Source organism: Hyalella azteca, unplaced genomic scaffold, assembly GCF_000764305.2.
Source record: "Hyalella azteca isolate HAZT.00-mixed unplaced genomic scaffold, Hazt_2.0.2 contig3241, whole genome shotgun sequence".
In the NCBI taxonomy this organism is placed as follows: Eukaryota; Metazoa; Arthropoda; class Malacostraca; order Amphipoda; family Hyalellidae; genus Hyalella; species Hyalella azteca.
In genome coordinates, this window is record NW_025933493.1 from 786 (window position 1) to 72874 (window position 72089).

General features: G+C 39.1%; 5 protein-coding genes across 5 annotated transcripts; 3 read left to right on the forward strand and 2 right to left on the reverse strand.

Moving 5' to 3' along the window:
• Positions 1–7120: 7120 nt before the first annotated feature.
• Positions 7121–21968, forward strand: LOC108677644 (protein glass). The gene is made up of 8 exons (XM_018165895.2): positions 7121–7175; positions 9310–9469; positions 12188–12278; positions 15407–15607; positions 16417–16535; positions 18353–18709; positions 19076–19243; positions 19917–21968. Exons 2-8 carry the CDS (start codon positions 9321–9323, stop codon positions 20077–20079), a joined length of 1248 nt encoding a protein of 415 aa, XP_018021384.2. The 5' UTR covers positions 7121–7175; positions 9310–9320; the 3' UTR covers positions 20080–21968.
• Positions 21969–26211: 4243 nt separating this feature from the next.
• Positions 26212–32648, forward strand: LOC108677653 (histone H2A). The gene is made up of 4 exons (XM_018165905.1): positions 26212–26418; positions 31242–31418; positions 31905–32017; positions 32460–32648. The coding sequence occupies exons 1-4, from the start codon at positions 26397–26399 to the stop codon at positions 32556–32558; spliced, it is 411 nt and encodes a 136-aa protein (XP_018021394.1). The 5' UTR covers positions 26212–26396; the 3' UTR covers positions 32559–32648.
• A 1259-nt stretch (positions 32649–33907) lies between these two features.
• LOC108677649 (UDP-N-acetylglucosamine--dolichyl-phosphate N-acetylglucosaminephosphotransferase) lies at positions 33908–44068 on the reverse strand. The gene is made up of 8 exons (XM_018165902.2): positions 43791–44068; positions 43361–43554; positions 42600–42760; positions 42239–42366; positions 38006–38237; positions 36407–36595; positions 36109–36186; positions 33908–35713 (listed from the first exon to the last, which is right to left on the reverse strand). Exons 1-8 carry the CDS (start codon positions 43807–43809, stop codon positions 35473–35475), a joined length of 1242 nt encoding a protein of 413 aa, XP_018021391.1. The 5' UTR covers positions 43810–44068; the 3' UTR covers positions 33908–35472.
• Positions 44069–49797: 5729 nt separating this feature from the next.
• LOC108677639 (cone-rod homeobox protein-like) lies at positions 49798–50157 on the reverse strand. Its single transcript, XM_018165891.1, has one exon. The coding sequence runs from the start codon at positions 50155–50157 to the stop codon at positions 49798–49800; it is 360 nt and encodes a 119-aa protein (XP_018021380.1).
• Positions 50158–64070: 13913 nt separating this feature from the next.
• On the forward strand, positions 64071–71542 carry LOC108677651 (COP9 signalosome complex subunit 3). The gene is made up of 9 exons (XM_018165904.2): positions 64071–64262; positions 64682–64930; positions 65433–65515; positions 67704–67844; positions 68211–68405; positions 68660–68808; positions 69520–69679; positions 70318–70431; positions 71110–71542. Exons 1-9 carry the CDS (start codon positions 64208–64210, stop codon positions 71251–71253), a joined length of 1290 nt encoding a protein of 429 aa, XP_018021393.1. The 5' UTR covers positions 64071–64207; the 3' UTR covers positions 71254–71542.
• The last annotated feature ends 547 nt before the right edge of the window (positions 71543–72089 follow it).

Below are 72089 nucleotides of genomic sequence, written 5' to 3' on the forward strand. Positions count from 1 at the left end.
TTTTTGTTTTGTTTAAAGGTATAACTGATGAGGAATGTATGATGTGAATTACACGCCTATAGAGTTGTTCAATTTTTAATGAAACACTATTTTGTAAAAAGTGTCAAAATGGGCCCATTGCCTCACCCCCTGGGGCAATGGGCCCATTGGCTTAGGGCAAGGCGCCCACCCTTGGTCCCTTTACCACAATTGCATATTTGTTCTTTAAAAATGAAAAAAGCGCCTTAAAGTTCATAATTAGAGAAATTTTATAAAAATATTATATTTATTAACAACTTAAAAAATCATATCATTAACTCGAAAAAAATACATTCATGGCTTAAAAAATTTATCACTAACGTTAAAAAAATATTTCCTCGAAATAAAAATACATATCCCTGACTTGAAAAATGTATCTTGCCATAATAAATTCATCCTTGACATGAAAAAATTTATCATTGACTAGAAAAATGTATTTACTTGATCAGAAAAAACTTCAAGCCAGTTTCGTCCATAATCCAGATATTATGTGCAGGGAATTCGTACTTAGTTGTGATTTCAGCCAACATCATAAAAACTCATCCACTTTTGGCTCAATGGTGTTGGCTGAAATCAACTTTTGGCAAGGCATGAGTCAATAACTCGATAATGGGTCATAAATACGCATAACTAAACCTGCTGCCTTGAGGCGGCCAATAAAAAAATCATACAACATGAGGTGTAATTTATAGTTCAAAAAGCTAGTCATAGTTTTGAAAAGGTCATTGAGACAAATCTAATGATGTATAACACAAGACTTCCCCATGGGCGCTTTGCCCCGTGACACGCGTGGGCCCGTTGCCCCACTAGGAATCATTTCAATTTATATCGTGTCAACATTTTATTTAAAAGCTAATAGTCTAAACTTGAACTCAAAATTATCCGTATAAATAATACTTCCAAATATAATTCACAGTAATTTCAAATGCTTCATATAAACAGTAATCAAAAACAGTTTTATTTAGCAGCAAATAAAACTTTCATGTGGGCTAAATCAGTTTTATGCGAGTAACTTACCAAAGCAAACTCTTAGCAAAACGTAGAGCAGCACACTTCACCCCAGTGAGACTGTTGACCGGCGGTAGAGAACACGGACCAATATCTGCAATACTTAGCGGGAAACCCGCTATGGGCCCATGACCCGCAGTGGGCTCGCTGCCCATGTAACCCTACGTGTTGACAGGAAATGAAAACAAGTTGGTCCATGAACATTTAAAGCGAAGTGAGTGACCCTGATTGAAAGAGATGATTTTACAGTCTCAAAACACTATGAAATGCATGCTTCCTAGCTGCACCTATACGAGTAGTAATTACGAGAACAATTGTTATCTGAACTGGAAGCAACCAGAGGCGACTGCGGCGTAAGAGCTGCTGAACTCACCTGACGTGAGCTGCTGAACTCCATTGTCTGTAAGTATATGTAGCACACTTTCTAGACGAATTGCATTGAACACGGTTAATTTATTCGTATTAAAAGGGTAAAATTTATCAAGTATCTGTTACCATAATTACCATTCTTTCAAGAACAAACAGCATTAACGAAGGTAAAAATGTATTACTAGTCTATAAGTTAATTAGAAGGCGCGAGCTCCACGACAGGACGCAGGGTCTCGGGTGTTGCAGGTGATGTGCAGCAAGTCTGTCGCCCAGTCACCTGACACCGGAACTTCCGGCACACTCACGCCGCGCTAAATGAACTCTTCTGCTGTTAATGGAAGGTGCGCGCAATACACAACAGCAACACATGCCTTCCTGATCTATTATGAATGGATATGAATTTATTGCATGTAATTTATTACATGTTCATTAACCCTTATGAATTAGACAGATAAAACATCCAGCTGCAAGTTCATCAAATGTTGAAAAACCAAATGAGGGTGTGAATTTTTATTTATTATATATGTAGTATTGTAAGCCCATTCCGTACTACTGACAGGCATGCAACCTTTCTTTGAGCCTAGTCATAGAATTAGAAGCACTTCGTCCTGTATGTCCCTGCGAGGTGGTCTGAGCTACTTAGGCTGCAGAGCACGACACTAAGGTATGAGTTTGACGAGGTTAACTATTGTTTTCTATATTTGCTATTAGTGAAGGTTATATCGTGCTAATATAGTCAGATTATTCGTTCATTGGTGTTAATTGTAAGTATTGTTGTCCGTCCTCTAGGGCACAGCGGAGTACTTCTCCTCTCGCGACTCCTCTCATTACGTCGCTACTCTCATTATTGCTCTCAGATAACTCTTATGCACCTCTCTGCTTAATAGTTAGGATAATTAGACTTGTTAAGATCTTTTGTTTATTGAACCTTGAAATAACAATCTCACAATATACATAAAATGTTTTATTGTCGAGAAGTAAACCATCAGAGAGAGTACCAGCACTAGCTTATAGCGCCTCTACTATTAGTTGTATTGATAGGTCAGCAAACTACGTCGAGTTGAAATTGAAATTCAACCGTACAGCTCGCGTCACCCGAACATCTGATGAATTCAAGTCACGGCTGCATGTGGAATTGAATGCCTGAAGGAGGCTCCGGCCAGTGATTCTGCTCTGAAGGAAATCTCCCGAGCTTCTGCTGGGGAGCTGCGTACCCTCAACGAATCGCAGCCAGACGAGGTCTTCAGACGACCGCTGGTGGTGAGGTTCCGTGGGTGCCGATCGCACACAAAACATGGAAGCGGAACGCCGGGCGTCAGAGAAGAGGCCGCGGTATATGAAGTCAAAAAATATGAGGCGCATATTAAAGTCATCTTATAAGGTGTCCTAACTAGTTTTTGTCCAATTATTGGACGAACATATTTACCTGTTCGTTCAGTATAATTCTGTGAACTTTACCCTTAATTGTAATAAAATAAGGTTGACTTGCTATGCTTCCTCAGCTGGTCTATCCCTTTCACAGGAGGTCGATTTAATCTTTTGCAAAAAGTCATTTATCATCAGGCAATAAACCTCCATAAACCACCGAGAAAGTCAAACACCGAGTTAACCACAATATTAAAGCAATACCAATTAAAGAGCTCATTAATACAGTTAGAGACGAAATTATCCGTACCATATACGTATACCATATACCTTTCGTACCATTACCATTTACCTTTCTTTTCAATGTTTTCTTGAATAACTCGAAAATTAAAGAATGTATGAGCCAATTGAACTAAGCAGTATATAACAGGAAAATAACACTACATTTTCAAATCAAACTGTATAATTTCAAAATATTTTAACATGCAAAGATTCCCCCAACACTCTATGACACAATTATTCCTGCATTTGCAAAATACTAACGCATAGTTGCAATATTAACGATCAATGTCATATCCTTTCATCATGATAACTTCCACCTTTGTTTTATTAAGCCAAGCTTGTGGTCGTAACTGTCGACGTATGTTTCGAATCATTAACTTGCTGAAAGATCCGTTGTCGACTGAGACCCAAATTCAGAGCAGATGTTTGCAGGTATATTCCTTCAAAATTTATATTTAAACATCTGAGTTCATTATTCCTTAAATTAGAACTAACTTCACGGTGCCAATTGAGGAGAAAAAAAAACATCATATTGACCCATCATTATATGCTTGACTGTTGGATTAATTGTGCTTGGAAGGAAAGCCACCCTTTTCTTGGGCCAAATCTTTTTCGTATTATGTCCATATAGCTTTATTTTTGTTTCGTACACAAGTTTCCAACTGTACGAATAATTGTGTCTGAAGGTGTTGGGGAAATTTTACATGTTAAAACTTTTTGAAATTGCATTTTGTTCTGAAAATGTAGTGTTGTTTTCCATATTACAAACTGTTCAGTTCAATCAAATCTTTGGTTCGTAGATTCAATTATTTTCGAGTTTTTCAAGAAAGCATTGATAAGGAAGAGGTGTACACAGTATTTTGTCGCTAATAATAACCCTACATTAATGGCCGGTCAAATTGCGGTGCAAAATATGTTTGACGCCCACAACAGCTAAATATTGGCGAAACTGGAACACAGCTACATAGAGAAAATTAGTGAAAAATTTTATCAACTATAATTGGATCCGACAAAATTACAATGTTAAATATGAGAAGTAATATATATATATATATATATTATACCTAAAATACCTCGTAAATCTAAACCATACACATGTACGCCATGTCTATGTTTAAGGAATTTACCTGTACGTCATGTCTATGTAAGTTTATAACCTTGTCTACGAACTACACGCAAGACATAACCCTATCGGAGTCTGCCTATACTTCTGCATGAGCAAGAGTCTCGCGTTAACTCGTATAATGTATCGTGTAATCTTGAAATGGTGCTCGTAAAAGCGTCAATTATAGCTCTTCACATAAAAAGTTCATGAAAACAACTTTCAATCAATACAGAACTTCGTCTCAATACTATCGATAATAATTATTCTAGTTATTGATAGACGAACCGTCTTGAATACCGTAAAATGACATTAATAATGGTAAAATAATAGGAATTAATATTGCACCCGATCGAGGAGGTGTCGTATAGTAGTTCATTGGTTGCTGCTCTTCTCATTTTTCGATAAACATCTCCATGCTGACACTTATAATTATATGGTGTCAGCTGGAGATGTTTATCCAAAAACGAGAAGAGCAGTAACCTCGAGGTTTTAGCTTTAACGTTGTACTAGAAATTAAAATAAGAACCTAAAATGTGCTCAACTTGGTATGTTTGAAGATTTATTTTCTTCAATTGTATTAATAGAGAAACCTTAAAGTCTACGCCAATCGTACATTTAACAGGAGACCGACTTTCTGGTGCCTATTTAAATTCAGATATTTTTGGTAAATAAATAAGCAATAACTAGAGAATAGAGCGTTCATCTGCTACATTTTAGTTGTTCGGGGGAAGACAACAAAGTGGGAGCACGTATAGATAGCGGAGCCTGCAAAAAAATGAAAGTGAGTGAGAAAGTAAAAACTAAAAATATGGTCTAGAGCGGACAAAAAAAAATGTGTTGATGCCATGGTGCACCTTCCACTTTCAATCCACGTTTAGTTAATGACCACGAAATTGGTGGCGGTGATGTATTTGATATACATAAGACGAGAAGACTCGGAGAGAGGTTTAAGAGCATAACTATAGAGTTAGGTTACCGACGACTGGAAGACTGGCAGTGATATGAGCATAACTAGCTATATGCAGTGCGGTGATGGATTATGACATGGAATTGAGCTGAAGTCTTTACGACAAGTGAAATTTCGCATCATTATTTTACGCGAAGTGAGATGAAGATAACGAGTGGATGACAGAAAATGAATGGAAACACAGTTAATGATTTTGCTTGGATGTATGCATACATCTAAGCAAAATCCTTTCATCTAAGCATTAATCATACATCTTTGCATTAATCTTGCATTATAAACAATAATCACTAATTGATGTATAGTTATACCGATCATGCGAGGTATTAAGGTGATATGGTTATGACTGGAAGTGAGGTGACATCGTGACATGGATAGGAGTCGCAGATTATGACTGGAAATAAGCTGAGATCGCAATCCGAATGCAGTGAAATCATGGAACAATACTGAAAATGACGCGAAAGATCGTGTTTGTATGTAAACTGAGATCAAGCATTTAAGGAAAATGTCATGAGTCTAGAAATGAGCGTATATATATTCACTTGTTGCCGAGTGATCAATCATGTTGAGAGCGAAGGGACGGATCAAAGATGGAAGAAAAATAACAGATTAAACTTGATATATAATTAAATAATGGTTTAAATAGGCATGCTTGTAACGAATTAAATGATCAAGACCAGTGGAATTAAGGAGCCCATGATGACTGAAATTGAACTTGATGATCACGGCTGAGAGTTAAGTTATCGTAACTTGAAATGAATTGACGCGAGAATGACGAGTGAATTCACGCGAATGAAAGTCCATTACTGGCCGGAGTATAATGACTGAAAAAACCGTGACAACCAGTAGAGTAACGACTTGTGAATTGAAGATACGCAACGGATGATGACTTGAATCGTATGGAAAAATGACGACTAGAATTTGCGACCCATATAATAACTAGTTAATTCACACATCGTTAATATCAGTGATGACGGGTTATAACTTAAATTTATGTGATTTAGTTTAACTTCTGCCTCGTGCTAGATTATTATTGCAGGATGCAATTCGTGCTCATTGGTTTTTAAATTACTATCTCCAAAACATTCAGAACACGCGAGTACGATAAGACCTCTTCAATAATTCTTAACGGCTGGGCTCAATTCCATGCAGACCAGCAATCACAAATCGAACTGAGAACTCAGAGGCCAGATGTAATGAGCGATCATAATGGAGTGCCAGCATCACCATTGCTTGTGATGTCACCCGCTGAATTATTAATGTACCCATAACGAATTTTCGCTCTGTTTCGAGAGCAACAAGATTTTATTATTTACGGAAAAATTAATACTGAAATAGAGAAAAGGATCCGGAATTGAATTTCATTGTGATATGTTTGCTGTGCGCTCACCAATGGCCGAGGCCGCGCCGCGTAGGAATAATCGATGACGCATCCTGCGGCAGCCAATAGGACGGCCAGGTCCGGCGACTGGCGCGGCAGCGGCCAATGGCGGTGCGATGGCAATTCTTCGAGGGCCCGAGTTTCCAGACTTCACTCAATGGCGTTCCAGTCCCGGAGCTTTTCATTAGACACGGAGCCAATAGCAGTGTCGGGACGCTGAGCAATCAATGGAGCAGAGAAGCAAAGAGGGAAGCCAGGTGAAGCAGTGATGTTGAGATTGCTTCGTTTCATTTGTTGCGTCTGCTTGGCTTCGGTTGTGGGGCTCTTGAGCGGCCTGTGGAGGCCAACAGCGAACGTCTATACGAAGCCCGAGCGCCACACACTCAAATCTGAGGCGTTCTGAAGGTAAGGAAGCATCCTGGGGGTGCCCCCTCTCGGCCCATGGAGGAGCCCCCCATCACACCCACATGGCGACCTTTGTCCCCTTCATCCACGATGGGAGGCGCAGAAATTCCTTATTATCCCACATTTATCCCCTCGTCCGTGACTGATTCTGCAAATCTGGCTCAGCACGAAAGCTGTCATAACACAGATCAATTGCCCAGCTCTGAATTTCCTTGTCCAGAGCTGGGCACGCTGCTCGACCTGGACTACCCAGCGGAGTGTTCCTCTCCTGTGGGCAAGTAAGAGGCTAGCCTCGTGTTGTTAACTCCACGCCTATTGTAGCTAACGGCCCCCTCTTTGCGCCATGTTGCCAACAGCCTCGCGTGTATACCTGGCACCTCGTGTACTGTTGTTTGAAAATTATTTGGCACATCGTGTAGAGTTGATAAATTTTTATTTACCACCTGCTGCTGAGTTGCATAGATAGTAGATGCCTAATACAGTGTTTCTGAAGGGCTCTTGCACCTGTATAGAGTTGATGAGGGTATAATCGCTACGTCTTAGGTTAGTAAGGGACTTGTGCACCACACGTGTTGCTGATGAAGGTTCCTGCACAACGTGTAGTGTTGTTAAATGATTATTGCACCGCGTGAATATGGTTTCTAGAAGTATGTGACGCCACATGAAGCGTTATTTAAGGGTTGTGACACTAAGTGAAGTGCTGTTGAAGGGTTTCAGCGCAACGTTGTGTTAGTACAGTGTACAGCAACGTTGTGTTGGTACAGCAATGTGAAAAGTTTTTGAAGGTTAATGGCATCTCAAAAACTGTTGCATCTCAAAAAATGGTTGTGGCCCCACGTGAAGTGTTGCTAAAGTATTGCGGCATGCACCACGTCAAGTGCTGTTGAAGTAAAATAGCCTCAAGTAATGTGTTGTTAAAAAATGTTGACACGACATGAAGTGTTGTTATAGTGAGATGGTATCACGTAAAGTGTTGTTAAAATATTGTGACACCACATGAAGTATTGTTAAAGTGAGATGGCAGTGAGATACTCACAGCCATCTAAGCCGAGATACTCACAGCCATACTAAAGTGAGATACTCACAGCAGTGAGTGACAGAGAGCGCATTTTCTCGTCGACGAAAATGTGAAGTCACGTAAAGACAGACGGACATACGGACAGACAGACGGACATGACGAGCACAATAGCGCATTTATATCCATAAATGAGAAAATGCGCTAAATATTATGACACCACATGAAGTGTTGTTAAAGTGAGATGGCATCACGTACGTACTGTAAGTGCTGTTAAAGTGTTAATTGTTGAATTAAATGTTAATTTTTCGCGCAGTGAAAAATAAGTCAAAGTAATCGAATTAAATTACCGTCGAGAACCCTTCGATCATATCGCTTTCGTCAGGGAGGGAAATCAATGCGATAATTTACCATTCGGTCAACCGTCATTTGTAAGAATATCAATTTATCCTCGTAGTTTGATATCAAATTCTAAATTACTCTCGAGATGCATTTGTAACCCCAGTCGCCAATAGCACTCATAATTGAGTCATATGGATAAAAAACACGAAAATCTGAACCACGATAGCCAAATGTACGTAGAATTTCCGCGGGGTAATAGGATAGTTTTTTCCCCATTGTGATCTGAACTTCCATACATTACTTGGGAATAAATAACGCTATGTCCATATTGTGGTCAAGAAAATATTACGTTCCAGAATTAAGAGGAAGTTTATTTTTGGCCGTTGAAGGAGCGCACCAGCTATATAAAAGGGTCGAAAACGAAACATTAATTAAGCGTCCTGACATGATCTCCTCGATGATTGCATCGTTGATTGTCTCGAACATCATATCACCATACAATGTTTCAACGGCGGGAACAAAACGTGCTTGATTAACAGATTTGAAACGATGCATTTACGTGACTGACTGAACGATGCTTTCGTCACTCGGTATCATGCCAATCGCTCCCATTTAAAGGAATTACTTGTTTTTATACTGCGAAGAATAGCACGGTACATCATAGCACGTCTGTTCATCACTCAATTTGCTCTAATTACTCATCTCATTCGGTGGCACAAAATTATTGGGAAACTTGTTCGTGTCTGACATTCTATGCCTAGCTGATCTCTTGTTATGCTACCAGTTATTCTTTATTACATTGTATATTTTTATTTTTGCAGCGTGCCTGTGCACTGAACCGTAAGCTATACCAGGAACTGACGGTCTATATATTATGGTATAATATACGTATAGTACTACTAATTCATTGTAAGCCATGCCAATAACTTCAATCACTTTACAATAAGTGTACATGTACTGTATATCATGCACTCTTCCATTCATTCGCGTAGCTGTACAATGTACAAATTGCACATGCACTGTATCGTAAGCTATGGTCGTTCCTCAACATGTAGGAGGGAGCGAGATGGCTGTAGGCACTCCTGGCTCGTCAGGTAGTGAGTGCAACAGCAGCATGTCGGCTTACGAGGGCAACCCTCAGCATCCCTGCAGTCACCACCACTTCTCTTCTTCCTCCGACACTGAGGACTATCTACTCAGCTTCCATTATTTAAGGTATCTTCGCTACTGACTTCGCACTTACGCTACCGTCACACGAGTTGACACTGAACAGTATACTGTACTCGTGCACTCAACTCGCCGCTCGTTAATGATAATGCTGGGCAAAACTATAATTTGCTGGTTTCAAGAACCTCATGATAACTACGAATTACGAGTAAGTATAGATTGTGATAAGTTGATCTCCCTAGGAAGATCTGCTTCAGCTTTATGTTAGAAATAGATCGTTTCAGTCGAAGGCCAGCGACATTATCGCTGTGGCGATTTGAGTGGCATTGACGCTATAACAAGTTGTTTTACTAACTAGTTGTTACTGGCACACTTCTGCAAAGAGGGCAAGTTTACGCTCGAATCATTGTTACTTTGATACTTAATGCTCTGTAATGACTAGTAGTATTTTGATAAACATTGCTTAATTTACTTTTACTTTATCACATTGTTCACCAACTAGCATCTTCCACTGAACCATTGCTGCGTAAACTTTTAAGATCTCCGATAAGTTCCTTGATAACAAAAAAATATTAACACTTGTACATTTTTTATTCTCTTAAAAAATTTCTTGATTGCTATTAGCTTTGATTACTCATCGCCTACCGTCAATTTGTGAGTCTAAAACTTCCTTATCCTTATACAGGGTGTCACAAAAAAACGATATTCAACTTTGAATGGCTGTAACTCAAAAAGCAAAAGAGTTGAAAAAATTTAAAATGTCGGGATTTGTTCCCTATGTTTTTCTCCATTTCTCCACCAAAAATCAGACAGATCGATGTAGCCATAAGCGTTTGATAGAACTTTCAGTGGCATGCGCTAAAATCGTGCTTGCGCAAAGTTTCAGTAAGATCATTTTGCATGATCATTACGTTGTCTTGACATGTTTTCTTTTAACAATCCTGACAATTTTTGGTGAGACACAATCATGGCAATCTTTGGTGAGAGACAATCATGGCAATCTTTGGTGAGAGGCAATCATGGCAATCTTTGGTGAGAGACAATCATGACAATCTTTGGTGAGACACAATCATGGCAATCTTTGGTGAGAGACAATCTTTGGTGAGAGGTAATCTTTGGTTTTGAAATTCTCTCTCACCAAAGATTGCCATGATTGTCTCTCACCAAAGATTGTCATGATTGCCTCTCACCAAATATTGCCTCACACCAGAGATTGCCACGATTGTCTCTCACCAAAGATTGCCATGATTAAGTCTCACCAAAGATTGCCATGATTGTGTTTCACCAGAGATTGCCATGATTGTCTCTCACCAAAGATTGCCATGATTGTCTCTCACCAAAGATTGCCATGATTGTCTCTCACCAAAGATTGCCATGATTGTGTCTCACCAAAGATTGCCATGATTGTGTCTCACCAAAGATTGTCATGATTGTGTCTCACCAAAGATTGCCATGATTGTGTCTCACCAATGATTGCCATGATTGTCTTTCACCAAAGATTGCCATGATTGTCTCTCGCCAAAAATTGCATGTTTTTATCTCACCAAAGATTGTCATGATTGTCTTTCACCAAAGATTGCCATGTTTTTGTCTCACCAAAGATTGTCATGATTGCCTCTCACCAAAGATTGCCATGTTTTTGTCTCACCAAAGATACAAAAAATAAAACAGCGAAAAGAAAACATGTCAAGACAACCTAATGATTATGCAAAATGATCTTACTGAAACTGCGCAAGCACGATTTTAGCGCATGCCACTGAAAGTTCTATCAAACGCTTATGGCTACATCGATCTGTCTGATTTTTGGTGGAGAAATGGAGAAACATAGGGAACAAATTCTGACCTTCCAAATTTTTTTAGCTCTATTACTTTTCGAGTTACAGCCATTCAAAGTTGAATATCGTTTTTTTGTACACCCTGTATAGTGCAAGTTTATATGAGAACCTGAATTGCTTGCTGTCTGCCTGCGTGTTACGGGATCAAACAACAATAATATTATTGTAATGAAGTTAATGATTTAGATCTAATTAGAAGCGTGATGCGTGTTGATCAAAATAGTATTATGACAATAGATACTGAGAAGAAAAAAACAGAATTTTTAACACAGCATCATTTTTTACGAGAAATGATATAATGGAGTTAATCATTTTTATATTATGAAAGCCAAATTATAGCAGATGATTTTCACCCAACGAACTATCATTTTCATTTAAAATGTGCATTGTAATTCTTATAAAATTTTTAGTACTTTGTGTGTGGGAAGTAATAGATTTTAATTTCCAACATTGTTTCTTTAATAATCAAGGAAATCAATAGCTTTTTATCTACATTAATTATTGCACAATTGGCCAGATACTCCTATTGGATTGATCAATAAATTTTTCCCATACGGATAACGCTGAGGCTTATTGGAAAAAATTATTAATAATTTTTTGCTTCTGTTTAGGAAATTTACAAATAATAACCCGTCTTTGTTAAGTTGCTTTTCTGTTTGGTGTTCTGTGAACCTGTAAGGGCAAACATTTATCCCGATTCCAAGCAAATCTTTATAGGGAAGCTTACGCGCAGCATTTGTTCATCCATTTTCTCCTTGTAAAAAATTTTATTGCTACAGAATAGATTTATTGAAATTAATCTACAGGAATATTATGGGCACACAATATTTTGGGAATTAGTTTGTATCATTTTAAGGAATGCTCGGAAATGCGAGTATAGTATATGAGAAATTGATTGTCTCGAACTAATCGTATGCTGAAATGTTTACAGAGATGCTGGCATGTTCTGTTCACGAGAGCGGGGAGACCACATGGCCGACGTGCTGCTCTCCCTCAAGCACGCAGTTGTTCATCCCCACCAGGTGGGTGAACTTGCATGCACATCCCCTACTTGCTGTTCGCTGCCTCCTCTAAGTGCGCCCTATGAGCATTATCCTCCGACTTCCGTTGCTCAGCGCGAGGTGCTATCGCCTCCTTCAACATCTCTCGACCTCCCGTCGAGCGTTCTTGGTGATAGCCTCGACGATAACCTCATTGACGACCCGAGAGCAGACAATTCTTTTAGTCTAAGTTGCTTGGTGTCCCCATCTCATTCCCAACCTTCTTCATCCCCAAATTTGCCCATATCTTCTCCACCAATATTTACCCAGCTCACCTCAACTCCACCACCAGCCAACTCAGCAAACGAAAGCAATCGATCTGCGGAGCCGGCCGAGCAGATCAAGGACGTTTCCTCTCCTTTCCAAGATGAATTGCAGTTATTTTCACCTCAATGTGCATTTAGCTGTCAACCGGTTCAGAACGTTCCACTGTCCTCATCCAACAGCTTCCAATATTCAACTTCAAACAATGTGCTCTCAGATGGTCATTTTTCACATTCTTCTGCGTTCACTCCGGTTGGGTCACTACCATCATTTGTTCATCCGAGACAAACAGCGATTGAGTATGCAAATGTGAATCACCTGAGCTTCGAAGACATATCTAATTGTCACCAAAATTTTGCATCGAAATCAAATGAAGAATCTTTCGCTTCTCAAGACATTAGCTGCGAGGATATTGATTGTTTAAATGATTCGGGTACTACCGAACAATCCGAGCCTGGGATATCGGCTTCAACTGAGTCCTTGTTTTATAACGTTGAAAATTGTCCATCTAAAACAATGAATGATGAACACTGGAAGGGCTTTTCGTCCTACGAAAGTCTCCCAGACTCACAGTTAGACAGTACAGCTACTTTGAAAAATTCACTTGGAGAAACTCAAGGGTGTTATTTCACTGCAACGTTTGAACACAATCCTCTTTACCCATCAAGTGTGTCGGGAGTTGTCCCCCGGTTAAATTTGACGGACGCTTCATTTATCACGAACCTATCTCCTGTAAGTTCAGGATCAATAATTCCTCAAGTTTTATCTCCTTCGGGCATACTAACTTCTTTGGCACCCACTGAAATAACGGGAGTTGCCACAGGCACCATCACGAGCAGCTTCTTGCCGCCGTCATACTCACCATGCCTCGACGAGGTGAGGCGTCGGAGCGCACCTTACGTTGCGCTCACTGCAGTAGTCGTAATGCTGCGTTCAATGCAGTACCGTAATATTGCGCTCACTGCAGTAGTCGTAATGCTGCGTTCAATGCAGTACCGTAATATTGCGTTCACTGCAGTAGTCCTAATGCTGCGTTCAACGCAGTACCGTAATATTGCGCTCACTGCAGTAGTCCTAATGCTGCGTTCAACGCAGTACCGTAATATTGCGCTCACTGCAGTAACCGTATATTAAGCCTCTTTAATTATTGATACGCACTCACCTAAAGGATGCATCATCGACCTTTACAGGAAGCTTCGAGGAGGTCGAATACGAGTGCACTGCTCGATCGGGAGATGCCCCCCCCCCCAAGATGTACTTTTGTTGAAATTTATCTTCATAAATTGCTTGCACACATTAAGTTTATGTCGACCATTGCTTGACTTAGTTTAGCTCACCACAAGTACAGTTACGAAAAAAATGTAGGTAAATTAGATATTTTGATTGCCTTGTTGTGTGAATTTCGTTTGCAGATTTATTTTTTTTCATGTCAAGCGTCTTGGTACTGATCTAGACCAAATCTGTATTGCTTCTCCTGAACAGTATTAGCGCACATGTATCACGCCTCGTTTAATGCTGCTGATTTTTTTCGTAAGATTTTAAATAATTTTCAATCTAATTGTAATTTTGCCCTGACAATAATAAGGTATTCTTCTTTATATGAAACATCATAGATGCCTACGAATTCCCATTCCATAGAATATTATTAAGTGTCTATGTGATATTGTAGAGCTGTAACCAAATAGCGCATTCATGCAATAATTCGACTTAAGCTGCAGTCCTTGCTTGTTGATAAGTTTTCAATAATTTACTTGGATTTTATTAATTTTGCGTTTGAGTTTTGGTAGATATTGTAAATCAACTATTAGTGAAAGAAAGTAAATTTGGGCACCCATGAAAAAAAATACCTTATTTGATCACTTCAAGTTTGTCGCATTACTCGGAATTTTCTATAACATGCGTTGGCCGTTGTAAATTCACATTGAGTATGTATATACGCTCTGTAGCAGCAAGCTAGTATGTTATCAAGGCGCGGAAATGCAATGCATGAAATAATGTAATTGTGCTGAGTACAGCGTGGGAGAAGATCTCCTTATGGGTCATTATCAGCACACCGTATAAGAATGCGATTCGTAAATTCATCAGTAAATCAATTGTAAACAAATATTACATGTATCTCGACTACACTGGAAGAAATTCTTAAGTTTGGGAAAACATCATAGTCATTAACTAATAATAAGAGTCTCCCCAAGAAAACATTTAACTATAAAGAACTGAACTTCAATGGCATAATACTTGCCCCTCACTTTTTAATTCATGCTCCCAGACAATAATTTTGTTCAACCTTCAAATAAGCCCCATTAGGAATGATGGCCGAATCATAAGCCGTATTTTCTTATATGTACTGACTACTATAACACCATCCCTACCAAGGTTGGCGGGGTTGGTAGTTGCACGCGGTGGTGCTGGTTAGTGCATGGTTACTAGCCCTACCTCGGTGGCAGGGCAGACAGAGAACCCAAAAGCGATGATATTCGCAAACATTTGGCGTCCTCTGCCTATTGCCAAAAATATTTATTCAAGAATAGCGAAACAGTTTCATAGTTCTACAATATCCATAATAGGCATTATAAATTTATTTAACCCCTCTGGATTACTGTAATGACATTGACGCATTTTAAAATTTTGCGATGAATTTCATTACAAATAGATGCCTGTATTGAGAATGTAAATTAACATATACAAAAAGATACAAATAAATACCAGATAGTTCTCGAGAAGTAAGCTATCGGCCTAATACTTTTCAATGCGGATCCATGCACATAAATCAAAACGAACCATGTTTTTGTGTGAAGAGTGATATTTAACTTTAAGATGGCCGCCCTAATATAGACGTCGCGGCACAGGGCCTGCAGAGTATGGCGGGAGGCTGCACAGCGTACGGCGGCGCCCCGTACCAAGACCCCTGCGGGTATCCCAACCACGGCCCCACCACCGCCGCGCACGTCTTCCCTGCCATGAGTGTCAACGTCTCCATGAACATGACGATGGGCGTCTCGAACGTCAACATGCAGGGCTACGCACCCGAGCCTCCCCTGCAACATCAGGTATGGGCGTCTCGAACGTCAACATGCAGGGCTACGCCTGTCTCTTATNGTTTGTCTCTACACTTGAGGTTGTCTCTACACTTGAGGTTGTCTCTACACTTGAGGTTTGTCTCTTCACTAGTCAAATCATCGACTGCTGCAGCCATGAGAGGAAAATAGTGCATGATTTTTGTAATCAGAATTTGTTTTTATGATCATAGCACATGCATCTATCACTGACATCCATTGTACATGACTACTGTATTTCCTGTCCGATTAGGAAGGTACATTAAAAGCCATGCATTGCTACTATTTCGCAAAACTATTGACAATTAGGACTACTTAAAAGAGGTCAGCGCTCTTATCTATGAATTCTATGAAATTCAGCTGTAATGTCTTCTTGTATCAATGTTACTGCTTTCACAATCTAACACCATCCTCAAATAATGCATTTGTTAATTGTTATACATGCATTTGTTAAGTGTAATAATGCATTTGTTGAGTGTATACAAATACTAAAATATATTTACACTTATAGTTTCTCATATAAGCTAATCAGTTGCATTCGATGTTTTTAATTAGAATTAGAGTACAAAATTCAGTATCGGCCTGACCAGAGATGGATTTTTAATGCAAGTAATGGTGAGCTATGTTCATGATCTTCATTTAATAGAAGATATACAATACCGGGAAAGTAATCCATTTCACACATTCATTGCTTCATATTCTAACATCATGAGCACAAGGAGTTAATCGTAAATATGCTATTTAACGTCATGACGACTAATTTGTGTGCTTGACGCGCTACTAAAGAACGAATTCCCGCGCAGTGGAACAGCAGCTGCCAACAAGGGGGCGCAGGAGTAGGCGTGCCGTCCGTGATGGGGCCAGCGTACCCTGCAGCAGGGGGCCCTCAGGGCCTCATCAGCCCTCTGCCTGTCGGCTACAGGTGAACAGAAACAGTTTATGTTTTTTGTTGATAATTAATATTTCTCGCAACTTGAATCGATACCACCGGACGCAGTCGCACAGCTGCAGATTTCCAACGTTCACAAGTATTTTACCGTGCATCCCCTGTATTTTTCCTATAATAAATGTATTCCTGTCATTTCGCCTTTACTTTGTAATGACTCCTGTGTCCCTTTTCAAAACGGTCTCATGCATCTCGTCATGACTGCTCCATGTATCTTGTCATGACTGCTCCATGTATCTTGTCATGACTGCTCCATGTATCTTGTCATGACTGCTCCATGTATCTTGTCATGACTGCCTCATGTATCTTGTCATGACTGCTCCATGTATCTTGTCATGACTGCCTTATGTATCTTGTCATGACTGCCTTATGTATCTTGCCATGACTGCTCCATGTATCTTGCCATGACTGCTCCATGTATGCTCTGGAGCTCAGTTCATGTAGTCACGGTTGGTCAAAAGGTAAGATTTTTAAGCAATGTTATGGAAGTATAATAAGACGTGGTTGACCAGAATTTTCAAGTAGCGGTATGGATGTTTTATATCACGTGTTTGGCAGGATTATTTTAGGAAAAAACAATCACGTTTGCATAAAAATTGAGTATAATCTGATTTTAATTATCCTGTCTGAATTTAAAAGCCCAAAATGCAATCGACAATCGTGAGTATAGAAGTTTTGTAGGCAAAATCAGGATTAATTAATACATAAGGAAGCGGTGGAAAAATTCTTTGACTTTATTTCCTAGTAATCAAGTTGACGATTTTTTTCACAATGATACGTAATAGTTCTGATGCTTCTGACAAAAAGTTTATTATCTGCTTGAACATTGCAGTCAAGTCTATGAAAACTGAGCAAAAGTAATCGTATTATTGATTTGTTGATGAAAGAAATTAAGAGTGGCGAGTAAAAGTGGCATTATTGTCATTTGTTTTATTCATGATCAACATTAAATGTTGGATGGAGGCAGTGACTTCACGCTTAAGATAGTTAAATATCAGGCTGAAGCTCCGTAGACTTTAGAGTAGTCGTAGATCCTATCTAGAGTGGCAAAACAACTATGTCTGTACTATGCGAAGTGGTACTCAGCAATCTCGGTGCAGCTTGTAGTTCCTCGTATCCAACTTAAGAGCGCAGTGCCCCATATACAATCTCCTAAAAAATATAACTCAGTACTCACTGCATTGAGCGACAGAGAGCGCATTTTCTCGTCGACGAAAACTTGAGGTCACGGAAAGACGGACAGACGGACAGACGGACGGACGGACATGGCGAGCACAATAGTGCATTTTTTCTATAAATGAGAAAATGCGCTAAAAATCAGCTTGTAAGATTTGATTTTATTCATATGGCAACTGATAAATTGCATCTGGCAGCAACTTACATGTAGGTATATATGTTATCTGGCAGCATTATAATAAATTAATTAAAATTAATTAGGTAAATTAAAAATTAATTAAGTTCAATATATAATTTTGCAATCTGCGCACATTCCAACAATAATTGTAACAAATAAAAAATGAAGAAAATTTTTAATTTGAAATTTAAGAACACATTTTTCACCAGTCTTACTATAAAACCGAAACGTGGAACCTGGCATTCACATTACCTACATTTTTCTTGCTCTGTGATCTTCACGATGCATTTCGTCACAAAATTCCTAAACAATCTCCCCTGACGCTGGTATCGCAGCTAAACCTATAGGTAAACATTTGTGGTAACATTTTTGGTTACTTGGCTGCTTCTTTTTCCGTGAAACACTGAGGATAAATGAAGTTAAGAGTTATCTTCTACAGCTCCCCGTGCAACCAGCCGTACGGTGTGACACCGTACTCATGGGCCAGCGACCCTCACTGCTTCGGTCCCTTCGAGCGAGATCCTTGTCTGAAGTCCCCCAGCCTGCGCCAACGGCCATCCACTCCCCCAGGGGGATACTTCAACCCTATTCACCCTGGAAGCGTCCCCTCCCCCGGCCTCGGGTGTCTCAGAAGGCGGCCCTGTTCTGGTCCTCCTCAGGTGGACATGACTAAGTCATTTATTGGGGACGCGGGTGGCCTCAAGACGAACTTGTGTCGCATTTGTGGCAAGACCTACGCCAGACCGTCCACCCTCAAGACGCACCTCCGCACCCACAGCGGCGAGAAGCCTTACAGGTCTCGCCCCAGACACTTATATGCGTTTGCTCCACTTGTACTTGGTATCTATGATGATCAACATGAAGCGGTTCTTGCAACGAGAATATAATGGTCATATATATGTCAGAGCCTATACTTCACGCAGCGTATAATTTGAAAATATTTCAACTAATGAGACCGACATTGTATGTAATATGTAATGATGTACATTTACTAAACTAACTATAAATTATTTATTTATTTTTTCATTCTGCTGGTGTACTCGTCCTTTTTTCTTGCTCTCGTCATAGATATAATTTTTAAATATTTTATTTCAATGGAGGAGAAGTAATCATGATTGCTACACATGCACTACTTAATATATCATTAATATCTGCTGCTCAGGTGCGACCAGTGCAACAAGTCGTTCAGTCAGGCGGCCAACCTGACGGCACACGTGCGCACGCACAGCGGCGAGAAGCCCTTCCGCTGCCCCATCTGCGAACGCCGCTTCTCGCAGAGCTCGTCCGTGACCACGCACATGCGCACGCACTCCGGCGACCGCCCCTACAGGTACTACAGAATGTGGCGTAGCGCACACATGCGCACGCACTCCGGCGACCGCCCCTACAGGTACTACAGAGTGTGGCGTAGCGCGCACATGCGCACGCACTCCGGCGACCGCCCCTACAGGTACTACAGAGTGTGGCGTAGCGCGCACATGCGTACGCACTCCGGCGACCGCCCCTACAGGTACTACAGAGTTTGGCGTAGCGCGCACATGCGCACGCACTCTGGCGACCGCCCCTACAGGTACGGCCGAATGTGGCGTAGCATGCACATACGCACGCAATTCGGCGACCGCCCTACAGGTACGGCCGAGAGTGGAATAACACTGCATCACAGGTTCCAGTAAGGGCGGCACGCCATAAAATGGTTGAAATGACCCTCAGGTCAACTCACTCCATTTGGACACTGAACGACATAATTTTGTCACGTTCTTCTTGCCTTAGCGACCAAATAAACTTAACTGAGAGGATCGGAATTCTATTCTAGAAGTACTCACAGATATTTTTATCATATTCATCACAAATATTTTCATTGTTATCTAAATTTCGGTCAGAATTATTTTTGGATCACGCTATCGAATCCGGTCGTTCCATCACCGCTTCACTCATTCTCAATTAATAAAGTAAAGTGTACTATCTTCGTAATAACTATGCATTATAATGGTTCATATCGACAGGTGCCGGATGTGCAAGAAGGCTTTCAGCGACTCCTCGACGCTGACCAAGCACCTTCGTATCCACTCTGGGGAGAAGCCATACCAGTGCAAGCTGTGTCTGCTGCGCTTCAGCCAGTCTGGCAACCTCAACCGACACATGAGAGTTCACACGCAAACTTCTTGAGACCAACTAATCCATTTCTATAGCACGTGAACAGTCATTCTTCCAAACAATCTGCTTTTTTAAAACATTAGAAAATTGCTTCCGAGACGTGAACCGAGCATTTATTTCTTGCAATATTGTTTTATACTTTTCACTTAAATTAAGTTTATGCTTTTCACCGATTACGCGTGAAATGCACAAATCTCATCATAAAATTAAGGCTTTACACTTTTCGTGCTCATTTTTTAAGTTTTGGTTTAACCCTATGAGTTTTACGGACTAAGCCTTATACTCGCAGGGAAAAAATATTTCATCGAAACATTTTTTATCGATACATCTTTTCCAAACATAACGATCCTGTAATTCAGCATCGAAATTCATAACGATCACAGTTTAAAATTTACTCTATTGTGTGAATAATTACAGGAAGCAAATTTTAGGTAGATTAGGATAAGCTAACAGTGACATGACGTAGAGATTTGTTCTAATACCATACTTGCGATATATATTTATTAACGGAACCTAGCTAAAACATTTTTGTTTTGTCTCGTTGTCTTGTGAGCTAAACTCATATGAAGACGCTATTAGATCTCTTCCATTTGGCTATTCGTTGTCCTGAGCCCCGTTTCCTTTGAGTTTAGTTCAACTGTGGCACGAGACTAAGTAAATTGCGAATAATAATCAAAAGGAGCCGACTCTTGAAGTTGTTGCTGGATACGAGATAATATAGGCTGAAAACCTACACGAAATGTTGCAAATTTCAGCATCAGTCGATGAAGCAAAAAATTTTACACTTAATATTCTTTCAGATGCCGACGCACACTCTAATGTTACGCTCGCTCAACACGCTATTTAGAGAAGTACTCCACAATCAATGCGCAAATATTGAGACCTCTGGGCACATGCAGCGCCGCACACATTCGATCACTGATCCCGTGGCCAACTGAGTACGATGACCGACCGTAACTAGGACGCTTTGATATAAATTCATAGTAAAATAATTATAGCTCTTCAAATGAACCCCACATCAGCATTATTAAAGGGAATCAATTCCTTGCTGCTAGAGTGCGACATATTGAGTATAACTGTCACTCACTGGCATCACAATTTAGTTCCTATGTACAGTTCGTCATTTCTTTTTCTGCATCTCTTCAATTCTTAACGCATGACCCACCTTACAGTTTATTCAACATTCCAGCCAAGGAGTATCAATAGCTTATTTAACATTTCGCCTTTGAATGTCAACAGCTTCTCAACATTCCAGCCATGGAATATGGACAGTTGATTGAACATTTCAGCCATGATATATCAACAGCTTATTTGACATCCCAGCCATGGAATCATAACAGCTTAGATAACACTTCGCCATTGAATGTCAACAGCTTCTCATCATTCCAGCCGTGAAATATCGACAGTTGATTGAACATTTCAGCCATGGAACATAAACAGCTTATTTAACATACGACTTTTCTGTTGAGGACCTTTATTAAGACATAACAAAATGTTACCTGCTACGTTTGGGGTAAACGTTGGCTTCCATTATTATTTCTAGCCACGTTTTATGTTATATTTTTTATGGCTTCCTAATTATTGTTTGTGTATAGACATCAATTACAGTGGGTCTAATCAGTCACGTCAGCATGGCTAAGTACCCCATTGAAGGTTCTAGCACAACAAGCCCTAGCTGAGCTCAGTAGAATAGGAGAACTCGTATGAGGACTTCGCCACAGAAATTAAACTGTAAATAATTGTATTGTAAATAAGTGTTTAATGGTTCGTACTTTTGTGTATAGTCGACGTTTAAATTTCATGTTATGACCAAGTCTACAATTAAACACAAAAATGATGAGCCTCACAAAATCTCATTGAGCCTCTTGTAATTTTATTTTCTTTGCGTCTGCAGAGAGAAATTTATTTCCAGGTTAGTTATCCCAGAGTTAACTTCCAATGGGATTGATATATAGGATCGGTCCAGAGAACCAGGAATATAAGAAAAACTTTAAAATTTATTAGGACTTTTCAATTTTGTCTTTCTTTTTAGCGCATTTTCTCATTTATGGAAAAAATGCACTATTGTGCTCGCCATGTCCGTCCGTCCGTCTGTCTGTCTGTCTGTCTGTCCGTCTGTCTGTCTATCCGTCTGTCCGTGACCTCATGTTTTCGTCGACGAGAAAATACGCTCTTTGTCACTCACCGCAGTGAGTATACTGAGTTATATTTTTTCTAACTACTCCTAACAGTTTGCCGTGCAGTCTTTTCAGGACATGTTGGCACAAGCCCTCAGAAGCGCCGTAACTTAAGATCATTCATCACCGACAGTCATTTGAAATGAGAGTTAGGCACGACCATGCAACAAAAACACAGTTCTGGACGAGCTCGTAACAACCGCCGCAGTAAAGCTAGATAGACGGTAGAGGTAAAAAATATAACTCAGTACTCACTGCAGTGAGTGACGGAGAGCGCATTTTCTCGTCGACGAAAACTTGAGGTCACGGACAGACGGACGGATGGACATGGCGAGCACAATTGTGCATTTTTTCCATAAATGAGAAAATGCGCTAAAAATGGTTAAAAAGTAGGTAAAGCTAAGTACTCAGCTCTGTGCACTCGCAGGGAGCCGTTATATTTGAAAACTCTACGTGTGATATTTGAATGAATTAAATTTTGTTGTATGAAACTGTTTAAGAGCATGGCATTTATGTATATAATTACCTTCAAATCTGCGATACACGACTGAACCCTGTATCGTCCACTGTAGCATTCAATTTTCAGGTCTTAAAAAGAATTTTTGAATTTATCAATACTTTGCATGGTATATTCGTTTCCATCCAGCTATTTACATATTGGTACTTATGCAAAGTTTTAAAGGTTATTGGATTTGGGATCAATTTGATATCGACGAGGCCCAAGGAATAGGTAATCAGGAGGTTGACGCGGGGTAAATTTTACAATTTGATTAGGTCGTTATAGGAGGAGAACGCTAGAGGTCATAGACTGGCCAGCAAAAGTCTATCCAAGAAAGGCAAACCGACCAAAATACAAAAAGGAAAATGTCGCAAATGTTCTTCATATTTAACGGAACAGAGACCTGAGAACAAGGTTTACAAGCTGATACACAAATTAAACTTAAAATCAACTTTAATGTCCACAATATTAAAAATTAAGCTGAGTAATAAATGTGGGGCTCGCTGCCTTTGAAATTCAATTCTCACATAATTCAATTATTGTTCAGTTCCTCTCATAACATCACTAAATATTTACTGATAACCTACTCTTTCCAATCAGGTAGTTATTGAGGTTGAACAGCAGGCAGTGCTTTGCCTAAGACCAAGTTAGTTCCAAAAAACCCCTTCACGTAACTGGTTAATAACATACTCCACAAACAAGAAAATTAAATTATATAAAGTGACAGAGTTTTACGATCAATGAGTTTGTGGTTTTAATTTATTTTATTTAATAAAAATTAAATAAAATTTCAGCTATTTAATAAAGTTTACTCTGACCTCCCAGATATGCCAATGCTATCAATTTGTGATCCAATGACTGACTCTTCCTTCATATGATTTCACTGAACAGGGTAGGCCAAGGTAAGAGAGTTCTTTTTGCAAAACTAGTTCTAGGCTAAGGTTGGTGGGAACATACAATACTGAATTTTAGATAGGTACAAAAACAGAAATTATTACACTAAAATAAATGCTTACACAATTATTAAACTAAACACTCATACAGCTGATTATTTTAAGTTTAATTAAGTATTTTATCGGAGCACAAGAGAAGGAACGTTTATAAAGAAGAAAGAAAGATATAAGAAATCCGGTGCCTGCCGTGGGCTGTTTGCCAGATTGATTATTTGGAATTATCGCTGCACGTGCCAGAATTATCGTGGATTACAGAATATTATATTTGTTATTACAAGAGCAGAATATTTATATGTTATTACAAGACCGTAGATAATTCCGGCATTAAAATATATAAAAATACAGTTTTCTTCTAGTAATCTCGTGAATCACTAGGTTTTATACCTGTCTGGTTGATTTTTTTTTTATGAATTCATGAACAGTCTTTAGGGATATTTACTCAATCAGGTAATATCCGTTATTCTTATGAAACAATTTGTTCTACAATTTATATCTGTCATCGAAGTAAATAACTGACTTGACTTTCCAGGGTAAGCCGCTTAAAGGCTCAAATATCTGGCAAAGGTCAACAGATCACTGGGTATGTGGATCCATGGTTGAACTATAACTACTAGTTCAACCATGATGTGGATCAACGGGACGTCTCGGACAAATTTGCGGCCGGACCCGCGGCCGGTCTCGCGGCCGCCGGACTCCAAACAGAGAAAAACCTAGCCAATCAACGAAAACCTCGCAGGTTAGGTCCAGTTAGGAACAGGTTCTATTAAAAAAAAACACAAAAAAACTATAAAACACTAAGAAAACCTTTCCGGCCGCGAGACCGTGTCCGAGACCTGATCACGGGTGATCAAACAGAAGCCGGGCTACTTAGAGTATTGCTTCCTCTTTTAAGTGAACAAGCGGCGATGAGAATCTTGACTTTTTTGTTATTATTATAATTATTGTATTATTATTATTTTTAACATCGTTGCTCACACTCAACTGGGAATACGAAATCTTTACGCCATCGGATGTTGAGTACCTACCTAGTGAGCGGTAATAGTTTCTGGCGGACGGATGTTAATGATTTTTTCGATACGAATGATTCGGTGGTTATTATTTACCTGGTAGGAGGATATAATTAGGTTCTAGTATTTAATATATAACATACAGGAAGTTCCTGTTTCAAACACATATGCAAACCAAATCAAATTATGTGCTTATTAAACACCATATGCACATGATCTCTAGAGGAAAGACGTTTGTTTCGAAGCAAATTCACAACGTTCGGTTGATTTTGCCTATAAAATCAAATACATCGGTCCAACTAATCAAGGGAAATGCATATGTATTTTGCTACAATTGAAGTTTAACATCATATTTATACCTAATTTTAAACATCTAACTATCCTGACAGGATATTTTTGAGTTTGCTGTTATCCTCGCTTGATACGAGAATCGGGATTATTAGCTTACAATCGGGAAATTAGCTTATTTTTGGAACAACGTAATTCTGCTCAAACAGATTTTTATTTTGTTAATTTTCTGCCAACCCTCTTCTTCTCTGTTATGCAATGCATGATGAAATTACCATTTTTAATAAAATTTCGGATGGAATTAATATTCCGCTACGAGAGATATAATTTATGAAGGTTTGACTGAAGACCACAAAATCATACCTGCTGATTACAAGATCTTAGTAGTATATGTTGGTTACATTTATTACATTTGGTGTTGTTGCGTCTGTTTTTGTTGGATGTGTTAGAACTTTGAAAAAGTTTTCTACGTGATTTTTGGGCTTAAAATTTGAAGTGGTTTCCTATGTTATACGTATTGTTATGGTTATACATATTGTGATTATTAAATGAAACATAAATTGATAATAAGTTTGATACATTCGAAACGTGGTTAAAGTATTAGAAATCTTACGGCAACTTGACTTTTGATCTACCAACAACAACAGAAATATTTTTTGAATTTTTATTTAAGATGAAGATTATAGATTAAACACATTAATTGGTCTTCCATCAAACATGTCTGAATAAACAAATTAGGCAATGCTATTTCGATAGGTGTAATGCAAATGCGTTGGAATAATATAGGAAGGCTTCAAACACAATAACAAAAGCTGACTAAAAACTGATAACTAAAACATAGATCCTAAATTATTTAAGATCGGAAAAGTTAAAAACTGAACGATCTAAAAGCGAGCAAATTGTCTGTGCAAAATCATCAACGATGTTTTATTTGAATGAGTTCAGCAGTTTGGGTTTGGTGGTATTTATTGGTCGCCGAAACTTGCCAGAAACCGGCCGTGAAATGTCTGATGGATATATTACCTGCAGACATGTTATCACAGTTACTTACGTGAAAATCTAACTCAATTTGATGTTTGACAAAAGTTATTAAATTTAATCGTTGAACATGGCTTTTATCTAACATGCGCTCCAACACTATCGCAGGAACACGTGTTTAATAGTATTCAGTAGCGTGATTATATTTCTCTGTTACTTCGGTGATACGAACTATATTATAGGATCCAGGATTTGGCGCCAAGTTTGTGAACGCCGTCTAACTCGTAACCTCGCTCTGCCCTGCCCATTCTTCAAAAGTGCGTTACTGTACGTAGCGGTTCTCTGTCACCTGTTAGCTCACCACATGTCCACATCGAGATCTTATATTTATATTCTTCGAAATTCTTGAGTTCAATTAGGAGCAATTATGTCTGGCAGAGGAAAAGGAGGTAAATTATAATGCTCATATTAATTGTATTTCATAATGTGTCTGGAAAATAACTTTGGATTTCTTCGCCTTTAGGCTTTAGTGTAGCTAATCATGTGGTGTTCTGTCATGTTTAATGATCCCATTCCTATATAGGCTAGTATATTCTGTATATGTAATATAAACTATTTCAACTAGTGGTTCAATAAATTAACCCCAATTAGAAGTATATTAATAATTAGTGATGCAAGACGTAGGTACTTTGCAGTATTGCTGTTATTTGCTGATGCTGAATAAAAATTTACAAGCAGTACCTATTATAGGCTATTATCATTATGATATACTACCTAGCTAGCTAAGCTAGGCCTACTATTAATTCAATAGCACTTGGCGGTTATATTGTGCCAGTTGTGGGCTTGTGGCTTTGCTATAATGCTATTTTCATTATTGAAGAATCAAAATTATAGGTAGGTAGGCTAGCTAGGCTACCTACCTTAAGGCTTATAAGATTTCAAACACATTTAAACAATGCAATTTTTGTGTTGCAACCAAATACCTACTTTAACCCTTTACTACTAAATTAGACTTTCAAGTTGCCTTTTAAAAAAACAATGGTTTTCTAAGAATTTCATGTTTTCTTTAATTTTTAAAAAAATTCACATAAACATAAAAGTCCTAGATTTATTTTTTACATATGTGTACCAAGTTTCAAAGTTATCTGTCTGTAAATAACTGAAATAAAATTTCCAATTTGCAATGCAAATTTCCAATTTCTTGTAGAAATTTTATTTTGGTTATTTACACTTTGAAACTTGGTACTGATGGTATACATATGAAAAAAAAATCTAGGATAAATGCGGTATATTCCAACACATTAAGGACGCATCAAGAAATGAAAAACTATAAATAAATAACTGTATGCGTTACTCGAGTTCTGTTTGCTTTATGTTACTCTCAAAACACCGCACTATGCGTCAGCAACAACAAAACATCACAAAATGTTGCCATATTTATTTAAAAGCCTTTAGAATACAAACCTACCAAATCCCTATATTCCGTCACTGTGTGTGGCTATATTTGGCATGTGGTGAGGCTATTCTGTCTGCGCTTCAAATTCTACTGATACGTAATGCGGCATGCCGTCATCCACGTGTTCGAATTCCGTTTGCTGTGTGAGCTGCATTGGAATACAACGTGGCTTTGAATTAAAACACTAATGAATATTGAACACTACTTAATTACGCTTTTAATTAACAACTATTAAGCTTTTAATTAAGCAAATTTTAATTTTTGTACACAGCTTGGAATGATCTGTGTGACGTGTGTGTCCAATTCAAGTCTAGTATGGAATATATCTACTTAGCGAGCCGCGACTGAATTTTTTGAGCCGTGGTTTTATGGATTTGCCAGCCGTGATTCCATTTCTACGAGCCGTGATTCTAGACGTCACCATTTCAACCATCAACGAACGCATGGAACTAAAACAAAGCTTAATATAAAGGAAAAACTAGAGAGGTGACGGAATTACCCACGATGTTGGAATATACCGCGTTTACCCCAAGACTTTTTTGTTCATGTGAATTTTTTGAAAAAATGAAAGAAAACATGAAATTCTTAGAAAACAGCTGAAAAAAAGGTACTGTAGAAATATATCTATGATTAATGGGTGGTTTTTCCAATCATCTGATAGGTAACTGGTGCAGAGTGGAATTCTATCAAGCGAGGTACTTTTGCCAGTCTGCCTTGAGCCGTCTGCCGTTGTTCTGGCTGCGTGGCACATTCTAATCTCTCACTAGTCACTATCGGCAGTAGCAGACGATTTTAAATTTGTATTTAAGGTTGTCAGAATTATTAGTGTCTTTTTGCATTATGAAGTGATCAAGATCTTTGTTTTCCTCATGGAATGGATCTTTTCTAAATGCTCTTTCATTTTAGCTAGTTTCATAGCATCATTGCTTTGTTTTTTTTTCACACACCAAATGCATGAGCCCTGTGAGTAGTGGTAGGTACTAAACCAAATTTCAAATACAGAGTGTAAACTTAACTTTTTTCTTAGCAATTACAAGAATTTGAAAGAAATATTTATGCAAAATGCAGTACAAGTTTTAAACAATACCATCAACCAGGGCTACTCAGGGCGGGCGGGGTAACTCGGGACAGTACTCCGACTAGAGATGCAAAAAAAAACGTTTTTTTTTTTTTTCAGAGTGTTTTTTTAGTAAAAAAACATTTTTTTATGTGTTTTTTTTTTTTTTGTTTTTTTATTGTTTTTTTCTTTCGTGTATTTATTTGGGATCAATATATCTATACCCTTAATATACATTGAAATGATGTGTTTTTAAATCTTATTTATAATTTGCATTTATTTATGTTTTTCTAAAAAAAAACAATAAAAAACATGTTTTTTTAGGCTGATGTTTTTTATTAAAAAAACTTGTTTTTTATTAAAAAAAACATGAGTGTTTTTTTTACGTCGCATCTCTAACTCCGACACAGCGTAAAACTGTTTTAGTAGCAAAACTAATTGGAATATTGCAAAACTAAATATAGTGGCGTAAATGTCAACATTTTTCCTATCTATGTAGCATACAGGAAGTTCAAAAATACTATATTTACTAGCTTTAACAAATTCCTGGATAAAATGGTAAAAGCAATATTTTGAAAAGCTACTTCTGTTAAGGTCTGTAGTAAAAAAAATATTCACCGTATTAAAAAATTTTACTTGCATAAAAGTTGCACACAGGTGTCGGCTTGAAAACGTAATCGACAGATTTTTCCTATCTCATTCCAAAAAATGGCGGTCATTTCCGAACAACGGGGCTACTCGGGACACCCCCAAAATGCATTTACAGTAGAACCTCAGTTAGCAAAGGCTCCAGTTAAGAAAAAAATTGATTAAAAACAAAGAATATTGATTACATTCACCTTGCTCAGTGAAAAGAATTTCACTTGTCAAAAAATTAGTGCATCATCAGTCATCACAAAATTGTGCATAGAATCTCGTATGTAGAATTGTGCACCAGGCATCATAGAATGAAAAGTAATTGACCTAAACTAAGATATATTTCTCCAAAACATATGATGGTTGTCACTAAAAAATTCCTTTCTGCTTCAGGTATGTTATTCATGATCTTTTATTTATAGTAAATTCACTCAACCCAATTAAAATTGTGTGAAATTACAAGCTGTCCTGTAAGCTTACAGATACAGAAAAAATGCTGTAAGGCTGCTGATATGGAGCTTGCAGTGGACAAGGTTGTTGTAAATGCTCAATGGCATGTTCATGGATACGGTAATATTGCATCAATAATACGGTAATTAATTGTATGGTAATATCATATCAATGAAGGAAAAACAAGTAAAAATCACAGAAAATGTCATTTATTCTACCCCTACATCATCTACAATGAAAGAGGACTTCAGAGTACAGTTAGTAATGGATGAGTACACTCTGCATGCTTCAAATGTTTTAAAATGAAGTTTTATTCCAAGTGTCCCGAGTAGCCCTGTTCTACGGGGCTACTCAGGACACTCTTTTTTTGCTTCTGGCACCTTATGAATAGCATATGGAATTTTTTTGGAGAAGTCATGTGATAGCCCTTGCAAAGAGCTTTGAAATGAGCCTAGAGCCTAAACTTGTTTACGAAATGTTTCATTGTAAGAAGTTATGAATGAAGAACATTCGAAATTATCCCGAGTAGCCCCGGTTGACGGTAATGCAACCAGCAAAGACTAGTGCAGATTTAATGAAAAATGGAAGATGCAAGCAATTAAGAGCAAATGAATTTGTAAGCCCTTACAATGGAGACTGAGACAATTTTTAATTAATTAAAAGCTTTTTAAGATTCATTCATAAAGGGTATAATAAAATTGTTAACTTCACAAAAAATTTTATTTACATTTTGTACTGAAATTATCCATTTTTTTGTTGAAGATTGAAATTTGATTAAATTTCTAATTTGCCCATCAAAAATATATCCAAAGTTTTTCAAAATCAATTCCATTGATAAACCCTTTTAGAAGTGTATCAATTAATTGATCCTAAGTTCTGTCTTTACCCTCAGAGGTGAGAGGTCTGATATTAGCCATTAAATCAATGGTTGTAATTATCACTTGTATGATTGTTATATGTATAGTAAAACCTCACATATTATATATGGAAAAGTTTATGTTGTTGCATAATATTTTTTGTACAATATTTTTGTTTATTCTATTATATATAGTTATGAAAGTGTATGAAAATTTTATTTTCATAAATATATTATGTTATGGGCCATGATGATGCAACATATTCTGCTTTTTTTTACTTACCAAGCTCAGCAAAATTTTCCTGCTTTCCAGTTATGTGTATCTGGTGTGTGTATGAAGTATGGGCATCCAACTTGCTTCCATGAAGAGATCGGAGTGCATATGAAGCAGGAGACGATATCCTCCTGCTGGTGATTTAACAAACCTTGCCCTGAATGAATGTTGGTGTAAATGTGTAGGAAGTGCTAGGGGTCTGCAGTGGTACCATCAACACAAGATAGGCTTTTAGGGTCTGGAAAGTTGGATGTTTTGTTGAGTTGTAATGATGAAATTTGGAGGATGTGTTGCTAATGAAACAGCTGTGGTTGTGCTCGGCCATGCTTGAGACGCTAGGGCTGTTTCATGCTGATGCCCTTTTTCTGACATTTTCCATGATTTATTGAGAATTAAAGAGTTTCATCCAAGAAAACCTTGCTTGCAAGTTGGATGTGAAAACTATATAAAATGATAGTTGGATTTTCTCCTTCAATTTTATTACCTGCATTGTTATTGTGTATGAAGGCTTGAAGCTCTGAAAGAATGTTTATTTGATTGCAGGCAAGACAAAGAGCAAAGCCAAGAGCAGGTCCAACCGCGCCGGTCTGCAGTTCCCAGTTGGGCGCATTCATCGGCTCCTGAAGAAGGGCAACTATGCTGACCGAGTGGGCGCAGGTGCCCCAGTGTACCTGGCTGCAGTCATGGAGTATCTTAGTGCTGAAATCCTTGAACTGGCTGGTCAGTAGAATCTTGTCTGTTTAGATTTGCTGCATTCTACAAATTACTGTCACTTAGTTGGTTTTTGAAGGCAATGACAGCAGGAGCCTTTTATATATGCCCACGGCAATATATTAACTTGCTGATTAAAAATGTTTGAAAGAGTTAACCTAGATGCGTGCCTTGACTACGAGATGATAGTTGCCATCAATGAAACACATAGCAATTATTTTGGCGTGCATATGATTCCCATTATCTTTTTCTGCATTTTATGTATTGACAACCGACATTCAGCATTTATGTCTTCTTGACTATTATCCTCTCAAGTTAGTGGTGGAAGGCAGATCTACTTCCTTTTATGATGATCGAGGGTTCTTTTCCAATTAGTCAGCCACAAAAAGTTGTGTAGGAAACCTTTCCCATGGTTGAATTCGCGTTTCTAAAAAGGAAATTGCATGTATTGGAGCTCGCATGTTCGAGGGTATAATTTGGTTTGAACTTATACAGGCAATGCGGCTCGGGATAACAAGAAGTCGCGCATCATCCCCCGTCATCTGCAGCTCGCCATCAGGAACGATGAGGAGCTCAACAAGCTCTTGTCTGGCGTCACCATTGCACAGGTAAGCCTTACTGTCAACTTGTCAAGGTGCTTCAGCGTACTGCGCAAGTACTCGTATAAATGGCGTCAGATGGCTTCAAGAAAAAAAATTAGTGTTACGAATTTTGCATCACAATTCAAACTATGGCGCCAGGTTTCTTAAAAAAGTAAAATGGCTGAAGTGATATACCTACATAGGTCTCCTAAGGATAAAATCCTGCCAGCTGGCACGCCTGACTAGAGTAAACGTTTTTGTTAGAGATAGAAACTGATAATGTGAAAACCTATCTAATGTAGTAATTGCAAAAAGGCAAAATTTGTAAAATGTCTTTCATTTAACCTGCTGTTATTTCCGTGGCCCAAAGTGTATTATATGTGGATTGTTGCAAAGGATGTCATCTCAATAACCTGATATGACGCAAAATATCATTTAAGGTACCTTATATATAAATATTTTTTTTCAGGGTGGTGTTCTGCCTAATATCCAAGCGGTGTTACTTCCTAAGAAGACGGAGACCAAATCCACAGTTGGCAAAGTAAAAAGTCAATCGCAAGAATACTAAGTGACAACGTTCGTGATTTTTGACGAGGTAAAATAGATTGTTAGGTTAAATGCTAGCGGGCATTGCGTTCAAATAAATGTTAGAATCCTTGAAGTTTCTATTGAACCTATATTTTTTCACGAAAAACTTCTGAAAGTATTTAGTTTGAAATTTACATATAAAAATAACAGCTTGCGACCAAGCTTGGTGTCCAACGCAGAATTGATAAGAAGTTTAGTCACGTTTATTATATATATTAAGGGCACTATCAGGAATACACAAGCTTCAAAAACTTCGAATTCGTCCTTGCCAGGCGCGACACAGTTTAACACTGTGCGCCCGTCACTTCAGACACCATAAACTCTCAGCTGCCAATCATGGCCGTCCACCAAGTGAATACTGTAATGCACACAATTTGTAACATCTAAATATCTGCTGGCTATGGGAACTACAGTATCCACCAGAAATAATCACAATTTCGTGGCTCTGTCAGCTAATCATTGACGGCTTTGAAAGCCGATTCCACCAATCGCAGACAAGAAATATTCCACAAAGTGCAGTTGAAACGGTACGTTTTGGAAGTATGGGACTGGAGCACTAATCCATCGCAAAAGCACGACCTGCCTGTAGATCAAATGACAAGCCCAGTGTACACCCAACCCTGTAGTAGGGTTATCGGTACACGGACGATATCTCTTGCTGTGGTAACTGAACTGGTCTGACATTTTGCCGCGGACAATACTACCCCCTGCTCGTTTTCTAATGACGATAACCCCCCGTACAACTAACAGTATTTATACCTTGAATCTTCAGAACACCATCTACGTTATAAGAGCACTAGGCCAGGAGCGGATGATATCCACTACAGGATGGTGGATCAGATGCACCTTACAGCGATTATTCACTAGCAATGACAGACAATAGCAATATTCAACAAAATGTAGCCTTCACGTTCATACGTAACACAATGGCGGACAGACAAGGTCTTCCTTAAACCCAGTAATCCCTCCTTAGGGTGCGTACACAGTGGAAGCAGGTTTGCCCGCGCGGGCAACCTGCTCCAACCTGCCACAAGAGTGAACATAGGATAATAATGTAAGTGTTCACAGTGAAAACCTGTACGAATAGGCTTCTGTATTCTATGGTTTCAGGCGCCAGCCTGAGCAGGTAACCAGCACGCTGGTAACCTGCTTTCACTGTGTGCGTACCCTTAGGAAGCATCCAGCTACCGACCTATAGCACTGACTACATATGTGGAAGATTCCGCAGAAAATACTAAAATAAAGACTTTTCTTAACACCTAGAAGTGCGAATTTTTCATGTACAATACGGCTTCCCATCTCGTTAAGGCACAATAAAGGGACTCAGACTGTAGAACCACGTTGTTTATAGGAAAACTCACGATATGCGTTTTTCATTGGCAGGCGAAAGCTTTTCATACTACGTAGCGACACTTAATCCTACAAGCCTTCCAGAACAGTTGAAACCTTGCAAGCCTTCTACAACAGTTTAATCAGAAGCAATATGGCGAAATTCATCAAAGAATTTCTACATCGTTTTTTTTTACAGTGAAAGTGTGATATCCTTTCACCCTTGCAGAGGCAAAACCAACGAGCGCACAAGATATCGCGAAAAGCTGCACGCTCTTCTCGTAAGCAATAAACGATATTACCTCAGCTTCAAAATTGAAAGAACAATCGCCCCTATATGTGGATGTGGAAATATGTGTATATATGTGGAAAATACGGCCTCTCACAAACAATCAGAGGCCAACAACGCACGGATTCTTGTTTCCTAGCGAAAACAAAGACTTGTGAATCTCCAACACGGCCGCCACCCATCTGTCACTACTAAGACCAATTGCCCTAACTCTAGAAGTTAAATTCTTCGAAATGACGTTTCACTGTAAACTCACATGGAAACCTCACATGCAACTGTGAAAAGTAGATACCAAAAGAGAATGAGCCAGTTGAGATACGTGGCCAGGTTGAGGGGAGCTGACCGATTAACCCTGCTCCGCTTTTACTGAGCTAGAATAAGATCCAAGTTTAAACTACAGATGTATACTATACCATTAAGTCATAGGAGTAACCTCATCCCTATCGGTTCCAATCCATAACACAGCTATAAGGATATGAACCGGAGTCTTCAGAACATCACCTGTCATCAGGTTATAAGCTCGGTGCGGTGAACCGCATCTCTAACTACGTGGAGCACAACGTGTGCTCTAATTATTAGCCCGCCTCGAATAACTACTACAATCCCCAACATGGCGCAGCGTTTTGGCCAGTGATCAAGCAAATTTACTCAGTAGACTGAATAGACTAAAGACTAGACTTCTATGTGAAGACTATAGATGCCACACATACGAGTGGTACCTGTTAACCTCAACGGGACGCCGACGTCGCAAGTAGCCATTGATTTTTTTTTTCAACCAAAATCAAGTTCAAAGTCGCGACTACTAACACAACATCCCCACCAGAAATGTAGAAATTGTCAGCAACTCGCCACCATCGCTCGAGCGGACCAGATCACAAGTCTGTCAGCACCTGAGGACTACGGCACCAAACAACTGCAAGCTACACCACCGGCGTGAAATAGATCACTTCCGCAATCGCTAGAAGTCCACTACGTACTTCTAATATCCAATCACCAGTTCTGCAATAAGCAAGCAGAATAAATGCTTTTAAAACGCAATTTGACCTACTATACAATGGCAAGTACTTTGTTCTATTGCACTCAGTCAAACAAAAATCAAATAAATCTACATATACTTGAAACGTTTGTAACGGCAAATAATTTACTTTGAAAAACTGCACACCACTAAGAACAAATGAAAGCAAGTTGTTGGAAAGCAAATCTGTAACGACACTTCTTGATGCTACGGCTTCACAACTGAAAGATACATTACAACTTAGCGATTATAGATCGGGAATTAATCATAGAATAAACTGGCCAGTGGATATCTTATGACAAAAGCAAGTGCTGAGCCACAGGCCTGCAGAGCTAGTAACGTCCAGACTAGAGTTCGCTCGTGCATCGGGCCGCTCCACACCAGCACTAGGTTGATCAGGGTCAGGTTGTTGACGGTGATGGTGGTCTCACCGTCGTGCTTGGCGTCTTTCTCTGTAACTTCGGCCGCCATCAGTCGCAGGGCAGACAGTAGGCATATTGTTCTGTGAAGGATATACTTTCTTAGAGGCTTTTGATCCGCTGCCACACCAGTTATTGAGCGTTTCACTTGTTTGCATCAAAACGTATTTTTTTTTAACCAGCAGATAGAAATCTTGACGCTGGCCATTTTTTCTCGATTCAAGTTTGCATGTGCTATCTCTGAATAACAAAAATGTCGCATACAAAAGTAACTGATCAATAATGACAGTTTTAATCGTAGATGTTGATCGTAGTTTTGAAAAGATACTCGGATAATGTACCAATTCTGACTAAAAATTCGATTGGTAGTGATGGAATTATATTCAAAACAAAAAGGAGGACTATTTCGCGGAGTCCTAATGGCAGTCACTACATTAAATTAAACTGAATAGTCTTGAGAGGATGATTGTGCACACACCTGTACACGAGGGGATTAAGCGACTTCACTCGCACAGTTGTCCTGCTGTACTCCAGCTTGTCGAGCTCAGCGTTGTATCTGTGAACAAGCAATGAGTGTTCATAACAGGCAGTTGTTTATGCGTGAATAACATAAACAATATATAAGTCTACTAAACGTGGAAAATGCTAAACCCGCAGAGCAAATATTATGGCACTAGAAATGAAAAAATTTGGCCATTATTATAAGCTTAGTTTGCAATGAAAAGCTCCAAAAGACCTCGAGCAATGCATAAGTGATGCGTCGTAGCCACGCTTACTGCGGCAAGCGATGCCTGGGACATGGAATGACCCTGAAGAGTTGAGGCAAACTGTAGGCGAAGTTAACGAGCTGCGGGATGAAGAAGAGCATCACAGTCTTGCTGAAGTGGCCCAGGATCCCCACCACCGCGAACGTCATTCCTGCGAAATACGTGAACGTGTCGCCAACGAACGCTCGGGCGGGGTACCTGATCATTTAAACAAAATATATTACACTTTTGTATGCTTGAAGGCTGGTGCTATAAATATAGAGGGGCTATTGGCGTGCATATCGCCAATAGCTATCCAGTATGTCGGTATATTAACGAGGCTCAAAATATTTTTGCTTTGTGCAGTCGGCAAACGTAGCAAATTGGAGAAAATAAATATAGGAAAGAGATATTCATTTTGGTAAGTATATATTTAATATGTAAGTAAAAACCGTGTCTCCGTTTCAATTCTAGACGTAAGTTTTATGTGAGTTCTGTGTTATGCATTACTTGAACGAATCTTCCAGAAAATTACATCCCTCTAGTTCGAAAATTTACGACGTGATCGAGATTCTTAAATCTCCGGGATTAACTTTCTGTTGTGAGGGATAGGATTATCGATCACCTGACTGCTCACCATCTCATATCAGATTGTCAACATGGTTTTATTGCCGGCAGATCCTGCACCACTAACTTATTATCTACGTTGAACGATTGGACTCGCCTGAGGACAAGAATCGGCGACAGGTCACATCAGGCCTACACTTCAGAGCCGACATCACTATGTTATGTTATGTTTAAAAGGCAGGTGAAGATGCTAACCAATGATACGTTTCAGAATGTAGGTGTGTGTGTAGACCGGCGTTCGAAATATATAGGGGTTATTCGTGCGTGTATCCTCAATACCTATCTTGTCGGTACCTAGGACTGATTTGATATTTCTAATGGCGGAATAAGAAGGCATTACAAAACGGGGCAAGTGGATTTTTAAACAAATTTGAATTACTGTTTCAATCGATTGAATATTACTTTTAAAAACTATTTCCTCCGAGCTTCCAAAGGGAAAAAGAGAATTTCAAGTAAAATGCGGGTTTGAACGAGTCTTAGTTTAGATTAAATTGTTAGTAAGGAAATTATTAGCGGGATTCCCCTGGAAAACATCCAGTTTTAACCTGCTAGTACAAATTTTAACTACATGGATTTGATGACAATTGTTGCCTCGTGAGAGATTTCTTGCCAATAAATATTCATGACAAAATTAATTTGTATCGTGAATGAGAAGTGCTCATTTGAGCCATATTTATCAACCGGCAAAAAATACTGCAGTTTTAGCTCCTGGTGCAATGCATAGCAGGGGCCATACTTTCAAAATTCGCTAAGTGAACGTAAGTACTTACGCTCTAATTTCTTGTCTATGATTGGTGAATTTTGCTTGAAAGGCCGTCAATGATTGGCTAATGAATTTAAGATCTCTTAACTTTTTTAGAAAGTATAGGTCCAGATGAACAAGATAAACGTAGAGAATACACAGCAAATTTCTAGTTCGGTACAGCGGAAAATATCAGTCCAGTTACTCAAAAGGATATGATGAAATTATTCTATGCAGGGAGACAATGACAGCTCCCTTACTTGTTATGAAGGAAGAGCGCAAAGGAAGTGGCGATAAAAGGCATCAGAAGGCAGAGCGAGAGGTGATGAGCACTGCTGTGGAAGCCCTTAAGTTCCACTAAGTTGAACACTGCAATGCTTGTCGCCATAACGACGCTCTGCCCCACTTCCAGACCGTTGACGCCTGCGTAGATGTTGATGGCATTCGTCGAGAACACGGCCAGCAGCGACATGTACAGGTAGTACAGGACACCTGCAGTTAACAGGCTCCGTATCAATGGCAATAAAAACAAGTAAAAAAAGTCAGGCCCACAGCTGAATAGACCTAAAAGAAACTGAACCTCGCATATTCGCGTCTCGCAAAATTGTTTAACCCGCGTGTGCGGGACCATTTGGCAGTGTACTCACGTGCTACTTGCTAGACCAGCTTACATTGGTTGTTTTCGTAAAACATATAAACTAAAATTTCAGGGCATGCGGTCTTATTTAATCATTCAAATGCTAAGTTATAAGCCCATTAATGAGGTAGCAAGTATTATTTAATTTGTACAGCTCAAGTGAGGCACAATAATCCCACGATAAAGTTCAGAATTAACCGCAATATAACGTATCTCGGTATTATACTTGTCTATAATTGAAGATCTATCATAGAAAGATATGAAGATCTATCTTGTCTTGGGAGTTAACTAGGAAGTAAAATTACCTTAAGTAATTAAAAGGATAAATTTGATAGCTTCACACGAAACATATTAAATTCATGTTGAAGATTGGAACAAGGAAGCATATGGAAATTAGGTGTATGTGTGTGTGTGTGTGGTTCCAAATGAGAGGCAAAACAGAATGGCCAGAAAGATAAAGAAATAGAAAAACAAGGAAAAAATTAAACAGTCGCTATGCGCATAATCAGGTTCCAGGAAGATTTTTGAAATATCTTTAGGATATATAAGGGGATCCATAAGGGCTTTGGACGGTTTTCACGTGGGAGAGTGAATTTTGGAACCTACACTTCCGAGTACTACTATTATAAAAATATCATTATAGTTAGTAATTAGTAGGATGATTTGATGGATGAATGTGGTGATGAAATGATAATGATGCTGAAGATGTTAAGTTGCTTGTGAGTCATACTTTGTATCTGTCGCTACGTAAACGTATTGAAAGGATCCACTATCCAGCAACTGCACTCAAGCGCGTTCTTTTAAAAAATCAACACCCACGCGCAGATAGCACGTGGTGCGTGTAGGTGGTTATGGTGGTATGGGGTTGGTGGTTACGTGTACAGGGGTGGAGGTGGGAGGCCTAGTACGAGTGATTTTGCACCTAGGATGGGTATCATTTTAAAAATATTGGCGCTGGTTCTAATGAGACATTTATTTTCAAATAAATTCATCTCTTGGATAGCGTGTTGTGTTTGTTTTGCAGATAATTTGAGTGAGTATTGTACGACAGTTCCTTCTGTGATGTCGTCTGCAAATGCTATATAGTCTGTGTTGGGGAGTGATTGGGGATATAGAAGTTGTACAGAGTGGGTGAGACTCAAGCACCTTGTGGGGCACCAGAGTGCAGTTGGAGTGGGGACCTATGTATGTAACTGCCAATTCTGATGGATGCTGTTCTTGATTAGAGCGTCGGAAATTCTGACTTAAAATTATATTATATTTTATAAAACGCAGTCTGTGGGTGAATTAATTCGTAAAGTGAGTTATGAAAGTTAGAGACTTGGAGTAAAGTGTTGAGAAGGCTACAGGAATATGGGGTGGAACTGTGTAAAGCTTGTATAAGGTGCTGTTGTTCTCGAGACCGGGAGAGCGAGGGTTGTTTATAGTTTGAAACGGCGAGGGTATCAAAGGTGCTGACCTTGTGGAACTCACAACCGTCACGGCGTCACTTCGAGGGTATAGGCTTAACTGTGCGCGAGACTAGCGTATATAAGGACCTTAAAATTCGCGCCAAGGGTTGGTTCTACGAAAGTCACGGTCACGAGCACAGTCTGCAGCGGACTTTGCAAACGGCTGCGGCCGTGAGGCCAGCGGTTGGTCGTTTTCGAACATTGACGGTCGCGACTCGCGAGAAACCTAGACTTATCGAGGCAGCCAAGAGTCCGGTGAGCACGTCAAGAAAATCAACATCAACACTACGGCTGCGACAAAGCCGTGAGACAATGCGAGAGAGCCACGAGTTGTACAACGATTATAACGCACGTCATCAGAAGATCTAAGTTTCGAGCTCTACACCAAGAATTATCATCGGTACCGTCATCACTAGTACGGTCACTATTTCCATCAGAAGAAGCGGTACGGTCACAGTCATCTCGACCGCAGTACGACAACGGAGTTGGAGTATTTTCATCGACTATGAAGACGAGCACCACTATTCCGAAGTACGGTCATCATAAACTCTACGGTTATACCGGCCGCGAGACATCACTATAGCGCGGGAAATACGGCCAGGAAGAGAGACGCGCGGCAACAGCTGCAGTACCCGGGTACGGCCACTTGGAATACGGCTGCAACGCGCGGTGACAGCCGCGGTACGGTCGCTCAACATACGGCCGTACGGTCGTTTACAACAGTCGTACGGCTCAACGGAACTGCAATGTATCAACAATTTCTGGTAAAATTAGATGATTTGTATGATGTACACTGATAGGTTTTGGACTTTTGATTGTGACGGATTACATTTTTCAAGTACTAGAGATTTTTGTTAACGTAGGATGTGAACCTAAATTTTCCAATTTAATGTGAAATGTATCAGTGTTTCATTACAACCCTCTCTTAGTACTATTTGGCCGTAACCTTTCCAAAAAGAGAACCTTTTCATACGTGCCAATCAAGCCCACTCAGCGACCACCTGACAAAACGATAAGTAACGAATACCGGTATCTTGAACCTGAACGTAAAGTAAAATTGGTGGAGTAATCACTCCGAGCGTCCAAGCGTCCAACCTTAAAATATATGAGACGATATGAAACTACAACTACGTAAACTACCATTAGATATATATTTTTCAAATTTAATCATTCTTACTGTGAGGTAGCCTGACAATGTTTTGGTGGAAGACAGGTGTAGATCGAGTGGTATTTATTTTATTGAAGTCAGGGGTGCCATACATTGTCGAAGGGTTTTGTCACATTGTGGAGTACTGTGTCTGCGAGGAGTCCTTGTGCTAAAAGTACAGCAAGTGTTCCGTGAAATGAGGCTAATGCTGTTTGTGTCTCTCTGTGTTGCCTAAAACCGTGGAATCTACGGTAGTGTTTTGTATGTTGCAAATAACGAGATGCTTATGTAATTTGTAGCAAAGAATTTTGGGTAAGAGCTTTCCGTGTACAGTATGTCTAACAGTGAAATCGGTCTGTAGTTTTGGACTTGGCGTTTTGACGTGTTGGGTTTAGGGAGGAAGATCTTTATGGTGTGTTTCAGTAAGTCTCCAGCTTTTGGGAGGCTTGGGTGAGGAACGGTACCATCGTTTAGTATGCGTTGGGCGATTATTGTATCTGGTTATGATCTGACAAAGTGTTTTAATTCGATTTCCGATTTTAATTCATTTGCAGTGTGGCTTCATATGTCCGTGTCCAAATTGTCGTGCAAAAATAGCCAGTCTAGCTTTAAGGTTGGGCATGTGGAGGTAGGGAACCTAGTGCAAGTCAAATGGCTGTCAAATTAATTTTGTTAAGTGCTTCAGTTGCTACCATAGATTTCAGTTTATCAATTGCAGTGGAGTCATCTATCATGGCGTAGAGACCAGGAGCAGTGTCAGTGTCTGATTAGTGGAGCGTCAAGTTCTTTATAAAGAGTGTGGAAAAGTTTAGGTCGATCAGTCGGTAGTCAGGGATCATTTTCTTTTTAGTTAGTAGGGTTCTGAGCGGTCGTGTGGTGAGGGGTCGATGATTGGGTGCTGATGAAGGTGGGATGATAATGATGATAAACGAGATTTCGGAGGAGGTTTGTGTCCTTAGCCCACCAAGACGAGCTTATTCATCAGGCTTGGAGAGTGAGGTGGAGACATGAGAACGGAGGGAGGGGAGGGGAGAAGAAATCCAAGTATATGATAATGATGCAGCAGTATAGTGCAGAAAAATGCAGTGTACAGAAGAACTAAAAATAATAAGTCACAATTCCTTAGTGACATGCACTTCGTTCTGGAATGCTGCTAATGTGTGAGCACAAGTACGGGGAACACTAGAACCACTTCACTAGCCACAAAAGGCCATGGAGACTTTGATATTAACAAATTGATTATTGAAGCCAAACTGACCGATGTTGAGGCTGGGACCCAGTAAAGGCCGTAGCAGCAGAGGCACAACGACGGTCGTGGAGCCAAACTTGACGTAGTGAGTCATCAGCAGTGGCAACGATGCCAAGGTTGGCAGCACCAGTTTATACCTCATTACATACAGAAAACCAAATCACAACCCAGTTCAAATCATAAATTAAAAAATAGATAAAATGCAACCAAACACTTTGATTCAATGGTTTGTAAAAATCATGAAAATACACAGAAGAAATATCAAACAAATAATTTTATGTGCTGGCAGGCAAATCTCAAGAGTACATCAACAAAACTTCTATGTGAATATTATCAATAACACACTACATGGAAATTATTAATTATTTACCTCCATTTCAAGTTGAGCACGTCATCAGCAAAGCCTAAGAGGAGCATGCAGCAGATGCACAGCAGTGCAGTCAGTAGCTGCTCAAAAACCATGTGAGGAAAGTTCTTCTCACTGGCGAGAACATGTCTGCTGAACTGAATTCCAGTGAACAGAAACATGACCTGCACAAGATGAACAATGTTTAACCATGGGTTTGGCTTTAAAACCCCCGAAAAACCCTTATTCTGTGGTTTTTTAATACTATTGCAGTTTAGTTCTTAAATTTTGGTCAATTTTTCATGCATCATCTCACTCTTGTTGAAAATGAAAATTAATGATCCCACACAATTTACATTATATTTCAAATAAAAATATGCTAACATCATTGGATTAAAGCTTTCAGCAATGGTGATGCTAGTTCAATACACCCACAGCATTATTTCTGTGAACCAAAGTTTAGTTTAGTTAGTTAATTTAGTGGACAAATGTTTACTAGTTTTAATAGTGCTTCAGCTATTTAGCTATCTTTCACCGAAAGTCAGGATAAATATCACCAAAGAGGTGGAAGGTCTCAGTTATCAGAAGATTCTCAAATAAAAAATTGTTCATCACCCGTAAGGGGCAGAAGGTCTCCCTTGTCCAGCCCGCTGAAGCTGGCTTGAAGGAAGCAGCGTTAGCATCTCAAAGAAACTAAATGACAAGGGAAGATAGTCAAAAAGCAACAGAAACAAAGACTCTCAAACAAGAGGTTGCTTACACGAGACATATGAACCAAAACTTGCCATCAAGAAGACAGTGCCACTTATCATTCCCATAGACTCTGGGATGAGAGTTTTTGTATTTTTCTTGCAAAGGTCATAGCCTGAGAGTCCAGCCTGGATGAAAGTTCCTCCTGATGCTGATATAGCTTTATGCACAGCAAAGCCTCCAGCAGTAGAGAGGAGAGCTGAGACAACCAGGGCTATGCTGCCCTCACCTGCAAATACAAAATTGATTAATCCTCAGAATTTCTGAATAATTCAACAGAATGAATGATTACTTTATTCATAATTATAGTGTGAATGATTAATGATTAGTATTTTATTAAATAATTACAGCCAGAGCCTTATCCCTCACTTGGTCCAAAGTATAATTCATAATTATTAAGCTCACATTGATAATGAAAATTAAATAAAATATGAGATTAATGTCATATAATTCATATATTCTTACCCACGTGAGATGTATCCATGCCTAGAAATAATTTGGATTTGATTTGCCAAATATGAAGTAGGGAGCCTCCGAGCCTTACAGGCACTTGGGAGTTGGACAAACTTTGCAAGTAAAGTATAAAGTATTCAAACTATTGTCTTGACACTCACTCAGCCAGTTTTATTTAATTTTAAATTGTCAATTGAATGCTTCTCTTTTAAAAACATCCTTGCAAGGATTGCAAAATTTTGATCACTATGAAACAATAATTAAGAGAATGGGAACTTTTAAAGTATAGTCTGAAATGAAGTGCAAAAATAGGCTTAGTTCTTATTTGAAATTAAAAAATACCTTCAACTCTAAAAAGTTGTATTTCTGTTATCTGTTGTATTTCTGTTATTTATCTCAATTTGAATCATTTGTTTTTATTACAGATTGTCAGATTGAAAACTGTGCTCTGCTGTATAGCAATGGTTTGATGTACAATTTTGGGCCAAGATTCATAAAATGCCAAAAACCAAACAAAAAATAACTCACAATGCAGAACCTGCAGAAGTTTAAATGAATAAAATGAGGCACATGTGGTGAGAGCCAAGAGGGCTATAGTAAGTGGCTGTCTTGAGTGGCAAGTGTCATGCCCAAATGAAAAAAAAAAAAATCCTGGCAATGTACAATATTTTGATACGAGTCCATAGAACTGCACCACCCAGATTAAGCCAAATTTTGCCCATGTTCTGAACGATGAGAAGTGTATCAGCCCTTTCTAAATGTGCTAAAGTTGAGGTAAAAAAAGAGATTATCAGATAAGTTCAATAAGCACCACACAGCTGTATATGTTCAATGTCTAATGCTGCACCAGAAGAAGCAGCAGCTGTGGCTGCATTATTGTATCTTTGTACTGCACTGCTATATACTATACCATCAAACGAGGTAATAAGGGATGGGTGGGGTAAATCAGGACAGTCATCCCACACTTTGTAGCAATGTTGTAGCAGCTAAACTAATCAATATATTGCAAAACTAAAAATGATGGCTTAAAGTTCAACATTTTTACTTTCTATGAAGCATAGAGAAAGATAAGAAATCATACATTTACTACATCTAAAAAATCAATTCCTGAAAAAAATGTGAAAAGTAAGATTTTGGATAAGTACCTCTGCTAGGTCAGTAGGTAGCAAAAAAAATATTTGCCGTACTAAAAAATTTTACTTACATAAAAGTTGCATACAGGTGTTGGCTTGAAAATGTGATTGACAGAATTTGTGTATCTAATTAAAAAAATTTGCAGCAATTTCCGCAATTTCTGGTAATATGGGACACCCCTAAAAACACATATACAGTAGAACCTTGATTAGAAAAGGCTTCAGTTAACTAAAAAATAAATTAACAACAATAAATTTTGATTGTACATTATAGTCAGATGGGGTAAGACAGGACCGAAATCACTAACAAGCCTGTAGCATCTATACCATGAATAACTAAAAAACCCTAAACCTATCACAAGGTAACAAACACTGAAATGACAGGCAATGATTGCTCTAACATATTCTTTTGTCATATTGAATTCAGTGCAATTAGAATGCACGCCATGGGCTGGTCCTTTCTTACCCCATGAAGGCTGCGATCCTGTCTTACCCCATTTGACTATATACCTCGATCAGCAAAAAAAATTTCTCCAAACAAAAAATTAATGCATCATTGGTCATCACAAAATTGTCAGAGAATGTCATAGAATTGTGCACCAGGCAACATAGAAGAATGAAAAGTAATTAACCTAAACTATGATTTATTCCTCCAAAAAATATGATGGTTGTCACTAAAATATTCCTTTCTATTTCAGGTATATATGTTTTTTATGATCTTTTTTCTTATAGTGAATAAACTTGAAACAATTAAAATGGCGTGAAATTACAAGCCATCCTGTAAGCTTACAGATAGAGAAAAAATGCTAGAAGGCTGTTGATATGAAGCTTGCAGTGGAAAAGGTTGTTGTAAATGCTAAATGGCATGTTCATATAAATGGTAACATCACATCAATAATAAGGTAATATATGGATATGGCAATATCATATCAATAAAGGAAAAACAAGTAAAAATCAAAGAAAATGCCAGTTATTCTACATCATCTACAAAGGAAGAGGACTTCAGAGTTCAGAACTCTGTTAGTAATGGATGAGTACACTCTACATGCTTCAAACAGTTCATTGCAGGCAGAGCAACTAGAGTTGTTTTGAAGCAGTCTAGTCTAGCAATGCAGCTGTACTCAGTAATCAGTATGATGGCTGCGGCCGAGCCACTACTGAGTACAGCTGCATCGCACTCTCTCTTGCACATGTTCCCACTGGAGCGCACACTGCTGTCAAGCTCTTGCATGCCTCCACCATGCACACCCTTCCTCGACAACTCCCTCACAACACTGACGCAGGCGCAGTCTACCAAAAACACTTTACTTTTCTGTAAGGTGCTTGTATACAGGGATAGTGCAGACAGCTAGTAAACCTGGCAAGTGTTGGTTGCAGGCTAGTAAGCCTGTACATGAGATGAGTATAAGGTACCGCTATCAGGCTATCTTCTTGCTCGCACCCGCCAGTGTGTTGTTAGCAGCCGTTGAGGGTATTACTTTAGATTAATTGCATCCAAAAAAATGGTGTTTTTTTAATTATATCTTTTTTTGGGTGTAGATTAAGAATCTGAAATCCGTTTTTGGCGGTCGGCATCGGAATTTTTTAATGGAACCTGTTCCTCACTGGACCTAACCTGCGAGGTTTTCGTTGATTGACTAGGTTTTTCTGGCCACCAGACGGACTCTAAACATAGAAAAAACCTATTGGCTAGGTTTTTCCGGCTGCCGGATGGACTCCAAACATAGAAAAAACCTTGCCGATCAACGAAAACCTTGCAGGTTAGATCCAGTTAGGAACAGGTTCCATTAAAAAAATTCCGATGCCGACCGCCAAAAACGGATTTCAGATTTTTAATCTACACCCCAAAAAACATATAATTAAAAAAAAAAACACTTTTTTTTGGGTGCACTTAATCTAAAGTAGTAATACAGTTTTTTGAGCTGTAGATGAAGAATCTGAAATCCGTTTTTGGCGGTCGGCATTTTTTTTAGATTTTCTATAGAAAACGAACCTAACCTAACCTAACGCTCTAACCTCCCTAGGATTTTTGGGTTTTACATAGGTTTACAGACTGGAAATGATCTATATCAATCTGGGAATGACTGTAAACCTATGTAAAACCAAAAAATTGCACTAGGTTAGGTTAGGTTAGGAAGTTAGGTTCGTTTTCTATAGAAATATATATATAAAAAATGCCAACTGCCAAAAACCGATTTCAGATTCTTAATCTACACTAAAAAAAAGGGAAAATTAAAAAAAACACCTTTTTTTGGATGCACTTAATCTAAAGTATTACCACCATTGAGTGAGGTTTGAGAAGATGGATCAAGGGATCACCTTCAACCATAGTGGCAAAGCAGAGAGTTTTTTTAGTCAGCACGTGTTAATATATATTAAGTTCAGCACGTGTTAATATACAGTCTGACCGCTTTGACATGACCGCAACTATGCGCGATCTTCAACAAACGTTTTGTTTATTTGTTTACATTACGATGTTTATGTTTTTTCTGAATTAGAGCCGCGATATTTCAGACAAAAATAGGACTTTTCCAGACTAAATTAGAGCCGCGATATTTCAGACAAAAATAGGACTTTTCCAGACGGAGGAGCCAAGGGAGGATACCTACCTCCCATTTAATAAATGGGAGGTAGGTATCCTCCCTTGGCTCCTGAGTCCTGGGAGTGGGAGGCAGTTTAGATTATTAATCAAGGTAAACTGATAAAGGAAACAATAATTTGCGGCCAGTTTGAATTAACAAACAACACCGATTGTAAGACGGCCCATTTTGTGTCTAAAAAAGAAGCTAAACCTCTCACTGTGACCTCTCGATTGAAACTGGTGGCGGACTGGCGGTAATACCGGTGTCCACTGTCCAGTAAACGTACAGCCACATGTCTTTCCGACAACAGAACACGTAACAGAATCCGGTTGGTTCAGTCACTTCGAGATCAATAAGTGTTGGGTCACTGGGGTCATGGTTGAACTATACCTAGTTCAACCATGGGTTCAGTCACAAGCCTAACAATCTTGCAAAATTAAGTTTAAAGTAGCGTTTCTTTGAAATCTTGACTATCGGATTTTAAAACCCCAAATTGGTTCAAACGATTCTTTTGATTGTTATATAAATATATTCATTGGTTAGCTTGGAGCACCGTGTAGTGTTTTTTTACGGATGATATATTATTTAGCTATAACGGAATTTACGGAAGCACAATCGCAAAATTTTTCCGTAGCAAGATCCGTACCTATTATTTTATATTTTTGATGTATTTACGTACGTAAAAAATTAGACAGCATATTGATCATATTGAAAATAAATTTTAGTTAGGTTTCTTTGGTGCGGGGCTGCCGTTCAGTAAGAGCACACTCCTAGATACTTTCCTCTGGCCCTATATCTAAATGGAAAGTACTTGCCGGTAATACTAATGACTAATACTTTTCCCGTGTTCATGTATATGTCATTTTTAATTCCAGACGTGCATAGATTAAGATAGATAGCTAAAAGCCTAAAAGTTACCATTTAGTAGTAAACTACGTGAAAACGAACAGGACAAACACATTGTGACAACGCTTGCAGAAGTGAATTGTTATTCAATAGCTTCGTACCAAATTCGGCTTTAATTTGACAAAGTTGTGCGTGGAAAACCTGCTATGGAAATTCATTACAAAAATTCGTCCAAAACAAAAGTGTCCGTGTCATGGTAGTTCAACCATGGCACTTGCTCATGTCATTCTGGTCCTCGTCATGTGAAATGATGAAAAAGATATTGTTCTTAACGAATATAAAGCAGAAAGCGCAGATTGACCATAAGTAAAGAGAAAAAAATTAATTAAATTATCGATGAATTACTAATTGATACGTTCGTTTGAACTTTGAAGGAAATATCGTCACATTTTGTGGGTCGACTATAAAACGTTATTAACTATAACGTTGTAGGGTCAACTATAAAACGTTATTTTTACCATGCGTTTATGAGTGACTGAAGTATTCAATTGGTAATACTTTAGATTAAGTGCATCCAAAAAAGGGTGTTTTTTTTAATTATATGTTTTTTTTGGAGTGTAGATAAAGGATCTGAAATCCGCTTTTGGCGGTCGGCATCGGAAAACCGATTTTTTTTTATATTTTCTATAGAAAACGATCGATCTGGGAATGAACCTAACCTAACCTAACCTAAACTCGTTTTATAACAGGAAGGTAAGTTTGAACGCGTTCTATTTGAGAATATATTTGTTTGTTCTCTACGCCTCACACAGCCCGAGTAAAAATGAAGATAAAATGCAAGTTAAATCATGGACGTAAAACCCGTGGATTTATAGCGTTTTCAACTTAGCCTCGGTGACCCATATACTCTTGTGGTTGTTTCTTAAATATTTATACGAAATATATGCCGACCGCCAAAAAAGAATTTCGGATTCTTTATCTACACACCAAAAAACATATAATAAAAAAACACCCTTTTTTGGATGCACTTAATCTAAAGTAATACCATTTAATTAAATGTAAGATTCATTTAGAGGCGATGCTCAAGAATTAACATTGATTACAAATAGTTCTGTGTTAAACTTAGGTTCCTACGACGTGTTTACCTGTGATTATGGGGAGTTAGGTAAAGATAACCCTGAACAAACCTGGGAATATAAATTGTTTCACAAACTTTTAGAAAAGTATCATTTGGAAAGTGAAGCTTACACCACGAGTGCTACAAGTAGGGCCCGTCATAATGGCACTTGCTTGGCTGCTAATCGGGGCCTGTTATGACGGCACTTGCGGGCTGCCAAGTGGGGCCCGTCATGACGGCACTTGAAAGCTGCCAAGTGGGGCCTGTCATGACGGCACTTGCGGGCTGCCAAGTGGGGCCTGTTATGACGGCACTTGCGGGCTGCCAAGTGGGGCCTGTCATTACGGCACTTGCGGGCTGCCAAGTGGGCCTGTCATGACGGCACTTGCGGGCTGCCAAGTGGGGCCTGTCATGACGGCACTTGCGGGCTGCCAAGTGGGGCCTGTCATGACGGCACTTGCGGGCTGCCAAGTGGGGCCTGTCATGACGGCACTTGCAGGCTGCCAAGTGGGGCCCGTCATGACGGCACTTGCAGGCTGCCAAGTGGGGCCTGTCATGACGGCACTTGCAGGCTGCCAAGTATGGCCTGTCATGACGGCACTTGCAGGCTGCCAAGTATGGCCTGTCATGACGGCACTTGCAGGCTGCCAAGTGGGGCCTGTCATGACGGCACTTGCAGGCTGCCAAGTGGGGCCTGTCATGACGGCACTTGCGGGCTGCCAAGCGGGGCCTGTTATGACGGCACTTGCGGGCTGCCAAGTGGGCCTGTCATGACGGCACTTGCGGGCTGCCAAGCGGGGCCTGTTATGACGGCACTTGCGGGCTGCCAAGACGTAGCTTCAACGATTGTCATGACGTAGCTTCAACGATTTAATTTTACCAATACGAGTAAATTATTCAATACGTTTTTCATCATTACAATCATTTACGTCTACGACGCACCATTGTTTTCTTTATGAATTTGAACAGCTGCTTATGATGAAAAACGATGAAATATCAATTAGAACTTCTGCTGGATGTGTTTTATAAATGAAATACATCCTGAAAACTTTCTGATGCTACATAAGAATTCTCTTTAATTAAATCCAGAGGATGAATCTGTTTCATTGTAGAATTAGGGCACTAATTGTTGGGGGCGATTATTGTGTAATTGACTGTGGCAGTTAGATCAACTGATGAAGTTTGTGTCATACGAGAGACGGGTTGGTTTTCAATCTGAGCTTCCAAAAAATGCATTTCGTTGAAATGTAAAAATGCAATGGAACGTAAAAATGCATTTAATTTAATCCGGTTAACCTGCTTTTTCGGCGAATTTTTTCTAGGAAAAAATTGACGGATCATTTATTCGCCGGGTGGCGAATAAATGCCGAAAAGCGGGCGAATAAATGCGAATAAATTCGCATCTATTCGCCCGAATAATTCGCATGCGAATAAATAAATGGCGAATAAATTCGCCGAAACCATCCGCCAAAAAGCGGGTGGTTAGCAATGAGAATAGCGAGATCAAATCTGACCAAGTGGAGTGCTCCAGGGGAGCTGCGGTCGATTACGGACGTGTGCCTGTGAACATTGAACAATCGACTAGATAGATTTGTGTACGTAATCTACGTCCACCTAGATATTAGCCGAAATCGTATCTCACATATATTTATCAGTATTATAAATAGGTAAGTCACGTGTGAGTGGAGGAGAAGTTGAGCCTCAGAGCTCGAGCTCCTAATTACTATGATGCGGCGCCATAAGCGGCGTAGGGGTGGGGGCGCGTCCATGTCCGACTCAGACGTTGAGGCCGGCCCTTCTCCTTTGCCTGCTTCTGTGCCTTTAAAACCTTCATCGCCGGTAGCCAACAATTCCAGTGACAGTAGCATAAACTGCATTCCTGAGACTCCTAACCCTTCATCTTTATTGAGTTGCCCACCAGCGCCAGGTGCCGAGCAGCCTACATCTAATAAAAAATCTGGTTACACTAAGAAAAGTAATTTTGAAGGTTTTGCATGTGATCAACTCTCTTTGACTTCTGACATGTCGGAAGACGAAATCCCACCAACCCCTACCCCTGTCTCTTATACACATCTAGATGTGTATAAGAGACAGGCCGTGGAGTGTTCTCTTCAACAGGTGCTAGGGAGAGTTCGAATTAGGCAGGCAGATTGAGTTAGGCAGGCAGATTGAGTTAGGCAGGATTTTAATGATTAATGATAAAGAGCCAATTAATTGAAGTAGTTAAAGTGATTGAAGTGATTAATTAAAGTGATTGAAGTGATTAATTAAAGTGATTAAAGTGATTAATTAAAGTGATTAACAATTATAACTCAAAACTCTGTCGTGGGGCCGCATTGGACTGGTCTTCAGAGGCCCCCGTAAACTTGAAAAAAAAAAAGAGTGCTCCAGGTGCAAAACCTGGTACTCCACACAAACCCTTGGAATTGACCACTGGTCAAACTCAAAAATAAAGCAATCATACATTGCCTGTAGAAAGTGCATACTGGCTCTTAGAGATGAAAACAGTATGCTTAAGAAAAGAGTCTCAGAGTTGGAAGAGATCATTAATAAAGCTAATCAGGCTGAGACAGCAAACCTGCCTGGCCTGGCCCTTCCACTACCACTAACTACTAAGGCTGAACTAAAAGCTGAAATAGAGGAAAGAGGAGGGCACTATCAATGAAGTTGGCACTACAGAGTATGCTAATAAAATTAAGACTAGTCAAAAGCCAAAACAGTCCAGCATCCCTAAAGTCTGTGGCACTGACATTATAGTGATTATACTGATTATAGTGACATAGATGGAATGGCTGCCTATAAACGAGAATCTCAGAATAGAATAGCTAAGCCTCCCATTGTCATGGTGGGGGACAGTATAATTGGATCCCTTAGGGGAAAAGTAAGTGTAAATGAAGCTGGGACTCTGGGAGTGATTCTTCTTCTTCTTTTCAAGGTGTCCACGTTGGGTGGACTGAAAGCCACAGGACAGCCACAACTTCACAAGGATGACCGTTGGGCCTGACTCCTGAGAGCTTATGTTATGTTGGACTTCTTGGTAAGGAAAGCTGGCCTCTTTGTCCTTGTTTGTACAAGGTCAATAGAGGTGATGGATGAGCTTGACAGCATGTAAGAGAGAATTTACACATGACATGGTTAAGTTACATGCACACAGAACACAGATGACTGTATGCAGTTGCTCAGAAAGTTGCACATGACATGATCATTGCTCCTCACTCCTCAGTCCTCAGAACTGAGCACTAGATTCAACTGTTAAGTTAGATAGATTTATATACATAGAATGACATAGATTATGCACGTACACAAACATATACAATATACATAGATTATAGATACACTTGTACATATATAAGCTTCATTTTGATATTTTGGCACCTATCTAAAGTTCACTGAGCCTCCCTGATTTCAAAATGAAAACAGTCAAAAATTGAAAGATTTTCCTTTGCACATCATCATTAAAGTTCCCTCCCCTCAAAAGTTCACACAGGGAGAATTGTACATTTTTACATCTTAAATTAGTTTCCAGGTCTACTCTGGGCTGCGCATGTCGCTGACAATGCAGCAGATAGTGCTCAATTGTGTCCACTGTGTTGCAGATAGTACATTGGTCAGAATCGCTCATGTTGAATCTGTGCAAGTGACTTCTGACGCCAGCATGTCCAATCCTGAGTCAGGCAGCAGCACACTCTAGTCTGCGTGACTTCAGGCAGAGCCAGGGTTGCAGCCTGGGTTCCTCCATGTTGTTGCTCAGAAAAGTTCCCTTCTGAGTGCAGGCGACAGAGGCCTTCCATATTCTGGTCCAGTGCTTGTGAAGTTTGCCTCTGAGGTCGGTGAGGGACTCTTGCAAGCTCAGTGTACTCAAGGCTGAGTGGGCATTGTTATGACCCATGTTGGCTGCTCTGTCTGCCACTTCATTGCCTCGGACCCCAGAGTGCCCTCGAACCCATTGCAGAATGATGGGGGCCTGCCTTTTATAGATGATATCTTGTATTTTGAAAACATACTCCTTGTACGAAGGGTTGATGGTATTGCTGACTGCCTGCAAAGCTGACTGAGAATCAGTCAACAGAAGGATGCTTTGCGTGCTGAGCCTTGGATCTAAACAGGAGAACCGCAGAGCCATGAGAATGGCGAAAAGCTCTGAGCCAAGGACAGTATGAGCTGGGTTCAGCCTCTAGGTAGTAGCACTTTGGATAATTTGGTATATACATAGCTGCTGCAGTGGAGCCATTAATGTGTTTTGACCCGTCTGTATAGACGTGAACATAAGAAGACAAATTTTCTAGGCAGTACTCATTGAAAATGCCTCTGCTGGCACCTGTAGGGGCTTCCCGGCTGCAGGTGCCTTGGGTGGATATCTTGATGTGCAGCTCCATGTTGAAATGTGGTGGAATAGGCGAAATGTTGGGAGTTGGAATTCTTCGGCTGGGAGTGAGATTGTATGCTTGAGTGGAGCAGATATTGTCAAAATAAGGAGGGAAGCAGAAAAAAATCTGAAAGCACAATTGGTGGGCCTCTTGTTTTGCAGGGTGGTGGCAATGGCCTAAGAGAGATTGGAGTGGATAAAACTGTTGAAGAGATCATAGTAAGCACAACCAGGGAGGCCATAAGAGCATTGTTTGTTATTGTTTGAAACTTTGAATGTTTGCTACCCATGGCCGTAGGCCTGGGCGTTCAGCATTTTACGTCGCGTGTGTTTTGTTTTTCGTCCGCTGTGTGTTTACGTGTGCTGAGCTGAAGTCAGTGTAGTGTATGGTATGCCGTTATGCCAATTGCCAAAGATGATAAATTTGGTAATGGTGCTTGGTGCAGAGTGCAGACGATCGATTTAATTTGTCAAACAACTGATACTATTCAACCAAACCGCAAACGCGAAACGCTAATATTACTGGAGGATGCAGGACGCAGGAGCATATGTTCAGATTCAGTCTTAAAATGCCTAGCAAATTACGGACCAGACAATAAGTCCTGCAGGCTGCAGCCATCTCAATCAGACGGTCAGACCCACAGGCTCACGGCAAGTGTGTGGTCACACTCATACAGATAGACTGCATTGGATGATTGGTCCATAGTGTGCTGGAGGCGCCTGGAGCTGGGGCAGCACCTAGTTTAGCAGAGCTCCGCCTCCGAGTCTGCTGCTCTGCTTTCTTTTTCTGACAGAGATCAGGCTGGTGGGCTGGGCGCTTTTGTTGCCACAAGTCTTAACCTCAATTATAAAAAAAATCAATCATCAATTCCAAAAGATCAGGTTCCAAAAGCCGGATCCCTTGTGAATCAAGTCACGAAAAATTCAAGAATTGGCAACACTACAGCCCCAACGGGCCAACAGGCCATGGGCCTATTTCTTCAGTGCCAATACTTCTATTCTATTGGAAAATTTGGATTCTTCGAATATTATGTTATCATCTGAGTTCGACTGTCTGACAGTCTCAGAGCATCAGTGAAGCAAAGAATTTTTTAGACTTTAGGTACCCAAAATTGGGTAACACTTAAAAGCTGAAGACGCCTAAGACGCTGAAGTCGCTAAGTGATTGAATAAGTGATTGATTGATTCACCTTATTTCATCACTCCACACTCTCTGGGGTCTGGGTTGAATATTTTCTGAGATATACCTAAGCGTTGAACTAGTTGAACCGGAGTCAAGTGCGGAGTGATGATTTACATTGAATAGGCTAGGTAAGTGATTGATTCACCTTATTTCACCACTCCACACTCTCTGGGTTGAATACTTTCTGATATATAAGCGTTAAAGTTGTTAAACTGTAAGAGATCGTTTTGCGCTAAGCACTATTGGTGAGTGCTAAATGTTCTGGTCGAGTGCGGAGTGATGATCTACGTTGAATAAGTGATTCACCTAATTTCATCACTCCAAACTCTTTAGGTTGAATAAATCTCTGAGATATCAGTGCTGAACCTGTGAAACCTGAAGTGATCATCAGGTTTCACTTGAAATGAAAGCCCGGTTGAAAGGTGATTAATTGTTCAACATGTTTAAGCAGAGAATGGGTATATCTGCCTGACTGCCTCAAATGCAATGGTTCAAGATTTTAGTTTCTTTTGACACCAGTGTTATATATATTATTGGTGATATGCTATTGCAGTGTGTGCTTTTGAATATTGTAATTTGTAAGAAGACCAGCGCCCAGCAAAGTATCATGGATACAGGGTACCGTAAAATGGGGTTACTTTGACCGGCGGGATAACTTTGACCACTTTTTTGTTTTTTAACAAAAACCCTCAAAACTCAAAAACGATTTGACAGAGAAAAATTTTGTCAATGGCCATCAAAGGCCTAATACTGAGGCTGCGTAACACAATAGAAAGATTTAAAAAGTTTGCATATCTAATAGGTTAAAAAATTAATAATGTGACCCACGAAAAAGAGCTATTATTTAAAGCCTGTCATTGTACCCCCTTCAATTTTTTTATTTTTTGGTAAAATAAATAATTCCAGGTTTTGATGCATTGTAGTAGAACTCTTCTAGTTACATATGCAAAAGACAAATTTTAGGAAAGTGTCATAGTTTGCAAATGGGGGGCGCCACCCCCCAATGGGGGAACTTTGACCACCTGATGGCAGCCGTGATGGGGTAACATTGACCGGCTTGGAAATTGAGTTAAAATTACCATAGGTACATATATAACATATTTTATGTTTGATACACCTATTAATGTTTTTTTCTTTATGTTTCAGACTCTACAGAGTCTTATATATGGTAATTTTAACTTAATTTCCAAACCGTTCTATGTTACCCATCATGGCTGCCATTAGGTGGTCACATTTCGCCAATTGGGTGGCGGCACCCCCCATTTGCAAACTATGACACTTTCCTAAAATCTGTCTTTTGCATATGTAACTAGAAGAGTTCTACAACGATGCACCACAACCTGGAGTACTTTGGAGTTATTTTACCAAAAAATAAAATTGATTTTACCACCCGGTCAAAGAAACCCCAAGAGCTGGGGTAACAAAGACCATCACTTTTTTTGAAATTACATCAAAACTATGAAAGGCAGGAGCCAGCAATTTATGGTAAGTAAAACTAGAGTATAGACCTGTATTTTGCATGTTTCAATTTAAGTTTAACTTATCTAGTAAAAAAATGGCATCATTTTGAAAAAAAAAAGTGGTCAAAGTTACCCCATTTTACAGTACCTACCTCAGAGCTCAGAGGCTCTCAGGCTCAGAGCCTCAGTCATACTGTCATAGTCTCATAAGTTATACCACACTCACTAACCACAGTACCACTGATACCAGCATAGCAGCATTATCTTACATAAGATGTTGGACTGAAGTAAAGACTATGGATATGGTTAAGGTTCTAATGCTTATGATTAACTTATAAGCTGAATCAAAATCATACTTTTGTAACTTTTTTAGGACATTCCGTTGCTAGCATCTAGTTTTAGCAGTTAGTCCCCAAGATGTGAATTTTTTGCCCAAAACGTTGCCAGCCATTTCCAAGATATGTTGCCAAGTGAATTTTAATGAAAAAATGCTGCAAGCAACTTTTATAGTATATCCCTTAATCTCCACATGCTGCACTGAAGAATGTTCCAGGTTTAGATAATCAAAGAGAAATGCCTGCATGAGAGGGGTGCTTTAAGATCAGAAAAGCACCATCATCAATGCCAGGGTGCAGAGGGTGGATGCAGCGTTGCCAATATATGGGTTTTTAAGCCCTAAGCGTTGCCGGGTAATTTTAAGATGCTTCGCCGAGTAATTTTTAATGAAAAGCCATTTATGCTGAGTAATGAAAAACTATTTACAAGCCATGAACTTATTTACAAGGTTGCATGCACGTGTTACCCCAAATAACTAATTTTACCCTAAAAACAGGCCGATTGTACAGCAAGTGTCAACTGAACATGTGATAATGCAGTCTGACTGCTCTAATGTGACCGCAACTACGTAATCGTAAACTTGATGTTTACATTTTTTGGTGGGAACTCATCGCAACTGATTTCCGGACAAGCTTCACTGCATCCTGATCCATCCAACATATACCAGAAACCTTACTTTTTTAAATAGTTGGCCAAAGACTGACAAATATATTGAATGCAAAAATTTCAGTCTAAATGTGTCGGCAAGATCTTCTGAAGGCCTAAATTTTGCTACTGAAGCATCGCCAAAGATCTTGCAATATTCATCCACTCTCTGCACAGTGGCATCAATGTACCTATTATAAAAAAATTTGCTTAAAAATTAAAATCAACAGGGCAAACAGCTAACCACAAAGTCTTGTGAAAGCACTTTAAAATATTAGTATAGTATGTGGGACCAAAAGCCCAGCAAGGAGAAGGCCCATTCCTAATGCATAGAATTTTTTTTTAATTTACTTTATTACCACGGAATAATAGGGGTTGTTTATGTAAATCAAGATTATCATTTTTCAGCCAAGCCTGGGTCACCTGCCAAAGACCACCACTGCCTGGATGTAATGGATCATCATGATTCCTGCCTTCTGGAACATAGCCTTCAACACTTCAAGCCATCCATATCTAGGCCGTGGGTCGAACCAGCCCTCGGTCGAATGGCCACTTGTCAAAGGACAATAAATTTTGGAACAGAACTATGCTATCTGAAACCTAACCTCAGATGCAGTGAAGATAAAATTACATAATTTAATGATGCCCAGAAGTCAGATTCTATTCGTGGCCTGGTGGTGCATGGCAGGTTCTATGCAAGGCCAGAGGAAGACAAAGCCTAGTGGTTCACGGCTGATTGGTGGATGTCCGGAGATATCCAAGGCATTCGATTCAGGGCTTATTGGTGCACAAAATTGGTGGTGCATGGCTGGGCTCCCTCAAGCCTCATAATATATAGGTATAGCACTGCTAGCTATTCAAATGTTCATGTCCTTGATGCCAGGAGCAGAATATATCTACTTGGCAACCAGTCTGTAAAGTAGAGCCTTTTAGCTTGAGATTTTGACATCTTTTGAAAATATTTATCAGCCACCTTGACCTTCCATTGGCATCTTTTGAGGATCTTCATCGGTTCATCAGCCATCTCGACCTTACATCGGAGTCCCATTGCGGTCGCCGCGGTCTGGAAGGTGCGGCGGCCCGGCGGGTGCGCCGGAGGCCCATTTGGGATCATAGGATGTACGCCATCACGCCACAAAAGAAGTTGCCGGTATGTTTGCTAGAAAAATGAAAGTGCAAATCTGACTAAAGTATGATGATCATTGATCGATTCTGAGGTGCATGCTTTACAATCAATTCGGCCGATGCCCGACAATGATGCACGCACTTGTGCGATCAATGCAGCTGTTGCTCAATGATCGACACAGAGGCCCGCGCTTTATGATCAATGATTGACACGGATGCACGCATTTTACAATCAATTTGGCTGACGCTCAAGCTTCATGAACAATGCAGCATGATTGACAGAGATGCACGCATTTTAAAATCAATGTGGCCAATGCCCAATGATCGATTCCGATCTCACAATTTGCCAATGATGTGGCATGATTGACATAGATGCATGCATTTTACGATCGATGTGGCCAATGCCCAATGATCGATTCTGACGCTCACACTTTGCAAACAATGCGGCATGATTGACACGGATGCACGCATTTTATGATTGATGTGGCCGATGTGCTTTCTTTGCGAACTATGCAACATGATTGACATGGATGCATGCATTTTACAACCGATGTGGCCAATGCCCAATGATCGATTGTGACACACATGATTTGCAAATATGGCATGATTGACATGGATGCATGCATTTTACAATCAATGTGACTGATGCCCAATGATTGATTCCGATGCTCATGCTTTGAAAAACTATGTAGCATGATTGACATGGATTCACTCATTTTATGAGCAATGTAACCAATACCCAATGATCGACATGGAGACACGCCTTTTACGATTGATGTGGCCAATGCCCATTGATCAATTCCGACGCTCACGCTTTGTGAATAACAACTACATAACAATGCAGCATGGTCGACACGGATGAACGCATTTTATGATCGATGTGACCGATGCCCAATGATCAATTCTGATGCTCACGCTTTGCAAACGATGTGGCATGATAGACACGGATGCACACATTTTATGATTGATGTGGCCAATGCTCAATGATCGATTCCAACACTCGCGCTTTGCAAACGGTGCGGCATGATTGACATGAATGCATGCACTTTACGATCAATGTTGCCAAAGCTCTTGCTTTACAAAAGATGCGGCATTATTGACAGGAATGCACTCATTTTGCAATCAATGTGTCCAATGCCCAGTGATCAATTCTGATGCTTGCGCTCTACACTCAATTTGGTCGATGACCAATGACCAATGCATGTGCTTTACGATTGATGTGACTGATGCGCAATGAAGAATGCACTTTAGGATCAATGTGGCATAACACAACATAACACAATGCATAGCACTACATAACATGACATTACATTATAACACAAAACATCACAACCAAAATTATCATAACAAAGCACATCATAACATAACACCACACATTATAGCACAACATATCATTACCAAGTGCATTATAATACATCCTAACATAACCCAACATATTGTAACACTACATAACATAACAGAACAAATTGTAAAAACATAAAATAACATACTATAATGTAACACAACACAACAATATATTGAACTACATAACATAACACTTTACATTATAGCATAACATAAATCATTGTAATAAAACACTATACGTTGTAACATAATATAGAATAATACAACAAATTATACCAAAACATCTAACAGAAGCACATTTTAACACAACATATCATGATACAATGCATTATATCATTATGATATGATATCACATGATACAATATACACATTATATCACATGATACAGTGCAATGCATTATATCACTAAACGCAACACATTATAACATATCACAATGTAACACCACAGATCACAACATGACATAACATAACATAAGATAATAAAACAGGACACCTAATAACATAATATAATATAACAGGCAAATAATAACACAACATAATATAACAGAACACATTTTAACACATCATAACAAAAGACAACACATAAATAAATAAATAAACCATTATAATACATGTCATTAGTCATTACAATGTATAACATAACACATCATAACACATCACAATACTTATAACAAATTCTAATATAAACCAATACATTATAACATAGCAAATTCTGTTATGTTATTTCATGTTATGTTATTTTGTTATTTCATGTTATGTTATTTTCTGTGCTGTTATGTTGTGTTATAATGTGTTGTTATACTATCTTATGTTATGTTGTGTTACAATTTTTTATATCATGATATGTTCTGTTACTATGTGTTCTGATATGATATGTTGTGGTAGAATTTGTTGTCTTGTTCTATATTATGTTACAATGTATAGTAATATATCATGATGTTTTATTTTATGTTATAATGTGTTAAAATGTGTAAAATTATGATATTACAATATATTGTTATGATGTGCTATGTTATGTGGTTACAATGTGTTCTTTCATGTTATGTTGTTGTTTTTACGTGTGATGTTATATTTTGTTACAATATATTTTGTTATGTTATAATGTGTAGTATTGTGTTATAATGTGTTGTGTTCTTATGTTGTGTTTTATGGCACATTGATCATAATGCGCATGTGTCAGAATTGATCATTATGCATCAGCCACATTGATCGTTAAATGCGTGCATCCCTGTCAATCATGCTGCATTGTTAGCAAAGCAAGAGCGTTAGCCATATCAATTGTAAAATGCGTGCATCCATGTCAATCATGCCGAATTGTTTGCAAAGTGTAAGCATCAGAATTGATCACTGGGCATTGGCCACATCAATCATAAAATGCGTGCATCCGTGTCAATCATAATGTCACTGGTTTGCTTGAATTGCAAACTCACTAAAAACTTGAAAGCTAAGAAAACTCCACAAAAAATCATAGTATCTTTAAAGAAAACGTTTCGGAGTCCAGCTCTGTCGTCAGTTCAAAAATTCTAGAACACAGATAAACCAGTAATTAGTACAGTCAAGATTACAACAAAAAACATAAGCTGTAAAACCTACCGATTTACAATTTCAAGCAGGTAAGAGCTAAAAGCTAAATTCAAACTAGGCCTCTGTTTAAAAATATACAATGATTCTAAAATGCGCAAATCAGAAACACCAGAACTGGAAGCTAAAACTTTGAAGTCACTGTCAGAAACTGGAACATTGCATTGCTCGGCGTGAGCCCGCACAGCCGAATGAGGTGGACATGACAGTAAGTCACCAGTTCTACAACTCCTGCCTCTATGTTCTGCAACCCTAGAATAATGATTACGAGACGTCATCCCGACGTATGCAGATGCACATTGTGCACAACTATATTTATAAACTAGGGACAATCGCATATGCACAGAGGTGGGCAGTAGCGCGCTACATGGAGCGGCCGCTACTAGCGGCCGCTACATTTTCAGTAGTGGTAGCGGTAGCGGCTCTACATTTAAGGCAATGTAGCGGTAGCGGTAGCGCCCGCTACATATTTAAGTAGCGATACGAGGTTTTGCCGCTACAGCGCTACCGCTACATTTATAGATAAAGCCTTTAGATCTTAATTAAGGGGACCGGCTACCCTCCAACAAAACTTTTTTGTTTACAGACGGATCGTTTTGAAACTTGGTACACATATGTAAAACAGAAATCTAAGACCTTTTTGTTCATGTAAATTTAAAAAAATGAAAGAAAACGTGGAATTAATAGAAAACGGCAAATAAGGGGTACTCTAAAAAAAATTATAACTTTTGCAAATCACATGCTACAATGTCGAAACACATATCATTCGATTTGTAACAACAATATCTAGCAACTGTAGAGCCTCGATTTTTTATTTTCCTCATCGTTTTTTTTTTAGTTTTTCCCATTTTTTCACATTTTTAACCCCCCACCTTCCTCTCCCTTCCATATATTAGTCAAACCATGCACATATTAAAAAAAAAAAGGCTTCTAGAGTCGCTAGGTATTGTTTTTACAAATCGAATGGTATGTCTCTCATTGCCGTAGCTTGAAAACTGTTGTAGTTATAATTTTTTTAAGATGGCGTTTTTTGGATTTTTAAATTGTTCAGGGGAGCTAAATAAAGTAAAATTCATTGAAAACAGAAGAATATGCGCTAAAAGTCTTGATATTGTAGCCCAAGCTTTCTCATTGCCAATTATTTGCATTCAAGGTACCAGCACGCGTCTCTAGGCCTATTTATGTTCAATTTAACGTGAATAATAGGCTATAAATGGGACTTTTTATATATAAATATATATATAAAATATTCATTTTACATAAGTTTACAACTGCATTACGCAAAAACTATTGCATGAACATCCATGGTAGTAGCAGTAGCGGTAGCGGTAGCGCCCGCTACATTTAGAGCATGTAGCGGTAGCGGTAGCGCCGCTACATTTCCAAGTAGCGCTGCCCAGCTCTGCATATGCATAGGGAGAGTATCTGTACCTAAAGAAAGAACCAATTTTAAAATGGTTGACCAATATGACACGAAGATTAACATTTGTGAAATACTTCAAAAACATCCCAAATACATCTCATGTCAATCATGACGCATTGTTCACGATGCGCGAGCGTTAGCCACATCGATCATAAAATGCGTGCATCTGTGTTGATCATTGATCGTGAAGCGCGGGCGTCTATGTTGATCATTGAGCAGCAGCCGCATCGTTAGAGCAACATCGGCTGAATCGATCATAAAGCATGTGCATCAGTATCGATCATCAGGCATCAGTCAGAGATGCACTTTCGTTTTTCTAGCAAACATCTTGGTAACTTTCTTCCCTGGTGTACTGGCATACATCCCAAAATAAACTTCCGGCGCCCATGCCGCACCTTCCAGGCCACGAGCAATCAATTTTGATGTCCTTGCCGTCCGTTTGCTGCAAGCATCAAGGTCCACTGTCCGATGAGATTGTTCCTTTGGCATCTTTGAGCAGAATAACGGCGTCCTTGTGCAATACTCTACAGACAGGCTTGGCGAGCCGCGACTGAATTTTTCAGTCTTTGCTTTCATAGATTTGCCAGCCGGGATTCCATTTCTTTGAGCCGTGATTTCATTTTTTTGAGCCGTGAATGCCATATCTTGGTCAGGAAAAGCCATTTACAAGGCGCAAATTTATTTACAAAGTTCATGCACATGTTACCCCAATTCTCTAATTTTACTCTAAAACATTCAAATGGCAACAATAACATTTGTCTTTACTGGCAGCTGAACACGTGTTAATGCAGTCTGACCACGTTGATGTGACTGTGCAACTATGCACGATCTTCAACATAACGTTTAGGTTGGCTTGTTTACATTACGGTGATTACGTTCTGCAGGATATTTTGGTGGGAACAATAAAGCAGTGTGGATTACAGAAGTTGAAAATTTTATGAAATAACATGTTTGCGAAGTGCAAACCACAATTTTTTCAATCAAACAAAAATTTATGACATTTGAGCTGGGAAATTTCATACCTATTGAAATTATATGATATTAGAGCCACGATATTTCAGAAAAAATAGGACTTTTTCAGCCCTGCTTGGTGTATGTGATATAGAGTATTACATGTTTTGTAAGATTTTTTGCAGTTAGAATGGGAATAATGTATTTGAATGTTTCTTTTTTTTCAGCTCCTGAATTATTTCTCTTTAGATAATCTTTGCAATGACCAAAACTCTATTTGAAAGAAGTTGTATTTTATGATCATAATTCTGAACTGAGGTCCCTTCAAATCAGTACGATGGCAACAGCTCTGGAGCACCTAGTATCTGAAGTTACTTCTCTCATTGGTCAGAGTAAGTTGCCTGAAATAGCATATTGTCTTTATTCAATCAAATCAGGAAGAATCAAAATGAATTTTGGCAATTAACATGAAAATGGAATTTCCTCCAATTACACTTTTGATTTTAGTATTGGTTTTACAAGTCTAAATTGTAAGTTGAACGTGATTATTTTGTTCCAATTTATACCAAGTGAGAATTATCAAATGGATTTTCAGCATTCTTTTGTCAGTCTACTGCAATAAATTCTTCCCACACTGGACTCCATTAATAAAGCAAAGCAATATGCTCTAATATTAATGAACAGAATTTGCTCAGTTCAGAATTTTTTTTTGTTGGTTGTATACTTTTTTCACTATCTTGATCTAGCCTAATACATAACTTTCATGTTACCCACAAAAAGTAATCTACAGTATTTACAATGTTGTGAGCAGGCAAGTATGGTGATGCTGCCAAACACCTCCAAAAAAGTCGAGATATTTTATCCAAGAACAGTGGGCATCTGGACACAGTACTGGCGACTCTTCAACCTCAGATTCACACCATAGCTGTTGCTGCTGTGCTGCGTGCCAGACTTGCTGCTGCTGTACCGACCGACTCTGCCATTGACACCTTGCATGCAACTGTCGCTGAATTTGTTGCTGTTTGTGACCCTGAACAGCTCATCCATGTGCAGGATGCTAGTGAGTTCAATTGGCTGCAGGCGAGTGCAATCAGCAAACCTATAATTGTTGATTTTCTCCAAGCTTCATGTTCTAATGATCTTAATGTTTTTCACTCTAAAAAAGGCAACACCTGCAATAGCAGCAATACATATTTTTTGTAAACTAAAGCCAAAAAATAAATAAATACAGTGGTCACCCTAAAGAGAATAAAAATGTTCCATTGGAAATTACCTCGCAACATTTTTCTCAGTTACTGCATTTATTTATTACACTCTTCACCAAGTAAATTTTGTTACTATGCTGTTCACTCTTTTTTGAATATCATGCTTAAGCAACTTAGCAACTGCAGAATTATATACTTGGTGCTTTCTCCTTTGTTTCCTTGCAAATAATCTGAGTTAGTCTTCCTGAACAATTTTTTCACTGGTTCTGTGATTAAGTTGCATGCCTCAACCACTCAATAAATAAGTGGACTCACAAAAGGAAAGATGAAATTTAACATTATTTATTGGTAATGCAGTGTGTGAGATGCTGGAAGAATACTGCCGACTCTTGGTTACGGGAGGCTGTCCGATGCGTGGTATTGAAGTTATTAATTCAGCGGTGAGTAGCCCTAGCCAGATTTTATAGATTAATTACTATAACATACTAGTTCATTCATTGCATTAATACTCGGCAAAAAATTCATGTTATAAATCATGGTTTTAATTTCCCTGTTAGGCTTACTCTCTGAACATCAAATACCTAGTCTGTGGAATATCTTCTTTTTTGGGATGGGCCTTAGTATAATGAATTATTTTTCATGTAATGGTCATGGTCACACAGTGCTAAAGAATTTAACTTATTTCTTTTTCTCAAATTGAAATTTGCATTTTGTTTGATATTTAGAAGTGCCTCACATTCACTAAACTTTTACTTAGAGCATTGAAGTTTTTGTAAATGCAGTAATTTTTTGCATAAATTGCATAAAATCTAGCCTGGCTCTAAGCTAGTTGGCTGCAGCCAGCTGTACAAGACTATACATGCTCACTCAATGTTCTGGAAATAACAATTTGGTTTGGTACGGTATTTGCAATGGGCGATTGGCTGTCTGAACTGGTTCATTGTATTTCCTCCATGTGCTGGAATTTCTTTTCCTCATCACTAACTGCTAACCAGTAGTGTTTTTCATTATTGGTAATATAATTAATAAAATTCTGTCAAAACATCATGGTGCCATTGAGACAAGTTACTGTTCATACCAGCAATTAAAAATATAAAGTATAAAAATTTTGAGTCCATTGAATCTATGCCTCATTTCCTGTGATATCTGCTAAACCTCTCCTGTAGGACAAGCAATGACATTATGAGTTATGCATGTGGAAATGATAAATGATTAGAGTTGTTGACATTTTGTGTAGAATGCTCTCAGCAAAGTTATGAGATTTTCAGAGATCCGCTTCTACTACTTGAAAAATGAATTGAAATTTGGTCCTATTCCTCTGCTTGGATCTTTTTTGTATGCGTGAACATTATTTGAAATTTTTTGGTCAATGTAATCCTCACCCAACAAGAAGCCCCCTGAAAATCAGCACTTCCTGACAAAAGGTTTTCCCCCACCTTGGTTTTGAATGCTGCATCAAAGATGAGCTTGAGTATGTGATGATCACAGGCAAGGCAAAGAAACTCCAATCCAAATTTCTGTTCCATGAGGACACAGGCTGTGTTTTACTATGCCGTGTTTGCTGACATTGTTTTGAAATGATGTTGAATTGCATGCCGTTATCATTAGCGAAATTTATTTGATTGACCATCAGTGCTAGGTTCTTGGTCATCTTTCAAATGATGAAGCACGTCCTAAGATTTATGGTTTCTATAAATCTGGGTTTAATTAGGTTTCTAGACCTAGATGGAGAAATTTGAATGATGAGGTGATGAAATTTGACAAAAAGTATTAATACCACCATCATCTTCAATAACTTTTTCTCTATTACTCTTCTAAAGTTTTGTTTGGAAATATTGCACTAGTAAATCAGTAGCAGGTTGTGATTTATTCTTGCATATAATCAAGATACTTTTAATTGATAATTGATTATCAGGAAAAATGAAATTGAACATTTTCATATGTGAACAGAAAGTATGAAAGCATGTTTTCAGTTTTTCTCATTCAGAAAGTTTGCTAGTATTACATTATCAGCTTTCTAGGGTTTCAGTTAAGCTTGAATTATTCCTAAAATTATAGATGGAAGTTGTTACAGAGCAATGCTCAAGTAACTGGGCTTCATTGAATCAGTTGCTAGGAAATGTTCTAAATATGGTATTGCCAGTGGTACATAAGGCAGTGGTACTCCTACCATTGTTGCTAATGTACTCCTACCTATCCCAAGCTATGTAAACTATCCCCATTAAACCATAAAGAATCACTGTGGTATTTTATTTATCTTAATGATCCTAATTTGGCCTACAGGTGAAGGCTGATCAATTTATGTTACAGGTATTTCTTTGTATTGTGAAATAATTCACAATTTGTAATTTAGAAATTCTATCTTTTTTTGGGTTGCTCATAATTCAAGTAGATCTCTAATCATAAGCTCACAGAATCATTTCGAGGCCTTCGTGCAACTTGCACTGCTTGGGGAAAAAACTGAAAAATGTTTTTTTTCAGGGCCCATGACACAACCCTAGTTAAAACAGAATCTGTTTTAACTATGAAAAACCATTCTTGGATAGTATTCTTGAGACAATCAGGAATTTTTGTGAAAATTTCAAAGCTCATGCAACCTTCAGGTTTCAAATAATCCGTGAATTTCAGATCCTACGACTACAAGCCCACAACTCAAGCCACCACCTGACGGGGGCCCACCCGCTGCTGCTTTATCTTTGCCTAGCTTCACAGTGCCTCAAGCCCGCCGTCGCGCTGCTCGACCAGCAAATTATGGATGTTGCTAAGGAGGTGAGCGGGACTGCGCCATAGCTTATAGCAACGGTAATTCTAGTTAGGAAATAATCCGTTCAAGGAAAATCAAATGTCGAAATATAAAATTTTGATCACCTTCTCAATCATTTTGCACAATTATTTAGTTCCAAAAAATGCTGAAAAACTCTTATTTTTTAAAAGCCTTGAGAGGCATGATATTAATAAAATAATGCATTTTAACTTCGATTTTATTTTACTGGGCATCGTGCATTAACTACTATATTCTCTTATAAAATGATCTATCTGGGCAGCCAAGTTGTATCCTAAACAGAACTTGATTAGGACGTTATAATTGAAGATGTTTCGTGTATTTGTAATTTATTATGTGTTTGGTATGGCAAGAGCGAAGGAGTGACGGTGAAGCAGTTCCTGCTGTATCACTACTACGGAGGCATGGTCTACACGGCCGTCAAGAGGTACGGCCGAGCTCACCACTTCTTCAAGATCTGCATATCCACCCCCGCCCTGGCCGTGTCTCACATCATGATGGAGGCTTATAAGAAGTACATCATCGTCTCGTTGCTCATAGATGGCAAGGTGGGTGTGCGGGTGTCTATTGCAAGGTATATGCAAGACTTGTCATCTTTGTGTTTACAGTTATGTGTAACATGTGAGTTGTTAGTAAGTAGAGCATAATTATTCTGGTTTGATTTATTTCTTTCTGTTATAATATTGGATTGTCAATCATATTTCTGCACTTAGTGAGGCAAGAATTGATCACTCGCTCACTTGTAATGAAATTTGCCCGCCTGGTATTACTGTGATATTAAAGGACGTTGACTGACGGGCAGGTTGGGAAGCTGCCGAAGTGCGCGTCAATGGTGGTGCCGCGCTTCATCAGGCCGCTGTGCCAGGTTTACCTCGACCTCATCCAGGCCTTCCAGTCCGGCCCTGAGTCGCTCAGCCAGTACATCCTCCAGCACGCGCCTACCTTCACGCGGTACCCTCACGCTCCCGTACTCCTCTCATTATTTTGCTCTTTGCTTATGTTTGCCAACAGGAATCTAGTAAACAAGCCTTAGAATACGACCAGTATTGACGACGGTTAATATGTACGTTGACGTATGATTAAACTTATGTTTACCAACAGGAATCTAGTAAACATGTCTTAAGATAGGAGCAGTATTGACGACGGTTAATATGTACATTGACGTATGATTAAACTTATGTTTACCAACAGGAATCTAGTAAACATGTCTTAAGATAGGAGCAGTATTGACGACGGTCAATATAGGTTGACGAATGATTAAACTTTTGTCTACCTACAGAAATAGAGTAAACAAGTCTTGAGATATGAGCAGTATAATTGACAACGGTTAATGCATCTGCAGAAAAAAAGGCCGAAGTCTCGATTCTAATAATCAACATGAAGATTCTGAAGTTATTTTCTCTTTAATGGGGAGTAATGATTGTAGGTTTGATAGGCAGCCTGTTTGCGGCTAGTCGCGATCTATGGAACAGCGTACGACTCTTAATTAACTATCGCTAATGCATTGCATTTTATAGTTTAGTATTCCAGTTTAATCGCGTCATCGGGATCTTTCTGAAGGTTTGGTTTTCCTGTTCTTGTACATGTAAAAACTGTTAAGCAGGAAATAATAATTTGAATTTTGTTGCTAATCTGATAATATTAATGTGTTGTATGTAACAGAGAAGGTAACTACGGGCTGGTGAAGCAGCTAACGTCAGCGCAGTTCAAGCAATGTATCCAGAAGCTGACACGCACCTTCCTCACCCTCTCCCTGGCTGACGTCGCCCTCAGAGTCAAGCTGCAGCTCCCAAAGCTGGCCCAGCAATATCTCCTGAACATGGTGAGTGCTGTATATATGGTGATTATCTCCTGAATATGGTGATTATCTCCTGAATATGGTGATTATCTCCTGAATATGGTGATTATCTCCTGAATATGGTGAATTTTGCGTATATGATGATTATCTCCTGGGTATGTTGAGTGCTGCATCTATGGTGATTATCTCTTGCGTGTGGTGAGTGCTGCCTCTCTTGTCTCCATCTCCTAATTTTTTACGTTCAAGTCTTGACTTAGGTGCGCATCGGCTCTCAATAGTTAATCCAGCTTCTATATCTGCCATATAAATCTAGTCGTCTGTTTGATTATACTCTTTTGTTGAATTTTAACATTAACTGATCATTGAGTTGCGCTGCAAAACGTTTTCCATAAACATTCCCATGAAAATTTCATTGTTTTCTTTCGTTTACTGTATTTGCATATTTGCTATAAAAACTTAATTTTTTTCTTTGGCACTTTCTTTGCTTGTAGATATTCACTGTTAATTGTAATTATAGTTTCTCGTAAGGTGGTCCAGTAGCAATTTTGGCATCGATCTCCACGATAGTTCATTATGATTAAAGTGAATATATCTCAATCACTTGGTTCAATCCAAGTTTTGTTTCTGATTTTCTTTTATTTTGAAATTTTATTTGTGATCAGATAGAAGACGGGGAGATCCACGCGTCCATAAACCAGAAGGACGGCATGGTGGTGTTTAAGGACAACCCTGAGCAGTACAACGCCTCGGACACCCTAGACCTTCTGCACGAGAGGGTGAGCGTGTACACCTGCTCTTGACTTCTGCTTCAACGCATTCAACCATGCAACTTTTATCATCCATCGTTTATTATGTCTAGCGTCCTCAGCTTTGTCAATTTGCATGGGCAAGCTTGAAATTTCCTTTTCTAGAATGAGAAAGTTATAGTATTCAGCTTTCTACAACTTATTTAAAATTTGTACGAAATATTGTACTTTTTTCTTATAATTTTCGAACTATTTATGCGGTAAGCTTGGTTTGTGAGACCTTTTATAAGGAAATAATTTCCTTGCTCGGTGGTACACAGTGGATTTTTGGTAAAATCTAATTCAAGGAAATTCTCCAAAGTTCCACGTGTATTGACAGAAGGTTTACCGATGAAGTCGTGTCAAAAGTTGCATCATTTAAATGGTTCCCTTTTACTACTCTAAATTTAGAAAACCTGATGATTGGGAAGAATTGATATGTGATCGGTGACCACTTCCCTTACGTCACTGACATATTTGATATTACCTCAAATAGGCGCATGTTTATAATCAGTTATTTGACTGTTTGTACCAAACCACCCATCAATTTAACCACTCTTGTATCCTTGAATTTTTTTTTGTTAGGTATGGATTAGGAATAACCGTTTTAAATATAGCGGCTTACCTTGGAGCCTAACTTACTAAGCCTATCGTGAAATGTGCCTACAGATGGAACGAGTGATGGAGATGGAGAAGAGACTGGTGGAGATGGAGGAGGCTATACAAAAGAACCCTTCTTATATCCACAAACTGATGGGCCCCGTGGACGAAGACATGCTGCCACAGCCCACAGCCTCCACGTCTGCTATGTAGGAATAGTGGTGCCGTAGTAGTGTCCGCGCCGCGTGCGTTACCTTCACGTTCGTTCCCATGAAGATACAACGCGTTGTACTCCACTCAATTCACAGTTTTTGTTTCTTATTTATGTTCTCAATCATCGATGTTTTTATTTTCAAGAGGAAATCTTTTTCATTTTTTTCTAACTATGTTTATTTCTAAAAGAATAGGATAAATGTTCAGTTTTTTCCTTATTCAATTGAAATATATCATTACCATTTCTAGAGCTAATTGGTGATCCTAATAATAAAAATGTATGAGATGAGTGTTTGTTCTATCTAAACCAATGCGATGAGTATCTTTGCAAGCGGCAGAGTGGCTCATTTTTTGAACAAATGTAGCAAAAGCAACGAACCATGCGATGTTAGGCATCATAACATAATATAACATAGAGTTATCTCGGCGCTGAAGTGTAGGCCTAATGTGGCCTGTCGCCGCATGTGGAACTTTATTTGGTCCACCCACCTTCTCATAGGTTCTCAAATTGATGGAACATTCTCAACGTTTCACTGCAGTCCCGCATGTTGCCTTACTACTGGAGAGCTGTTTTTTTGCTGCCTCACGTTATGAAAGTGTCAGTTTGAGTTCAACCGCCTGACACTACGAACGTGTCAGTTTGTGCTGTGCTGCCTGACGTTACGAACGTGTCAATTTGGGTTTTGTTGCCTGACGCTACGAACTTGCCAGTTCGTGTTGGGCTACCTGACGTTACGAACGTGTCAGTTTGTGTTTTGTTACCTGACGCTACGAACTTGTCAGTTTGTGTTTTGTTGCCTGACACTACGAACGTGTCAGTTTGTGTTTTGTAACCT

Bases quoted from the DNA above. Each gene is read 5' to 3' on its own strand.
- LOC108677653 (XM_018165905.1), top strand. From the start codon at position 26,397: ATGTCTGGCAGAGGAAAAGGAG. The intron at 26,419-31,241 runs GTAAATTATAAT...ATTTGATTGCAG, and splicing joins GTCTGGCAGAGGAAAAGGAG to GCAAGACAAAGAGCAAAGCC. The intron at 32,018-32,459 runs GTAAGCCTTACT...ATTTTTTTTCAG, and splicing joins CTGGCGTCACCATTGCACAG to GGTGGTGTTCTGCCTAATAT.
- LOC108677639 (XM_018165891.1), bottom strand. From the start codon at position 50,157: ATGACAGGCCCCACTTGGCAGCCTGCAAGTGCCGTCATGACAGGCCCC.
- LOC108677651 (XM_018165904.2), top strand. From the start codon at position 64,208: ATGGCAACAGCTCTGGAGCACCTAGTATCTGAAGTTACTTCTCTCATT. The intron at 65,516-67,703 runs GTGAGTAGCCCT...CGTGAATTTCAG, and splicing joins TTGAAGTTATTAATTCAGCG to ATCCTACGACTACAAGCCCA. The intron at 68,809-69,519 runs GTACCCTCACGC...TGTATGTAACAG, and splicing joins CACGCGCCTACCTTCACGCG to AGAAGGTAACTACGGGCTGG.
- LOC108677649 (XM_018165902.2), bottom strand. The intron at 36,187-36,406 runs GTAAGCGTGGCT...GCTTGTTCACAG, and splicing joins CCCAGGCATCGCTTGCCGCA to ATACAACGCTGAGCTCGACA. The intron at 35,714-36,108 runs GTGTGTGCACAA...TATCCTTCACAG, and splicing joins CTTAATCCCCTCGTGTACAG to AACAATATGCCTACTGTCTG.
- LOC108677644 (XM_018165895.2), top strand. From the start codon at position 9,321: ATGGCTGTAGGCACTCCTGGCTCGTCAGGTAGTGAGTGCAACAGCAGC. The intron at 9,470-12,187 runs GTATCTTCGCTA...AAATGTTTACAG, and splicing joins CTCAGCTTCCATTATTTAAG to AGATGCTGGCATGTTCTGTT. The intron at 12,279-15,406 runs GTGGGTGAACTT...GTCGCGGCACAG, and splicing joins CAGTTGTTCATCCCCACCAG to GGCCTGCAGAGTATGGCGGG.